The sequence below is a fragment of the Magnolia sinica genome, chromosome 3 (assembly GCF_029962835.1).
Source record: "Magnolia sinica isolate HGM2019 chromosome 3, MsV1, whole genome shotgun sequence".
In the NCBI taxonomy this organism is placed as follows: Eukaryota; Viridiplantae; Streptophyta; class Magnoliopsida; order Magnoliales; family Magnoliaceae; genus Magnolia; species Magnolia sinica.
In genome coordinates, this window is record NC_080575.1 from 63,671,791 (window position 1) to 63,743,879 (window position 72,089).

Below are 72,089 nucleotides of genomic sequence, written 5' to 3' on the forward strand. Positions count from 1 at the left end.
CTCGACTTATCATCATTAAAGGTCTAATTCTCAACTTTCATGATATCATTGGTAATCGACAAAAGCATTTCGAATAGCTAAACCTAAACTGAAACTTGCCTTACAGTTCAGCCTTTTTATTCTTCTAGCTTTTAATTTTTCCGTTGATGGCTTCACGCCGTGTCAAACTTTTTAAAGATCTTTAACAGGTAGCCGTTTTCAAACACAACTATTTTTTAGTTGGGTATTCTTTTCTTTTTTTTTTCTTTTTTTCAATGAACATTGTTATGGGAAGATCCGAGCCCCTTATAACTTCGAGGGCAAACGTCATATTGACCCAATTAGGCATGCAAATGTCTGATGTGAGGTGCGCAACAAGGGTTTACTGATAAGTCACAAAGGTGTTCCAACTCCGAAGCTAGTGATCAGATCAACACAAAACAGAAAGACCAAGTTACAAGAAACCCGACTTGACAAGACAGGTCTGATGCCCCGCCTCGGACCTTCCAAGAAAGACTTTCGGAACACCTAGCAGGTAAGGAGACAGTATCATTAATTCAAGTCGGAGCTCGGTTCGGACTTGGGATACGGTCTTTATTCTATAAAGTAGTGATGAAGGCTTACAAACACAATGGTTGGAGCCTTGTCACCCAGAAGAACCGAGCCAGGGACAGATCTTAAGATGACGCTCCATGTGTTTAACTTAGAACTACCATAAGCGGACGTGACTGGTTACTTCACCCGCAGATACGCATGATGCACCACACGATCCTTGGATTGTGTGCAATATCTCCACGATCCGAAAATCCTCCTGATTGAGCGAATCGTGCGGAGATTAATGGACCCAAACCATCCGACAGTCAGGTATAAATACGATGAGACCCCATTGCTACAGGTACGCAACATTTGGTGCTCTCACTACTCTCCAACTTAGACCTAGATTCCCTTGACTTGACTTAGGCATTGGAGGGTCCCCCGGCTTAGCCAGGGTCTCCTTTGCTTGTTGTGCAGGTTCGAGACGTCAAAGTGGTTTGGAGTTCGAGAGATGGAGTGGAGAGCTGCCCAGATTTTAACATCAACATTTTTTGGCGCCGTCTGTGGGAATCTGATACGACAGGTCAGGTTCCTATCCTTAAGCATTATGGGAAGAGGGAAGAAGAAGGTGGCAGCTCTGGAACCAGAACCGACTTGTTCTTCTTCTTTACTTCACGCCGAATCGGCTCCAGGGCCTTCCTAGCGTTCACGTAATAAGGCAAGCAAGTACTGCACAATGCAAAGCGAAATACAAGCATTGCACGATGAGATCAACCAGATGAAGCAACAGCGACAGGAGCTGCAACCACATCCCGTTCAGGAAAACCTTGTTCCTGTGTTGGTTGGTTTAGTTGTGGAGGCTCATTCTGAGCTGAGAAGTACAAGACCTGAGGGACCCCCGCGTCAACCCCCTCAGGCGCCAGCGCAAAATCCTCCCCCGAACCAAACCCGAGTCTCGACTCGGGACACCGCTACTCGAGCTCCGACGAATGCCTCGGTTACCTCAGCCCTAGCACCTATGGATCTCCGTCATCAGCTAGAACGGAGGAGGGGAAGGAGGACTCCAGAAATAGAAAATACCCAAGAGATCGTAGCAGAGAATAAAGATCCTTGGGAAAAACGGTTCGAGGAGCTCAACGAAAAATTCTTGACGCTGGAAAAGAAGTAGTAGCCATCATCAGTTCTCGTCATCGACCAGGTAATGATGGAAGAGACCGATCCTCCCTTCACCTCATCAATCATGAATGAGGCGATGCCACAGAGGTTCCGGATACCTCCCGTCATCCAATATTTCTGGTCAGGTGACCCGTCCGAGCATGTGGAAGGTTATCGTTCGTGGATGCAAATCCAGAAAGCAATAGACACGATAATGTACAGGGGGTTCTTAATTACATTAACAGGATCCTCTCGGAGATGGGACCGTCAACTCAAGCAGAACTCTATCGGATCCTTCACGGAACTTAGCCGATTATTCCTTACCCAGTTCATCAGTGGTAAGAAGAGTCGGAAGCCCAATACTCACCTGTTTGCTATCAAACAAGAGCCGAAGGAGTCAGAACAATCATTGCCGAAGTCAAAATAATGATTGCTGAACTCCGGCCTTGGTGGGCGCCACGACTGGAGCTGTAGCAATAGAAATTGGGGCTACAGCCGGAGCTACAACAACAAAAACTGGACTTGAGGGGCCCTCCCCGCGAGGAGCGGCCTGCCTTCTCTGGACGGTGGTCTTCACCCGGGACTCAGCCCTCAACATCTCCTTTGTCGTTGGAGAGGCTTTCCTCCTCCGAGAACCAGTTGCCTCAGCCATGCCTGCGTGAGGGTAGTGAATCAACAACCAGATGAATAAGTTTAACCTCCCAAAAGGGAACAGATGAAAGAAACTTATTGAAAGATGTTGGGTGAGGTTGGGACTTGTAAAGCCCGTACCAGTGAAGGTTGGCGGCTGTGATTAGGTCTGACTAGGAGTGAAGCTCTCCCGATCGCGCCTTAGCCTTGGCAACACGGTTCTTTTGGTCCGAGTAGAGGAGAGGTAGACCCCTTGGGAAATCTACAAGGATAAAGAGAGCTTCAGTCCAACTGGATTAAAAAAAAAGTAAATGAAGGGGAGAAGATGCTCAAAGTCTGACCTAATTTTGAAAATTGAGTGAGGACCCGAGTCGTCAGAGTCCCAAGCTCCACCGCTAGCACCTCCCATTCACCCGCAGCTCAGAACCACTTATTCTTCCAGTCCTTGTTGGAAGACAGAAGATTCATCACCAACCCTGACCCTTTGCTGCCTCGGGTCGCGAAGTAGTACCATAGTTCTTGGTTGTCGTGCTTGACCAGGTACAGGCTTATCAATTCCTTTGGTGTCAGCTCTGGATTTCTGACTTGGCGCCAGATGATGAAGGAAGAAATTAACACCCTCCAAGCGTTGGGGTGAATTGCCCGGGAGCCAATCCGAGGTAGGTTGTTATGGCTCGGATGAAGGGGTGCAGAGGGAGTCGGAGCCCACATTGCAGCACACAGAGAAAAATGGCAACTTCTCCCTCAGCAGGTGCATCAGCGGTGTCAAGGGGCTCTGGGGCCCTTATCTGAATGAAGTCTGGGATTTGAAACTCCGAGCGGATCCACCCCATTTGAGACTCCGATAGCACAGAGCCTCCAAGGACTACCTCTGAGACCCGCCCACTCACGGGCATTTCAGCGGCCTCAGTAGTTTTGGTCTGGGGGGCTCGGGTGGCTTTCTTCTTACCAGTGCGTTGAGTTCGAGCCCCCGCCTCTTTCTGTCTTCAAGGCGGAGGGAATAGAGGTACAACTTCAAAGGGGCCTTCAGAGGCCCCTCTCCCGTTATCAGAGCTCCTCGGCTCAGAGTCATCATCATAATCCCGAACGGTCTTTGGATCAGACAACATTTTGAAGGGAAGTAAAAGGAACGCTAAAAGAGACTCACCAAACGACCACCGGGAATGCTTAGGCGGTCGAAATCGCCTGCCGAAAACTACAAATCAACCAGAATCGCCCTCACCGGAAATCACCTCCTTCGGCACGCACTCGAATTCAGAATACAAGTGAGGAGAGTAGTTCCGAAGGGAGTTTATATAAGCCATATAGAATCTTTGCATTAATGGCGAAGAATGATGGCTGCAGCCGAATCGTCATGAGCCGACTCCAGAACACATCTGGCTATTCGTTACTAGCTAGGTCCCTATCAGACGGTACGGTTCTTACATCGAACAGCTGAAACTGCCTAGCTATACGTCCTGGAGGGGGGGTGAATAAGACGATGCCAAAATATAATTATAACAGCAGAATAAAATAAAGAGATAACTAAATAAAATAAATCAATTCACAATGTTGAAATAAAATCAACCTCAATAAACAAGTATTGAGAGGTTGATACGAATTCAATTATAAGGACAACCTTACACCATAAAAACCAAGGGTTTATGGCAGGACAACCTTATTTCTAGAACGTCCTTTGTATCAAAAATTCAATCTAAAGAGAAATAAATAAATAGCATGGAATTGAAATAAATTGTAGGAATTTAAATCTAAATTATTACAACATTCACACACTTGCTTGAAATGTAAATTTTACAACATTCACATCCACACATACATCCCACAAACTTGAATGATAAAAGATATAAAACTTAAGTAAGCATTCAAACCACAAGACAAAGAATTATAGTGGTTCGCCTATGTGTACACCAACTGTTTCACAACAGCCACACAGAATGCTACTCCACTCCTAATATCCTCACACAGGGGATATTAGCGTTCACTAACAAAATAGGTTTCACAGGTTCACCTAAAACATTCACAATTGTGTCTTTTTAACTTGGGCTTACACAATCCAAAAACCCACACTGTCTGAGTTTTCTGGCTCTCCTCAGATAACCACATAATGAGATTTTTCTGGCAAATCTCAAACAAAAACTAAAAGAATAGAAAGTTTACATAAACGTAAAATACCTGGATTTCTCCTTTCGTAGCAGCCCGGAAGAACTAATCGGATTAGAAGTTCGAATCAACGTTCAATGTTGTCCAATACTTAGTTAAAATGGTTCTAAGTTCTAATTGATTTTAAATTAAATTAAATGGGCTAGCTCTATTTGATTTTGATTCTAAGAAGAAGGAATTACAGAATTTCCCCTTTTCAAATCAGATTGGAATGTAGATCAAAATCAAATAAAAATAAGCTAACAAAAGGAAATATTAATTATGCACAAAGTAGCTTAAAATGAACACTAACTTATCTCAGAGTGGAGCCTTGAATTTCTTTGAATTGAGTTATGAAATTCTGAGATTCGTGATCAATTTATAGAAACAGAAATCACGTCTACGACTGATCTTAGGAAAACTTTGACTGGTCGTAGCTTCAACGGCATTTTGAATTTTTAAGCGCGATCTTTGAAAATTGTTCTATGACTGATCGTGGGGTGTCTACGACTGGTTGTGGACCACCTATGACCAGTCGTAGATGACCTAGAACTGGTCATAGACCGTATGAGTTGGTCGCTGTAGTTTAAGTCGAGGACCCACGACTGGTTAAAGTTCGAGTCATGAACACACCCATGACCGATCGAAGGACCTCCAAGACTAGTCGTGGGCTAACCAAAAATTTTTAAAAATCTTCAACAACTTAGAACTGGTTGAGGAATTTCTTGGACTAGTCGAACCAGTGCTAGGACTAGTCGAACAAGGTCCAGGACTAGTCTTAGAATAGACCAATTCATATAAATAGATTCATTTTGAATTATATATCCGAAATGACCTACCCTAAGGTCAATCCAAGGTCAATCATACTGGGACATGAAGTATGAACATTGAACTTCATCCTTTTAGATGTAGGTTGACCTTTGAACCTTATGAAGCTTGAGATTTCTATCTTGATGTAGCTTGATCTTGAGATCTGCGAAAGCTTGAACTTAAACTTCATCTTGAGTTGTACTTGAGTCTTGAAATGTACTCTTTTTATCGATGTAGCTCTGAACATTGATGCTTAAAGTACATGACTTTACATTTTTTGAAGCAGAGCACAGTGCATGTCTTGAACCATTATGATGCTGTGTCTTGATTATATATATATCAACATACAAACACAAGACACAGATAGAGGTTTTGACACAACAAAATTTGACAATCAATGGAGCATGTGACCATAGCACTTACAACAGCGTGCTCCAGTTTATGAAACGGCGCCCGAGTGGGGAAGCGTCCCTTGGATGCATCCCCTGCCGTACATGGAAAATTATCATAGGATCATCCATTATTCAGAATCGTAACCATCGCCATGTGTCCACTAGAGGGCAACCTGCTGGCGCGAAATCCTGGGGTGACAGCGTTTTAAATATTGGAACAATAATGACATCTACAAGCGATGAAGGCCCAGCAGATGAGGATTGCTGATCGTCCTTGTGGTTACTCTTCGAGTCCAAGGCCAACCTCAAAGAGTAGGTGCTTCTGTTATGGGAAGATCCGAGCCCCTTATAACTCCGAGGGCAAACGTCATATTGACCTAATCAGGCATGCGAATGTCTGATGTGAGGCACGCAACAAGGGTTTACTGATAAGTCACAAAGGTGTTCCAACTCTGAAGCTAGTGATCGGATCGGCACAAAAAAGAAAGACCAAGTTACAAGAAACCCAACTCGACAAAAAGACTTTCAGAACACTTGGCAGGCAAGGAGCCAATATCATTAATTCAAGTCGGAGCTTGACTCAGACTTGGGATACGGTCTTTGTTCTACAAAGTAATGACGAAGGCTTACAAACACAATGGTTGGAGACTCGTCACCTAGAAGAACCGAACTGGGGACAGATCTTAAGATGGCACTCCATGTGTTTAACTTAGAAACTACCATAAGCAGACGTGACCGTTACTTCACCCCCAGATACGCATGACACGCCACACGATCCTTGGATCGCATACAATATCTCCGTGATCCAAAAATCCTCTTGATTGAGCAAATTGTTCTGAGATTAACGGACCCAAACCATCTGACAGTCAGGTATAAATACGATGAGACCCCATTGCTACAGATACGCAACATTTGGTGCTCTCACTACTCTCCAACTTAGACCCAGATTCCCTTGACCTAACTTAGGCATCGGAGGGTCCCCCGGCTTAGCCAGGGTCTCCTTTGCTTTTCTAAGTGTGCAGGTCCAAGACGCCGAAGTGGTTCGAAGTTCGGGAGACGGAGTGGAGAGCCGCCCAGATTTTGACATCTGATGGACAAATTCTCCAGGCTGGTTCCTTCTATGCTTAGTGATTACCAGGTTAATAATTCAATATCGAACTGAAATCTTAATTTGTAAGCTAGATGTGACATGTGAAATCATGACTCAATCAATGTTTAAAACTTCTAATGATGGATTAGCAATTTGAACTAAACTGTGAAATCTAAAGATAGTTGAATCCAAGAGTCATAAATTACCAACATTATGTATCTTATAATTATAAATCAAAGATGGCTTTTAAAATCACTTCAAATTCATAAGATTTTGCAAATTTGTTTTTTTAAATTTCACAATTTTTGCTCAAGACCAAGAAAGTACTGATTAGGTAACCTAATCTCCCATCCCCAACCTAAAATCTGCATTATCCTCAATGTAAAAGATATAAGCATGTAATGCACATGAGATAATGAAAGTAAAGGAGAAGTGATGGAAAGATAGTACCCGATGATGGAGTTAAGCGGTTTTTTCCCAAAGAGATTTTAGTGTGAAGGCGGCTTGGCACAAGAGTTAATTCAACAAAAGCAACCTATCCTAAAACAATGGGACAACAAACTAACCTAATGGCATAAAGTCGACTAACCTAGAATGATAAAAAACAAACTACCCTAGTCCTATTGGAAGCAATAAATCTACCTATACCTCCATCACATTAGGAGATCAATCCTGGTAAATAGGATCATTAAGAGGCATGGACATGTCCTCTGAATCAAATTTCTCAACTAATGGCTTTAATCGATGTCCATTTACTTTAAGCTCATTGCCATTGCCTGGATTCTAAATTTCGATAGCCCCATGAGGATAAACATTGATGACAATGAAGGGGCCGGTCCAACGAGCTCTGAGCTTACCCAAAAAGAGATGTAATCGAGAATCATACAAAAGGACTTTCTGACCTGGCGTGAATGATTTTCGATGAATATGTTGGTCATAAAATGCCTTCATCTTGTCCTTGTAAATTCTCGAGTTCTCGTACACATCTTTCCGGATTTCTTTAAGTTCATTTAACTGAAGTTTGTGCAGCGAGCCAGCGTTGTCCAAATTGAAATTCAAAATTTTGATCGCCCAGTAAGCTCTATGTTCCAACTCCATAGGTAAGTGACAAGCTTTCCCATAGACAAATCTAAAGGGAGACATTCCAATAGGGGTTTTAAAAGCAGTACGGTAAGCCCATAAAGCATCGGTCAATTGGATTGACCAATCCTTATGGTTAGGGTTAACCGTCTTTTCCAAGATGTGTTTGATCTCCCTATTGAAAATCTCAGCTTGCCCACTTGTTTGTGGGTGGTATGGGGTGCTTACCTTAAGAGAGATACCATATTTCTTCATTAAACTCTCGAATGGTTTATTACAAAAGTGTGAGCCCCCATCACTAATGATGGCTCGAGACGTTCCGAACTGGGAAATGATGTTCTCTTTTAAGAATTTAATGACCGTGCGATGGTCATTGTTCCAGCACAGAATCGCTTCAATCCATTTAGTGACATAGTCTATGGCGAGTAAATATATAGATTTCCAAAAGATTAGGGGAATGGTCCCTTAAAATTGATGCCCCAGCAATCAAATACCTCTATAATAAGGATATGGTTCAAGGGCATCATATTTCGAAGGGACAATGCTCCCAACTTCTGACAATGCTCACAAGCCTTGCAAAACTCATGAGTGTCCCTGAACATAGTGGGCTAGTAAAAGCCACACTGCAGAATCTTGGCCGTGGTATTTTTAGTAGAAAAGTGACCACCACAGGCCTGTGAGTGACAGAAGGAGATGACACTGATGCTCATCCTCTGGCACACATCTCCTTAAGATTTGGTATGGGCAATATTTAAACAAATACGGATCATTCCAGAAGAATTTATGCACCTTGGTGAAAAATTTCTTCCTATCTTGCGCATCTAATGTGTTGGTGTGAAATCTGTGGCAAGATAATTAGCAATATCAGCAAACCAAGGTAAATGGGAGACTTTGAACAATTGTTCGTTAGGGAACATGTCATTGATATGTGTCGTCTCAAGGGAATCAGAGGGTTAATGCAGGAAAGATGGTCAGCCACTACGTTCTCTATGCCCTTTTCATCTTTAATTTCTAAATCAAATTCTTGGAGTAGAAGAATCCATCTTATTAGGCGGGGCTTAATATCATTCTTAGCAAGAAGATACTTGATTGATACATGATCTGTGAAAATAATGATCTTGGATCCGATTAAGTAGGAACTAAATTTGTCCAAAGCGAACATTATGACTAAGAGTTCCTTTTCCGTAGTCGAGTAGTTCACTTAGGCAGGATTTAGAGTCCTACTTATGTAATGGATAACGAGGGCTTCTTTTCTTTTCTCTGGCCTAAAACCGCCCCAAGAGCATAATTAGACACATTGCACATAAGTTCAAAAGGAAGGATCCAGTCGGGTGGCTGTATGATAGGTGCAATGGTTAACATGCCTTTTAGTTTAGTGAAAGCTTCCTGGCATGACTCAGTCCACTCGCATGGTGCATCCTTTTGAAGTAGATTATATAGAGGACGAGAGATGAGACTAAAGTCCTTTATGAATCATCTTTGTAAAACCTGGCATGTCCTAAGAAGGATCACACATCTCGTATGTTCTTGGGTGGAGGTAGGTTAGAGATAAGATCGATTTTAGCCTTAGCTACCTCGATTCCTTTGAACGGGATGATATGACTAAGGACAATTCCCTTACGAATAATGAAATGACACTTCTCCCAATTGAGTACCAAATTCTTTTCTTCACATCTTTTCAGCACACATTTAAGACTCTCTAAGCACTCGCTGAAAGATGGACCGAAGACAGAGAAATCGTCCATGAAGACCTCTAGATATTGCCCCACCATATCAGAAAAAATACTCATCTTACATCACTGAAAGGTGGCAGGAGCATTACATAGTCCGAATGACATCCTTCGATAAGCAAATGTGCTATAGGGACATGTAAACGTAGTCTTTTCCTGATCTTCAGGGGTTATCTCTATTTGATTATAGCCCAAATACCCGTCAAGGAAATAGTAATAAGAATGACCAACTAAGTTTTTCAAATTTAATCAATGAAGGGCAAAAGAAAGTGGTCCTTCCTCGTGACAGTATTCAACTTCCTGTAGTCAATGCACATTCTCCAACCAGTAGTAACTCTAGTTGGCATGAGTTCATTATTGGCATTGGCTACGATGGTGATTCCAGACTTCTTAGGAACCACCTGAGTTGGACTCACCCATTGACTATCAGATATAGGGTAAATGATACCCACATCCAATAGTTTAAGAACCTTGGCTTTAATTACTTCTTTGATGTTTGGATTTAGTCTACATTATTATTACTGAGAGGTCTTCGCATTATCCTCAAGATAAAGGCGGTGTGTACAAATCGAGGGGTTAACTCCCTTGAGGTCTGCAATCATCCATCCAAGGGCTCCCTTATGCTCAATAAGAGTAGATATGAGTATACTCTCATGTTCTTGCTCAAGGTGGGATGAAATCATTACCGGGTATGTCTCATCTTAACCTAAATAAATGTTTTTCAAATCAGAGGGAGGTTTTACGTCAAGCTTCGATGGCTTAAGGTTAGACAGTAGAGGCACTTCGTTAGTTTGGGACAACTCTTCAAATTGTGGCCTCCACCAGTTAACTTCAAATACCGACACAGCATCAAGCATGACACACGTCTCCTTAATCATGTCATTATCAAAATCATAGACACGTCTCTAGAGGGTCAGAGGATAAGGGTAAAAGTGTCCTATCTTCCACGAAATTGTCAATCATGTTAATGTCGTGAAAATCGTCATCATCCTCTAACCGTCTGCTTGTATTGAAAAATATGTTTAACTCCAATGTCATATTCTCAAAAGACATTCTCATGACACCATTCCTACAATTGGTAATTGCATTTGAAGTGGCAAGGAATGGGTGACCAAGAATGACGAGAATCTGAGTGCTCATGTTACTGATGGGTTCGGTATCCAAGACGATAAAATAGACAGGGTGGTAGAATCTATCAACCTGTACCAACACATCCTCAATTATCCCTCTCGGTACACGGACAGAGTGATCAACAAGTTGTAATGTGGTTAAAGTGGGTTTTAATTCATCCAATTCTAACTGCTTGTACACTGAGTAGGGAATCAGATTGACGCTCGCTCCTAAGTCAAGAAGTGCGTGCTCATTTCGATAATTCCCAATTACACATGATATAGTTGGGCTACTGGGATCTTTGAATTTCTATGGCACATCTCGCTTTAGGATAGCACTCACTTTCTTAGTTAAGAAGATTTTCTTTTGAACATTTTGCCATCTTTTGGTCATGCATAAGTCTTTCAAGAATTTGGCATATGAAGGTATTTGTTTTACGACATCAAGTAGAAGAATATTGACCTTCATTTGTTTCAACACCTCTAGAATGTCCTGAGAGTTAGAGAGAGGTTTTGGATCTAATTCTTGTGGAGCATGGCTAGATCCATCATCTTTATCCTCTTCTGGTTCCTTAGGCTTTTCAGCCCTAACCAGAATGGTTTTATCAATGATCTTCCTACTCTTAAGAGTGGTGATAGATTTAGTTTGCTCCATTTGATTTGAAGAGCTTGGGTCGCTAACTTCATATTGCGGTTTTGGATTGAGAAGAGGTTGAGTCGGGAGGCTCCCCTTATTCCCAATTGTATTTTTAGCCTTAAGTCCTTGTATCACTTTTGTAAGCTCTTGAAAGGCTTGTAGAATACCCTGATTGAAAAGCTCTTGCTTTTGAAAATGTTTTAGAACCGAGTCCTCTTGAGGTTTCTCTTATTGTGGAATTTAATTAAAGAAACCTTGAGGGGTAGCAGTTTGTCCATTCCTGTCATGCCCCAAACTCTGAAACCGGGTTCAAAAATTCTTGATTGCCGAATCCAGTGCAGACAGCCTCCGTAGTACCCCATTCTCGGCTCCTAGTGTCCATACGCCAGATTCCGATCCTGGGGTCCTACGAGGAGGATTTTTTTTCCAATGTACATTTAACTCGTAATAAGCATAACCACAAGGATACCCAAATCACAAAGGCAACATCATCATCACATATCCACTAATATAAACATTTGAATACAATACTGAAAGGGAAATATATATGTAAAAATTAAAGCTCCAGAAGTCAGCTACATGCTCCAAGCTCCACGCTGCTGCAACCTAACATCACCTGCACGCATCTATCGTGCACAAGCTTATAGAAAGCTTAGAGGGTGGTGTAAGTGTGCGCACAAGGTAAGTGCCAAGTATTCAATACAATGCCATGATTATACAATACCGAAAATACTGGTGATCCATAAATCGTATAATATCGGAATAAGTAGAAATACTGACAAGATCATGAATTATCAGAGTAAGCAGAAGTACTGACAATATCAGTAATTATCAGAATAAACAGAAATGCTGACAAGATCTTAAATCATAAAATATCATAAAATATTAGAGTACGTAATACAGATCAGCTAGGCAAATGAGGAGTCATAGAGAGCCAAATATCAAATGCCGATGATGCAATGCAATGTGTAAATCCTACTAAGTCCGTCTAGGCCATATATGTGCAGAAACATAGCAACCCAAAATCCCATATGCTTGCGGATGTAATGCAATATGCAATGCGAATGAAATGACCAAGCTGAAGTGTGAAGTTGGGATGGTAGTACGTAGTATTGCAGGCTACGGGGTCCATCACAAGGGACTTCTATCCAAACCAGTCATATACCTAAATTTGGATAGCCAGACTCATTGTAGTAGACTCCTGATCTCAGATTAGTCACGTGCCCAATCGAAATCCTTGCCATTATGAAGGTACAAAACAATTAGTTATGCACCACCAGTCCGAGTGGATAGTGAATGAATGAATGAATATGCAACTCCTATTTAATAAGTCCACATATCAGTACGGTTCCTCTCTGGGATCATCACCGGGGTCTATTACACTCTACACCAGCTTGCCACCCCTATCCGAGTGCACAACTGGGTAAGTGGAAGAGACCTCACTATCTGCCTGCCAATATCAGGCCCGACTCGTCTATAATAGATCTTATCCTCAAGCTGGTTAAACTCAACCTAGAAATTGCTCCTCACTCAGGCGGGTAAGGTCACACCTCCTCCCAACCAATCATGACACAGTGGGAGACGCGGCCTCTTGGTATTCGGCACTCGGCGGCTCATGTATCCACTCGATCTCGACGTTGAGGCATCCTCTAGTACCAAGAGGGTTTAGGGATTTTCACCCAGGGCCATCTATGGCAGCCCGATGCTAGAACAGATTTTCGGTGTCCCATCTGGCCATCCACGATATGCCTGTGGAGGCTATGGCCCTGATGTCGCTAGGGCATACAATAATTACAATGCAAGATGCATAAGTCATACAATCTAGTCATATGCAATGGTCAACCACATCTCATAACAAACATGTAAATGATGCGTATGAGCATGTATCATGATGCTATGCTGTCACATACTCATAATCAGTATCAATGACTGACATCGACAATCGGCCTCGACAATGTGGACATTTAACCAGCATTGCCCCCAAAGAATGACCCACATAGAGCCTAACATATGGTGGACTCATGTCCTCACACAAGGGCCAAATATACAACACCATGGACCCCACTCAAGAGCTTAATACACACCACAATGGGCCTTTCACATGGGCTTAACATACATCGCAATGGGCCTTGAACACGGGCTGAATACACATCACAACGACCTCAAATACAGGCCACATATACATCACATTGGACCCCGACAATCAAAATCGGTAATCGGCCTCGATTGATAATCGGTCTTGACGCAAGGTGGGGTCCATAGATGGACGGCCGATGATGGTGCAAGCAATATCAATGGGGGCCCATTCGTTTGGATTAACCCACTAGAGAATGATGAGAATGGGCCTAACCAGGCTTAAGGGAAGGTCATAATGTGGACATCTAACCATTACTGCCCATTAATGTGGACATTTAACCAACATTGTTCCCAAGCAGTGGCCCACATAGAGCCAAATACAAAGTGGACCTATGGCCTCACATAAAGGCCTAATATACATTGCAATGGGCCTCATACAAGGGCTACATACACAACAGGTGGACCTGCACATGGGCCTCAGATACATCGCACGGGCCACGACCCATGGGCCTAATGCACATCATAATGGGCCTCATTGAATGGGCTACATCAACGGGCCACACCAATGGGCCTTAAATACATCAAATTGGGCTGCATCGATGTGGGCCTCGAATATACAACATGCAGGCCCTACACATAGGTCTCATATACACCAAATGGCCTATGTATCTGGGCCTCGAATACATCAAGTGGGCCACACATCATGGGCCTCAGATTCAAGCAGGTGGGCCCCGTACATGGGCCAAAAATACAAACAAGTGGCCCCACACATGGTAATGGGGCCCACGGCCCAAAAAAATGGATGAATGGCATACATACATCAAAGCGGGCCTTAACGGATGGGCCACCAATATATCAAGGTAGGCCGCATATATTCATCACGAGCGGGTTGCACAGATGAACGACATAGATATACATTAAAGTGGGGTCCATAATCTGCCCAGGACGGTGGATATAACACAACCTCATAATCCGGCCCATCGTCCTGGACAGATAGATGGTGCAGATGGAATAAGTACTTCAAGGTGGGTGAACGGTTTAGATACACACACATCTCAAAGTGGTCCTCACCCATCGGGCATATGGACGGAGCGGATGAAACCCATACATCGCGGCTAGGGTCCACACATCCCGCGAACGGTGTGGATGAAATCATACATTAAGGTGGACCACATGTCCATCAAAATGGACAGACAGTGTGAAAACAAAACATCATCAAGGTAGGGCCCACCATAGCGCTAATTTCCACCCAATCTGGTTGTAAGGTCACAAGTACCTGAATTAAGAGGAAACGCAGTTTTCATATAGATCCAAAACTTCCATGACCCAAAAAGGGTTTCAATGGTGGATGTTCAATTCACCACTATTTTCTGCGGTGTGGTCCACCTGATGTATGGATGGCGAGGATAAAATAGGTACATCACATGGGTCTCAAATAGTTGAATGGTGTGGCGAAACATGTACATCATGGTAGGTACCCACCATTAGATATAAAATAATTACACCAGGGGGCCCCTAAATGCCACAAATACATCATGGTGGACCCCATATGTGTGGACGATGTAGGATATATAACATGTACCTCGTGTCAAACCCACAGAACTTACTGTCGTGGAGCAACAACTGCTGCGTGTGGGGTCCATATAGGTGAACGGTCTGGATGATCAGAACCCACTTGCTGATGTGAAATATAATAGAAAAACATCTAATGGGGCCCAGCAAATGGTCGGCTTGGATTCAACGCCTGCATCATACGGGACCCACAACCTATTGCATCAACACAGTAGCTGTTCTGCTGCTCGTCCACAAATGGACGGTGGGGAGATAAACCTCATGCATCACGTGGTTTCTACGTGCGTATGTGGCCCATGGCTGCTGGCCCACCATCCATCAGACGGACAGTGTGGATCTAAAAAAAAATGGACGGTTTTGATATAAAATGGAGGGACGGTTTGGATATAGCACATATACAGTGGGTCCTATTTAGATGGACGGATGGAGTGGATGCAATCCACACATCAGCTGGTCCCACGGACCTTGCTGACGTTAATACAGCTGTTGTATGATACAGCAGCTGCCTCCTTAAACAGCGCAGGTGGGTCCCACGTAGGGCCCACCATCATGTATGTATTATATAAGATAATATATACTATATATCATATAATATAATATATATTACATCAAAGTGTATCCCACACATGGGGCGGGTCCAACCATCACATGCAATATGGTGTGGTCCAACTAATGGATGGACGACGATGATTGGTCCCATGGACTGTGATGACGTTCACAGGTGCTGCACGTGCAGCCAAAGAAAAAAAAGAAAAGAGGGATGGGTCCCACGTACTGGCTACCCTCCCCATATAATATCATATATTATTATTATTTTTTTTCTTTTCTTTCTTACTGCTAGCTAGTACACCCACTGTCAGTTAACACTTCACTGCTAGCCATCTCCACCGCCAGTCCACTCTCCACTGTAAGTGGGTCCCACGTGGGCCCACTGGAACATTTGTTTCCATCCAATCAATTCATAAGGTCACAAGGACCGGAGTTAAGAGGCAAAACAAATTTCATATAGATCCGAAACGTCTGACATTTAAAAGAATTTCAGTGGTAGGCGTTCAATCCCTTACAGTTAGTGGTGTGGACCACCTAAGTGCCATGAATGGCTAATTTTTGGGATGTCCAAATAATTAAAAGGGACCCATCATGTGCACGGTGTTGATATTTAAGACGCATCAAAGTGGGGCCTGTAGTGGGGTCCATGGAACCTACGCCCAACCTAGGAGCGGACGCTGCTGACAGCAACAACGTCTGATGTTGATGATTTTTATTTTTTTATTTTTTATTTTGTTTTTCTAGGAAATTTCATAGGTGGGGCCCACATCAGGGCGATCCAATCCTGTAACGTCTCAAAAAAATCCGTACAAGGACCCGAGTACCACCTCAGACAGAAATCACCTAGGACCAAAACCTTTAGAAATTAGGTTAATGTTAGCAAGTGCTAAACTTGAGTGCTTATGAAATTAGCACTAATCACTTTAAATACGATATGCAAGACCCAAACCATGCAGAATCATTGAAGCTACGTAACCCTGAATCTAGAATCCATCCCTAAACCCGGTTGCTCTCGGGAGCACACCGAAACTCCGTATCGGACCTGAACTGCACGTCGAAAGTCAGATTACCCCAAAACTATATGGATATAACCACATTACTGGACTTGAAAAACCCTTCGAAAATCAAGTCCTAATTGTGTCTAGAAATCCACAACTTAAGCCTGGAGCAAAGTGCGTGAGAAACGTGAAAATATTTAGAAATAAAATCCGAATTTAAGTAATCTGGGTCGTGTTACTTGTGGGCCAAGTATAAAGATTCAGACCGTCAGAATCTGATCCAAATACACCCTCAGATCAGGAGAAATGTCCCACACATGTCGGTGTACTTGTGACCCTGATCGAGTGACCATGACCGTTGAATTGAAACTAGTCTGCCACGGCTGATCTGTAAATCTAATCAGAACGAAAACTTAGCCTGACCTAGATCCATGGTCAGGGAGCATAAGTCCGACTGCACGTGGAAAAGGGGCCACTAGAAATGCTCCGTTGGACCGGAACAGTCCATATTTGGATATAACTTAAGTATACCTTGGCCCTGGGGCCATTTCCATCAATCCTAGGCCTATATAAGGACCTTAAACCCTCTCTCTCTCTCCCCATACGAATTTGAGAAACCCTAGGGGAGAGAGGAGAGAAAAGAGAGAAAGTGAGAGTGAGAGTTGGAGATTCTTCCTACGATTCGATCTCGCTACTCCACGCACTCAACTGCCATTCCTGTAACGCTATACAGGGGATTCTGACTCTGTACTTAGGTAAGGAATCCTAACTCTAACCTATTTTAGGGTTTTTCAACTATTGTAATAGATGAAATAGCTGACCTATTCCCTGATATAGGTTATTGTGGTGCCATAGACAAAGACTTAGCTTTAAAACTGAGTTTGTTACGAGTCTACCGGCGAAAGGTGCGGACTATAAATGTATAGGTTATGGTTTTCAAGGATTTTAATGTTGGTTATTGGTTTGTTACTGACGTAGGTGCCATTTCACATGCCAAATGCGATGTAAATTTCACTTTTCAGATATATATGAACTATGTTGAGTTTAATGTATTACATGTGTTTGTTGAAATGTTTGAATGAGCTTGGAATTGGGATTTGTGCTTGACATGATTATCCGCCGCAGATATAGGATTGATGTAATTATGGCAACTCCTTGACGAAAGGATTTTCCCTAATACATGTTACGCCAACATATGTCATGTATGTTGTAATATGTAGCCTAAGTGTTTGTAGAAATGGATGAATGAATATGGGACTATGATTTGTGCCTGCTATGTCTAGGGAATGCAATTACATGATGGTTGTGTATGTGACAACCCTTCAAAGCTCTCTTTTCCTTCAAAAGCTATTGTTTCCCTCTCAAATCCTCCCTCCATCCACCTTTTCATCATTTTCCTTCAATACATACACCCCTCCACCGTTTCCCATCAAAACCCTCTCCTATCTCTCTCTTTTCCTTCGATTTAAGTGCACAAATCCCTCATTTGTGTCTCTCATATCTTCAAGTTCAACAACCCATCCTTTTTTCACTTATCATTCCACTCCAATGGCTCTATTCGAGCTTGTTATGGCCATCTTCTCCATTTTCACCTTCCTTTCTCTCATGGGAAGGAAGCGGGCTCCTACGGATGAAGCCGGCCTCGTCGCCCAACCCGTCCAAAGAGGAGAGCGGGCGTAGAGGCAAGCACAAGCACTGCCCGTGAGCATAGGTTGAAGTGGGACCTAGATCCCCAAACCCCGATCAAGAGAGCACTACCCATAGGCTTCGAATATGGTCGGTTTGATGGCCGCAGGGTTGTACTTGAAGCTCACGTAGATGAGAGGTTGTTTGGGCTACACCCGATTATGGACCGCTTGGTGGACATCGAGTGGGGTCCCATGTTTAAAGGTAAGTCCCCCGCATGTAAGAATACAGTTCGTGCTTTCTACGCCCATATCCGAGACCCATCACTGGAGCCTCTCCAGTTCACTATTCAAGTAGGGAGGCGGGAGCACATAGTTAATGTGGAGCTGGTAGCCCGGATTATGGGGATTCCACGTGGTGAGGTACACGCCAATGAGAATTTTTTAAAGAGTGTGCAAGAAAGAGATCGCCGGACATGATACCTCTGTGGCCGACTGGCTCCCTGGACGCAAGGAAATTGCCTTCCATCGACGAGATTGCAGATGACTTCCGTTTGCTTCACCACATTTTCACGTACAATGTGTATCCATGGTGGGGCAACCGCACTGAATGCACTTGGTTGATGGTAGACTTCTTGTACAGGGTTGGACATGGGGACAAGTTGTGCTTGCCCACGTTCACCCTACTTCAGATAATTCAGACCATACGCTCTGTCAGGAACGACGTCTCACTCCCGTTTGGCCAGCTGGTATGTAAGATTACTCGAGAGGTCGGCTATAGACTTAACATGGATGCTATTATGCTGATTCGGTACATAAACGACGCTACGCTTAACAACATAGGAATCAGCCCTCGACAACGTTAAGCCCGACTCGACGAGTATGGGGAGGAGTCCGATAGTGAGGAGGAGGAAAGTATTGATCTAGAGGAAGAGAGTGAGGGAGGAAGTGGTAAAGAGATAGAGGAGGAACAGGAAGAAGAAGAGGAGGCTCAGGACATGGAGGAGAGCTCCCCTCCTACGACACCGGGGCATGACACTGATCGGGCTACTAGGGAAGCTCGTTTAGCTCGACTTGAGGAGGGCCAAGCAGCCCTGCGACAGGAGATCATTGATACCCGGGCCCTCATGAAACACAAGTTCAAGAAGGTGACCCGCACCTTAAAAGCTATCCTGTGTTGCCTACAGGATAAGGGAGCCCCTCCTCCGTCGCCAGACTCGGATGTCTAGTCATCCATCTCGTCACCCTAGTTTATTTTATTGCTGTCTTAGAATGTGTGTGTTTTGATGTTGGCAAGTTTAGGAGTATCGTAGGTGGAAAGTATGTTGTGTATGTTGACTTGTTTTAACGTTTGCAGCTTGTAATAGCTCATATGCATTTCCTGTCATGATTCATGTAATGTGTATTTCATGTATTGTGACAATTTTGGTAAATGAAATGCATGAAGTTTCTTTAAACTGTGTGTAAATGCTATGTGGTTGAGGTTGTGGGCATGCTGAATCTGACCTGGGTTACACCCTATGTTGTATATAGGGAATGCCACCTAAGGCCATACGGAGTACGACACGGCTCACTCTTGGTGATTCGTTTGATGGGGCACCTCCCCTGAGCGATAGCCATACAGACCCCAGTTCGACCTCGTCTCCCACTAACACTATGCTAGACTCTCAGCCGACCACTGGCCCCACCAATGGGCCTACACCTGTTGTGCCACCGGTTCCAGAGCAGAACCGTGCGTCCTCTTCGATGCCATCTGTACCTCAGTCAGCTCCCCCTACTGATAGGTTGGAGTAGATGATGTTATTGATGCAACAACAACAGGTACAACAGCAGCAACAACAGGCACACAGCAGCAGCAGTTTTTGGCCACCATGGAGGGGATTTTTGCCCAAAGCATGGGTGTGGCTTGGCCTGCTCCATTTACACCCCCTGCTGGGAATGCAGGTGCCAGCGACCATCTTGAGCGATTCCAACGCTTATGGCCCCCTACATTTGCGGGTACTCACAGACCCGAGGAGGCCGAGTATTGGCTTGACCGCATCTTTAAGATGCTAAAGCCGCTGCACTGTACAGAGCCTGAGCAGGTGGAGTTGGTCACCTTCATGTTCGAGAAGGAGGCCAGCTTATGGTGGGATAATGTCCTCCGTACTGTTGCGGTCGAACACATATGGACGTGGACAGATTTTGAGACCCTCTTTCATGAGAAATACTATCCCATCACCTATCACCACGAGAAGGAGAGTGAGCTCCTTCGCCTCCGATAGGGAGGGATAACAGTGGCTGAGTATGAGAACAGGTTCACAGTGTTGGGCAGGTACGCCTCATTGATTCTGGCAGATGAGCTGATGTGTATGCGATATTTTTCTGAGGGCTTGCGACCAGATATTCACTCGAAGATGTGCTGCGCTAGCATACCTAGCTATGCTGAGCTAGTGAGCATGTCCATGAGAGCTGAGCAGGACGAGGACAGGCAGTCCCGTATGCGAGCACCGATGGCTCCTAGGCCGCGACCAGAGATTCTGAGCAAACCATTCCTCGGGAAGAGGCCACGGTCGGACTCACCGCCGAGGCTGATTGCTCCACCTGCCCCTGTAATGCGACCAGATGTGTGGTGTGCCTACTGCAAGAGGCCAGGCCACACGGAGGTGACTTGCTTCACCAGGATGAGGAATAACGACTTCTCACCACCCTAGAGGATCAACCGCCAGCTTTCCCAGGCTATATCAACACAACCTCTACGCTCGACACCAGCTCATCCATCCTTCCGGCCACCCGTACCTTGATCTAGGCCGCCTCAGCGACCTATGGCTCCTCAACCCAACCAATCTCAGCAGACGCGCATCTATACACTTACAGCGGAAGTGCCTGATTCTACAGCTACTATACTTTGGCCTTCGAGCTCACTGCCCACATTGAAGGTACCCCTATATTTCTGTTGGTGGATACGGGATCCACTATATCCATGATATCATGTTCTGCAGTCCAGCGCTTAGGGCTGAGACAACTCCGATGGTTGGGCTGTGGGTTATCACAGCACCAGGGACTTTTACAGATGCCACAAAAATATGTGAGGGTTTCTTGATAGATCTAGGGAGTAGGACGATATGCATTGACTTGATTGTCACCACGATATACCATTTCGACGTCATCTTTGGTATGGATTGGCTAACTGAAGTGGGGGCCGAGATTGACTACGAGACCCGATTGGTGATAGCTTACGGGCCTAAGGTCACGCCCTTTACGTTCCCCGTGCAGGTCAGTTGCCCTTTTCGAGTCCTTTGTTATTCTTCCTTACTGAAGAATGTTGACGGCCTGGTACTTGAAGACACACTAGTGGTTTGAGAGTTTGAGGACGTGTTTAGTAAGATACCTGGACTACCTCCTCGACACGAGATCAACTTCATGATCGACCTTGTGCCTGATGCGACACCAATATCTCTTCCGACTTATCGCATGGCTCCATGTGAGATAGAGGAACTGAGGAAACAGATCGACGATTTGTTAGATGCTGGCTTTATACGGCCGAGTGTGTCTCCTTGGGGAGCACCCGTGTTGTTTGTGAAGAAATAGGACGGTTCACTGCGATTGTGTATTGATTATCGCAGGTTGAACCAAGTGATGGTGAAGAACAAGTATCCCTTGCCCAGGATAGATGATCTGTTCGATCAGTTGAAAGGGACGCAGTATTTTTTGAAGATCGATCTACAGTCAGGGTATCATCAGTTGCGCGTCAAGGATGAGGACGTGCAGAAGACGGCTTTTAGGACTAGTTTTGGGCACTATGAGTTTCTAGTGATGTCATTCGCCTTACGAACGCTTCGGCTGTGTTCATGGACTTGATGAACATGATATTTCGGCTGTTCCTTTACCGATTCATCATTGTGTTTATTGATGACATCCTGATATACTCCAAGAGTCAGAAAGAGCATGAGGAACACTTGCGAGCAATCTTGGATACTCTGAGGAAGAACCAGTTATTTGCACAGTACAAGAAGTGCGACTTCTGGAAAGAAGAAGTCAAGTTTCTGGGACATGTGGTGTCCAAGGAAGGGATAGCTGTGGACCATGCTATGGTAGCCACAGTTCAGGACTGGGAGCAGCCCAGTTTGGTTAACGAGGTGAGGAGTTTTCTTGGTCTGGCAGGTTACTATCGATAATTCATTCAGAATTTTTTGAAGATAGCCAGACCTTTGTCTCAATTAACATGGAAAGATCTGAAGTTCGCCTGGAATGAAATGACAGAAGCAGCTTTTCAGGAGCTGAAGGATAGGTTGACGTCCGCCCCTGTGCTAGTATTGCCAGAGCAAGGGGTTAAGTATGTTATATATACAGACGCGTCTCGTGTCGGTTTGGGTTGTGTCTTTATGCAAAAGGACAGGGTGATTGCATATGCCTCGAGACAGTTGAGGAAACACGAGGAGAATTACTCGATGCATGACCTGGAGTTGACAGCCGTCATCTTCCCACTGAAGCTCTGGAGACATTACCTCTACGGAGAGGAGTTTGAGCTCTTTTACGACCACAAGAGCCTTATATACATATTCACTCGGTGGGACCTGAATATGAGGCAGCGATGATGGATGGAGACACTGAAGGACTTTAAGTTTGAAGTCTCTTACCATCCTGGCAAGGCCAACTTTGTGGCATATGCACTGAGCCGCAAGAAGGCATTGGCATTTGCGGCTCTGTTAATGGTAGCAGAGTGGGACATGGTAGAATTTGTGAGAGACTTTGAGCAGAAACTCACGGTGGAGGAGCCGTATGAGGGCATCACACATATTCGAGTACAACCCCTCATTATGATAGGATCATCGTGGCTCAGACAGACGATGAGCTATTGGCAAAGATGAGAGAACAAACTAGCAGTGATGAGGACGCCGAATGGAGAGTTGGTACAGATGGGGGCTTACGTTACCGTGGCCGCCTATGCGTCCCGAACCTCCTTGACTTGAGGAAGGAAGTTCTTGAGGCCGCTCACGATTCAAGGATGGCTATGCATCCAGGCAGTACGAAGATGTATCGTGACATGAAGAGGTCATACTGGTGGGACAATATGAAGGCTCAAATAGCAGATTATGTATCCCATTGTCTCACATGCCAGCAGGTGAAGGCAGAGCATCGCCGACCTCTTGGTTTTCTTCAGCCCATGCCCATAGCAGAATGAAAGTGGGACTTCATCTCTATGGATTTCATTTCTGGTCTACCGAAGACGAGGAAGGGGCATGATTCCATTTGGGTGATCGTGGACCGGTAGCTGAAATCGGCTCATTTCTTCCCTATCAGAGTTTCAAACTCTGCAGACGAGTTGGCTAGGTTGTACATCAAGGAGATTGTATGTCTGCATGGAGTTCCCTTGGAGATCGTGTCAAACCGAGATATGCGATTTACATCTATCTTCTGGATTCGTATCTAGGAAGTGATGGGTGTGAAGTTGAAGTTCAGTACCACGTTCCACCCACAAACTGACGGGCAGACGGAACGAGTGAATCAGATTCTGAAAGATATGTTGTGGGCCTTTGTGCTGGATTTCAAGGAGAGTTGGGATGACCGTCTTCCTTATGCAAAGTTCACCTATAACAACAGCTTCCAGGCAAGTATTGACATGGCTCCTTACGAGGCATTATATGGGCGTCCGTGTAGGGCACCACATTGCTGGGCAGAGGTTGGAGAAAAGAGCTTGATTGGCCTGGAGTTAGTTCAAGCGACTTCAGAGAAAGTCGACATTATCAGGCGCCAACTTCTGACAGCGCAGAGCAGACAGAAGAGCTACACCGATACGAGGCAGCGACCGCTAGAGTTCATGGTCGGAGACCATGTGTTCCTCAGAGTTTTCCCTATGAAGGGAATCCTTCGGTTTGGCAAGAAAAGGAAGCTTACGCCTTGATTCATTGGCCCATTTTAGATACTTGATCGAGTGGGGGCGGTAGCGTACTGCCTTGCTTTGCCCACACTACTTGCGGGCGTGTATAACGTGTTTCATGTTTCTATGCTGAAGAAATACGTTCCTGATCCTTCCCACATTATTAGATGGGAGCAGGTACAGTTGAGCGAGGACGCTACATATATACTGCGACCGACGCGTATCCTAGATAGGAAGGAGTAGGTGTTGCGTAGCAAAGTTATTCCACTTGTGAAAGTGCTGTGGACGCATCACACGGAAGAAGAGGCTACTTGGGAAATAAAAGCCAATGTTCGAAAGAACTACCCTCAGATTCTCGAGGAGTACGAAAAGGTACTAATTTTGAAGATGAAATTTTTCTTTAAGGGGGGTAGATTGTAACGTCTCGGAAAAATCCGTACAAGGACCCGAGTACCACCTCAGACAGAAATCACCCAGGACCAAAACCTTTAGAAATTAGGTTAATGTTAGCAAGTGCTAAACTAGAGTGCTTATGAAATTAGCACTAATCACTTTAAATATGATCTGTAAGACCCAAACCATGCAGAATCATTGACGCTACGTTACCCTGAAATCTAGAATCCATCCCTAAACCCGGTTGCTCTCGGGAGCACACCGAAACTCCATATCGGACCTGGACCGCACATCGAAAGTTTGATTACCCCGAAACTATAGGGATATAATTGCATTACTGGACTTGACAACCCCCTTAGAAATCAAGTCCTAATTGTGTCTAGAAATGCACAACTTGAGCATGGAGCAAAGTGTGTGAGAAACGTGAAAATATTTAGAAATAAAATCTGAATTCAAGTAATCTGAGTCGTGTCGCTTGCGGGCCAAATATAAGGATTCAGACCGTCAGAATCTGACCCAAATACACTTTCGGATCAGGAGAAATGTCCCACACATGTCGGTGTACTTGTGACCCTGATCGAGTGACCCTGACCGTTGAACTGAAACTGGTCTGCCATGGCTGATCTTTGAATCCGATCGGAACAAAAACTTAGCCTGACCTAGATCCATGGTCAGGGAGCTTAAGTCCGACTGCACATGGAAAAGGGGCCACCAGAAGTGCTGCGTTGGACCAGAACAGTCCGTATTTGGATATAACTTAAGTATACCTTGGCCTTGGGGCCATTTCCATCAATCTTGGGCCTATATAAGGACCTTAAACCCTCTCTCTCTCTCACCCCATACAAATTTAAGAAACCCTAGGGGAGAGGGGAGAGAAAAGAGAAGGGAAAAGAGAGAAAGTGAGAGTGAGAGTTGGAGATTCTTCTTGGGATTCGATCCCGCTACTCTACGCACTCAACTGCCATTCCTGTATCGCTATACAGGCGATTCCGACTCCGTACTTAGGTAAGGAATCCTAACCCTAACCTGTTTTAGGGTTTTCAACTATTGTAATAGATGGAATAACTGACCTATTCCCTGATATAGGTTATTGTGGTGCCGTAGACAAAGACTTAGCTTTAATACTGAGTTCGTTACGAGTCTACCGGCGAAAAGTGCAGACTATAAATGTATAAGTTATCGTTTTCAAGGCTTTCAATGTCGATTAATGGTTTATTACTGACGTGAGTGCCATTTCACATGCCAAATGTGATGTTTGTTTCACTTTTCAGATATATATGAACTATGTTGAGTTTAGTGTATTACATGTGTTTGTTGAAATGTTTGAATGAGTTTGGAATTGGGATTCGTTCTTGACATGATTATCCGTCACAGATATAGGATTGATGTAATTATGACAACTCCTTGGCGAAAGGATATGCCCTAATACATGTTACGCCAACATATGTCATGTATGTTGTAATGTGTAGCCTAAGTGTTTGTAGAAATGGCTGAATGAATATGGGACTATGATTTGTGCCTGCTATGTCTAGGGAATGCAATTACATGATGGTTGTGTATATGACAACTCCTCGCTAGAAGGATCTGTCCAAATATATGTTATAATCAACTCATGTTATGTATGTGATATGTGTAGTATAAGTGTTTGATAAAATGTCTGTATGAGTTAGTATTTGGTTAGATGTACTTTATATGGGTGTTGAGATAAGATTCTCAACTACCTTAGTTATGTGTATAAATCCCTCCATGTACCTACACTACGTTGTCTATTTTACTTACGAAATGCATATGTGTGAATTCATGTTATGTGTATTTCATAAATTGCTCAAATGGTTGTAGGATTTGAATTACTTGTATGTTACTGCTTTGACTACCTCATATGATTACTCGTCGGAATTGAGTGTGTTTGGGACTATGGTATAGTCCAGGCAATCGGTAACAGGCACTGAATAGGTGGCTGAGGTTGTTTTCACCCCATAGGACGTGTTCAATGAGTCTGAGCTGTACTTCAGTTGTCGACAGTGGTTAGGCCACACAGAGTGCTCGTGCACTTCATGTCGATCAATTCGATGTGCGCTCATACCAGTTGAGCTCGTCAAGTAATCCAATTGACCTGATGTATGTTCACATGTATGAACGCTACTGCTTGAATCTAAGGTACCGAACTCACTAGTGAAAACCCCTTTAACCTTGGTACCTCGATCCGCTAAGACTTATGAGTCGGGCATGGTGGTATGGGACACCGTGGTCGAGCTGTCGGCCTACGCTGGGGTGACGAGCCTCCCCCTAGTGTCCAGTGAGCAACATAGCCTCATGAGTCGAATATGGTGGTACGGGACACTGTATTCGAGCTGTCGGCCTACACTGATAAGGTGACGGGCCCTTTGTAGTGACCTCGAGTGTACTCTAAGACCGCGCAGAGGCGACGGGCTCTTACGTAGTAACAAGAGTATACTAAACCTGCACTGATAAGGTGATGAGCCCTTTGCAGCAACCTAGAACCGTAACATCGTATGAGACTTACTAGGATTGAAGACCCTAGAATGGATCATCGTTTGAGAATTAATACAAGGGAGGTACCTTAGTTTCCCAATCCTGCTGTATGAAAAGGATTAATAAGAACTTGGTAATCATATTCATGCACCACATTGCATGTGCCGTTTGGCGATATGTAGAGAGCACGAGGAAGTGACTGACATGCACAACCGTTAGATGAAGATCGCTGAGGGAGTGCAGGCGAGGACATGCATCATTTATTCATACCATTCCTTCATTAATCATAGTACTTAGGGATGTTCGATTGTATTTCTTTATCATTACTGCTTAACTGAATTGATAACATGTTAACCTTTGCTTTATTGTTCCACTGAGTTGATCACTTACTCCCATGTTACGGAACGGTGTCTTGAACACCAACCAGACCCTGTTATAGGTTCAGATGATGGCGTAGCCTGCGAGGCGGAGCCGGACTTTGAGGATGAGGAGGAGGCATTCTTATATATGCAGTATTCAGGCGGGTTCTCGTAGACCGTTCTGAATCGACGGGGCTTCAGGGATATACTCGTAGTGGACTATTACAATTTTGACGTTTTGTATTTTGAAACAATACATGTAATTATTGACCTGGCAATGCATACATACTTTGGGGACCTAAACTAGTCTATCAAGTTATACATATTTGTTTTAGTCTTCCGCTTGCGTATTACAACAGTCTCTGGATTATGTTTTGCTAATTTGGCTTAATCTTATTTATATTTTATGCATTAATATAGACAACATTTAATCATCATTAAATATGTTGCACAAGTGATGCGTTGGAACTCGGGAGTTGGACTTTTACTCGACCCCCGATTTTCAGGGCGTTACAAATCCGCCCACGGGATTCTCAAGCTCGGGACAGATCCAAGGAGCCCAATATTGGGTATGTTTTGATACATAGAAACATTTCAGTGGACCCTGATGATTTTAACACCACATAACACTATTTTCTATGTTCTGGCCCACCAAATATTCAGATTTGTTTCATTTTTCGGCTCAACGCCTAAAATGAGCTGGAAAATTGGATGGACGGTTTGGATCAGATACATACATCAAGATGGGGTCCACATGAGTGCCCTACCAAATTTTTTTGGATCAAGCTGATATTCCTCTCCCTCCCACCAGCAGTGCCTGCTGTTAGGCGGTGAATATACAGCACATATATTAAGTGGGCTCCCCTTACTGGACAGTGATCAACGTGGATGAAACATATATATCAAGTGGGATCCACGTCAGCATGGGCCACCTAATTGAATCAAGTTGGAATTTGTGTTTGCCTTCATCCAAGGCCTGTCCAACGGGCGGGCAGCAAGGTGGGCCCTCAGATAAACAACAGTGTGGATAAAATACATTCATCATAGGTGGGGTCCACAGCACCGTCCATTAAGGTGGACCATCACACAAGGAAAAAATAATAATAATAAAAAGAGAGTGTTAGAGAGATGTGAGAGGGGGAGGGACCCCGCCACCATGGGCCCTCCTTATATCATGTATACATCAAGATGGGTCTCACCATGTGTGGACCTTCAAATCATCAAGATCGAGATGATGAACACTCACCTTTGATCTTCTTGGACTTCTTCCGCCAACACGATCTAGAGTTCTAAGGAAACGATTTCGACGGTTGAGATGGACTTTGGTGGTGGAGATGGGAAGTAGGAAGGTGGGCCACACATGGCTTCTCATATGGAGGCTTGGACGTTGGAGTGTCGTGGTTGCTTGAAAATGAAGGAAATGAGAGAGAGAGAGAGAGAGAGAGAGAGAGAGAGAGAGAGAGAGGATGGGATGGGTGAGTGAGGTGATGAGTGTACTTGTGTAAGGGAGAGAGTTGACTTTAAGGGGGGTGGTTGTACTTGGGGTGGGTGTGAGTGATGGGAGTGATGTGTACTTGATTGATGTGATATTTTTTAGGGATTGCAATGTGTGGCTTTCATCTTCGAACTGAACGTGGGCCCACATCTCCTAGCCTGGGTATCGCCTTGGCGTGTAATACTCGGCATCGGAGCAACGGCAATGGCACGATCGCTAGGGTATAAGTCTCGGGTTGAACCGACTCTGGAATATGGGACACGACTCAAGGTTACACGCAACTGCCGATAACAGATTGCGGGTAACCAGAATTTTACCGGAAGGACCACGGAAGCCTACAGAGCAGTACGGGCTAGGATACGGGTCTTACAATTCCTCCAACTGAAGTTTGGATGATTTCTCTAACGAGGATTGTATGTATTAGAGGTAGGTTCATTGAAAGGTCGTTGGTAATTGTTCAGGGCATTTGATTGCTCATTCAACACCTCTTGAAAGGCAGGTATTGTTGGACAATTTTTAGTTATGTGAAAGTTGCAAGCACATATACTGAAATCAGTTTCCTTAAACTTATCCTTCTTTAATTCCATGGCCTCGAATTTCCTTATGAGATTAGTCACTTTAGAATTAATATCATTGTCCTCTTTCAAGAGATACATTCCGCCCCTCTCCTTGGATGAATCGGCCTAGACATGGTGCTTGGTTTTGGGTATGTGTCCCATGATTGTGCGTTTTCAGCGAGTCTATCCAAGTAATCCCACACATCATCGACATTTTTATTTATGAACTCCCCATTGCACATCGTTTCAACCAATTAGTGCATGAGAGATGTCAGTCCATCATAGAAAAAGTGTGTAATGCGCCACATTTCAAAATCGTGTTGTGAGCATGAACTAAGAAGATCCTTGAACCTTTCCCAATACTGGAAGAATGTTTCATCCTCCTTTTAGGCGAAGTTCATGATTGACTTTCTAAGGGTATTCGTTTTATGATGTGGAAAGAATTTATTTATGAACTCCCTTATCATATCATTCCATGTGCCAATAGATCTAGGATGTAGTGAATGCAACCACCTCTTAGATTTCTCTTTTAAGGAAAAGGGAAAGAGTTTCAACCTGACTGTGTCCTCAGTTACGTTTGGAAAATATAAAGTGCCTATGATCTCATCAAACTCTATTAAGTGTAAATATGGATCTTCTGACTCAAGCCCATGAAATTTAGGAAGGAGTTGGATCACCCCTAGCTTGATATCCATGTGTCATGTATTTTCTGAAAAAACCATGCATGATGGCGTGCTTACCCCCATTGGTTGTAAATAATCTTGTAAAGTACGAGGCGGGAGTGCTTGATGCACCGCATTCTCATCCTGGATGTCCTCCACCCTAGGTTGGGGTAAAAGAGATTGGTTTGCAGCCATTACTTCAATTAACTCTGGGGATCTCGAATGGTGTCTAGTCTTGCGATAGATAGTCAACCCCTCAACCAATCCTCCTTCAGTCAAGAGACGTCGAGTGTTGTCATGGACCTACTTGGGCACGAAACACTTGCAACTCTCAATTTAGATTCTAAACCTAAACCTAAAAGAAAGAAAGGAAATAGAAATCTAGAAAGAAAGAAGAGAAGAGTTGGAAAGAAGTTACCAAATTCGAAGTTCCTAAGTTAAAAACCTATAAAACAAAACAAACAAGTCAGTTTCTAAAAATAGAAAGTTTAAAATTAGAAAATTCCTAAAAAATAGAAAGTAAACTAGTTTCTAAAAAAGGAAAGTAGAAAGTTTCCAAAAACTAATTAGGAAAGTTCTAAACTAAAAATAGAAAGTAAGTTAGTTTCTAAAATTAAAAGAAATCCTAGATTAGAAAGTTTCTAAAAATAGAAAATAAAGCCTAATCTAAAAATAGAAGATAGAAAAACTAGAAAATTAGAAAGAGATTACCAATTTAAAAAGTCTATGTCAAGGTCCTACAAAACAGGAAAGTTAGATTAGTTTCTAAAAATCAAATAGAAAAACATAATCATAGAATTAAGAACTAGAAAAACCCTAATCTTAACCTAATTCTAAAACTAATTAATCTCAAAAAAACGTAACCATCAATCCTTGGCAATGGCACCAAAAACTTTTTCACCACCCCAAGTATAGGGTTGCGATGTAGTAATAATCTCGGTAAGACCAAGGTCAAATCCACAGGGACTGAACGTTGTACGTAATCTGAAAGTACCTAGGACTAGAACTAAACGAAGATGAATCTAAATCAGGAAAATTTAAGAGAATAATAGTGAATAACTCTAACTAAACTTGTATAATTCAAAGGTAGGAAACTAGGGTTTCTATGGATTCACTTGTAGAGATCAGGAAGATCTATGCTTGATTCAAGAACACAACTGGAATCAGAGTCCTATCCTCATCCACATGGAAGATAATTCATTAAAAATAATTATGAATGTCCTTTGATCTAGTTATCAATGGATAAGAGGTACGACGAGAATTAGACTTGATTTCATCACAAGGCCATGCCTATAAGACAAAGCAAATTACAAAATCTAACCAATCCACATCCATTCTGAGAGATTTATGAACGCTAGGAAGGATTCCATCATCCAACCATGTCTACGAAATGACGGTGAACAACAGGGCCTCCTAACTTCATAAACACAATAATGAAAAAAACATGCTCAAAGCTATTGCAGATCTATTGTAATTTAAGTCACATCAAACCATTAAAAACTAAAGGCATTCCTTATAATCAAACTAGAATAAAAATCAGCTCAATTTAAACATGAATCAAAAGGCATATAGAAAAATCTCCCATCACACTACAAGCTTCACCTCTTAGCCCTAGCTAGGAGGCTTAGCTAGACATGATCTAGCTAAAATCTTAGTAAAAACAAATCATAAACAAAAATAAAACAAAGGAAAGAGGATCTTATTGATAGCCAACCTCTCCATGCTAATCTTTCTCTCTCTTACTTTCTCCCTTCATGTCTCAGGATCATGAATCTCTCTCTTGCCGTCTCCCTTTTATAGAGAGCAAGAGGAGGTCGGTGTTGCTGAAGTCGGTGGAACGTTTTACGCAAAGCATGTGTGTGCACAGCCGCGAAACATGAGCCAAAGTGTATTTGGACTGAGTTCTTCGCCAATAGACGTCCAAGAAATCAATTTGGACTCCATGGTTGGGGGAAAAACTCCCTGCCCGATCTTTTGGATGGTTTAGATCATCCAACCGACCACAAACAGTGGCCCACAACACCCTGCATCGTTCGAAAAAACTAGACATGAGTAGGGTGCGAAAATTCCTACGCTGTGATGCTCAGTGGGCCCCATAGTGATGTTTTCGGGAAAATCCACCCCGCTCATTATTCCTGGCAAAAAACTTATCAGAAAGGAGTAGTTTTGGTCGAGTTTTGGTGTGGTCCATTATATTAAATCAACTCGCCATTCATCCTACATTTTTTGGTGATCCACGTGTGTACGTGTGCATGGGGCCAAAAGGCCATCGTGACCAGGGTCGTGACCACCCTCTGGATGTAATGGACAGTCCAGATCTTTCGTTTGGGCAATGATGGTGGCCCACTACTCAAACCTGATGGAAGACGTTCATCCACTGGACGTTTCTGCGAAGGAAGTCGGGTCAGCCCGGCTTTGACTAGACTGACCGTCCGGTGCGTGTATACTATGTACATGCACATCACGTGTACAGTCCACTAAGATGTTTATGAAAAATTCACTCCATCCATTCGTTCTCTCACCTCATTGAAGGGGTTAAGACCAAAATTGAAGCATATCCAGATATTAGGTGGCCCCAGATCAATGTTTTATGGGCCGATCTGTCCATTGGGACACTTCCACAAGGATCTAATGACTGAAATTTGACATGTACGGTTAAATTAGGGTCCTCAGCCCATATATAAAGTTTCGAGCGGAATGGATGGTGAGAACCCTGTGATCTTGTATTCTGGACGATTTTCAGGCCTCTTTAACGTGAATTGCTTGATTTTCTCGGATTTCTGGTATGTAAATTCTTCGATCATGGTCCCTTGGGGTCCATCCCTTACCGTGGTGATTTATGAGCATTAAATCCATGCTTTTAGTACATTTTTAGTCCAAGCTCCTAAATTCACCTTGCAACACAAAAACGATTAAAATAGGCCATTAAACAACATCATGTTCATAAATTCAGGTAATAATTGGGGTCTAATATGCAATATTTGACCCTCAACAGCTGTTTGAGCATCGCCTTGGGCTCAGGATGGAATTAGCGTATCTGCAAACGGTCGAGGGTTGCCTGCAGCCCTTACATGATCATCTAACTCTCTCGGTGGAAAGTTTCCATTCTTTCCAAAAGATAACAATCCCTAGATCACTGTCTATAGGATTTTAGCCCATACATTTGTTATTTGTCATCGGTTCGAGGGGAGTCCTCGCTTTGATACCAATTGATACAAGGATGAACGTGATGAGGTTGATTATTGTCTTACTTAAGGATAACAACTTCAAATCCATGAACCTTCTTTGGACTCCTCATAGTGACTTCTCGAATCCACGAGGAAAAAGTAAAAAAATAGAAATAATATTCATTAAATTTTTAAATAGATTGATATATTAAAATAAATGAGTCTACAACCCTTTAAATAGGCATACCAAGCCTTGGAAGAAGTTTCAGAATTAACTACAACTAAAACTCCCAAAAATTCGTAACTTACTATAAATAGTAAATTTACTATTTATAGTAAGTGTCCTATGTGGCTTAACCACATTATTCTCGTAACTTTTCTAAACACTTTTCATATTGGACACAACTTTTAAAGCTCAAAGGATGAAAAGTTACAATCAAACTAAAACTTACTATAAATAGTAAACATAGATCTAAAATGAAATTTCCACCGCCGATCTAATGGAATCTTGCAAATTCGGCATGGTCAACCGGTATTTGCCGGGTTGGTTGGCTAAAGTAGCTTCTCCTACTCAAAAATCATACATGGTATGTCGAGTAACCCATTCCGGTTTGCGAGATACACCTAGTGTAAGGTTCTGATGATCTAGATGACCTCCACCTCCGATCGGGCCTTCTTTGATCCATCTTGGACATAAAAGTGTCCGGGACAGCTCTACATCGGCTTATCAAAAAACCTAAGCAGGTCCAAATCCCGGGTGGATCACGTCGTTGAAGAAAGTAATGAATGACCATTAGAAGCTTTCTGTAGGTCAAAAAGGTTTTGGATCAAGCTAATTTTTGTATTTTGCCTTCATTTTGTTTTGGTTGACATTACAAACGGGTTGAATGACAAATAAATAATAAGAAATTGCTTACCGTGTGCCTTCGAAAGGTTTTAACGGTGGGCATTCATCACCATATCTTGTGGTGTGGCACACTTTAGATTTGGATGTGCTTAATATTTGGGATAGCGTCCTAAAATGGGTTGGGAAACATATCATCAAGGTGGGCCATTCGGTAAGGGTAACACCCACCAAGCTGTTACCCGGGTACACCTAATTCGCGCCCCAATTTTCGGAAACACGTGTTAACTTTTGTCCAGAACTCCAGTGTGGGGGAGTTGATGAAATTTCGGAAATGGATTGGCTACTCCCCTGCCACCAGCTCCGTAGCTGGTAGACGGTGCTTTGTGGACCCCACCATGACATATGTGTTTCATCCATTCCGTTCATCCATTTTTACATATCATTTTATGGCTTGATCCCAAAAATGAGAGGGATATAAATCTCGGGTGGGACACACCACATGAAAACAATAGTGATTGGATATCAACTATTAAAATCCTCCTAAGGCCCACTATACTGTTTATTTGACATCCAACCTGTTGATTAGGTCATACAGGCCCAGATGAAGAGAAAAGAAAAGATCATCTTGATCCAAAACTTTTATGGCCCTAAAATGTTTTTAATGGTCGACCCTCATTCAACACTGTTTCCTGTAATGTGGTCCACTTGAGATTTGTACATACCTCATTTTTGGATGAAAAATGATCTGTAAAATGGACGGCATGGATGAAAAACGTTCATCATGGTGGGGCTCACATAGCACCGACCACCAGCCAGGGAAGTAGCCAATCCGTTTCCTGAAATTTCCTGTCCAGTCACTGAAAAACTCGATATTGCGTTACGTAGGTTGTGAATGGACCACACAAATGGACCGGTTGCCTTTTATACTTTAACCTTTCTTTTCACAACCGTCCTTTAACATGACCAAAGTTTAATTGTCGGCCAGATTTTCACAGATTGGCCAACCTACGGTGGGTGGATCACTACTTTATAAATGATTGTGCCCTAGTGGAGAAGTGGGCCAAAACACAATTCAGGATAAGTGGCACCTAATCGATCTAATTGATTTTACCCAAAGCAAAGTTGGAATATGGGCCACATCAATTGGCACACATAAAGTGCTGGCTTACGACCTCCATTAATTTTAATTCAACTGCAAGATTGATAGTCCACCTTCAGCATATGGGAACCATGAAACGTGCATTTTATTGGCCCATAAAGAATGCCGCCCATGGGTCTTGGGCCTAATGAATCTTGCTTGTAACAGGGGCTTGCACAACCGTTGGTATCAGCTTTTGTTGCGCAACAAGCACCACACGAACGCTATCGTATCGTTTTAAAAACACAAGCCCTGCACCGAGATTCCCCAGGCCCAAAAACCGGGCTGGTTCTTTCTTGAAGTGGGTGGCGGAGTTGTTGGATGTGGACCTTTTATTATCCTTTTCATGAAAATGACTGTACATGTGTTGCCCATCTGATGATCAGACCAGCCTAATAATTAGAATAGTGCAGACTCACTATTCTAGTTGAGTGATGAATAGGTAGTCATCCCACGATAGCCTTGCCCACAGAGTGAGGTTCCACTAAATGGACGGATAGTTGTTTCATGATTTCTTGTCACGGGTAGAGGACTTAAAAGTCATGAGCAAGTTATCATGCCACCAACCTTCCCTCTATGAAGTATGAGGCTGAGTAAGAAACGGTCGATTGTTTAACTACGATCTACTCACCCAAAAAGCTCAGCTATATAGGATAATGAATGGACTTTCATTCCCAACGACCATCTCATCACGAAAGGCAGCTGTCCACAAATAAATTATCGAAGATAGGCCTATCATTGGCCATCTTATTTGGACTTGTGTAACAAATAGGTAGTAGTCTTCAGTGACCTCCTTGCTACAAAACCAAGCAAGAGATGAACATACGAACATTCCTCTCATGAACAATAATTCTCTTGCATAACAAAACGTAGCTATGCAACAAACGGACTGTCATCCCTAACAATCATCTTATTACAAAACAACTAAGCAGGCGATCAAGCTTTCATACTCGATGGCCTTTTTATCTAAGAAGTCTGGTATTTTATTGAATGACAAAAGGAAATTATTGTTAGTTATCCCTTTTTATTTTTCTTTTGTTTCTTTCTTAACTTATTGTAGCTACATTTATAGTATTAATTTTATTTGCTTTGGCTTAATTTATTTGTTTTAAGTTATATTGTTCTATTGTTGAATGGTTCAAACTATCATACGACTTAATTAAAAGTCCTTTATATGCAGACAAAAAGAACTCATTAAAAGAACAGACCCTCCCTTTTCACGGCCTCCTAATCCTACGCAATCCGTAACCGGATGGATGACCGATCTTCCTATCTTAATCTTTCTATTTTGATACCTAGGATCACAAGGTATTTTGGTTCAATTGGAGCTGTATTCGGTTCTAGTATGCTTGGCCTGCACACACGCATTACACGAATGATTGAATTTGAGTGAAATGCTATTTTTGGTCTGTTTTAGTCATGCTCGAATCAAATCAAATATCCGTATCGAAAATGAGATTCATCAAATGGACGGTTCTGATCACTTAATCATGTAACCCGTCTCAACATGGGCCAATAATGTGAGAATGAAAGGGGTGTTTTTGTCAAACACGCATTGACAATCTTGTAATTCAGTCATTTAACTGGGCTTTGGCTGAGCCATCGTTGCCAATCTCAATCGTAAAGCTGGCAACGGTGGAAACAGTCCGCTGATTCTTCTCATCCTTGCACTGTCAAGGTCGTTTTCCGAAAACAACCTTGATAGCTAGATTTACGTATTTTCAGCTTCAGCCAACAATATTACAAGCATTTTACCTTTTGAAAGGGGCGCGGATTAGCTATTGGCAGGTTGAGAAGGGAGACTCCCTTCTGAAGTTATGTCACCTAGTTCTGTGGCCCACCATGACCATGTATGTGCTGTATCCACACCGTCCATCCATTTGAAGAGATCATTTTATGGCACGAGCTGGAGAGTGAGGCAGATCCAAAGCAGAGTGGACCGTACCACAGAAAACAGTGAGGAGAGTGAAACCCACAGTTGAAACCTTCCTAAGGTCCACCGTTATTTTTGTTTGAAATCCAACCTATTCTTGAGTTCTTGTTTTTGTTTTTTGTTTTGTTTATTTATTTATTTATTTTTTTTTTTTTTAAAGCTCAAAATCATATATGATATGTCCAAAAACTCATTCGGAGTTACAGGATACAATTGTTTTAAAGTTGTTTGGTCCTGATCACCTCTTCCTCTCACGCCTTTTTTATTTTTTATTTTTAATCATAAACACAGATATGAAAAAAGGGAAAACACAAATATCCCAGACTTTTATAGCCCCCCGCAGGTTTTTAATGGTGGGCGTGACTCTCCCCACTGTTTTCCAACCATGCCCTAAAATGATCTCACCAAATGGATGGGCGGTGTGGATACAAAACATACATCATGGTGGGCCCACAAACTTGGTGACGTCACTTCAGTAGTGAGTTTCACTGCTCAACCTGTCAAATCGGCGTCCTTTCCAGGCAAGCATAAAGGGCCGACGGCTCATATCTCCTAATGCATTGGAGCTGTTGATAGGGTGGGTCACCCCTTGTAGGGGCACGTAGAGAAGATTTGCATTGATCAGACATCAAAGAAAGAGGACGCCATTGCCTGTAACAGGGAGACCGACTGACCACGCAACAAAAATGCTCTGTGAGGTCTACCGTCATGTCTGTTCGACATCCCCTCCGTTCATCGGTTACAATGGATAATGTTAGTATCGGAATTCAAAAATCAAGCTGATCTAAAGCTGAAGTAGTTTACGCAATAGGAAATCAATTTTTTTAAAAAGAGTTTTGAAATTGAAAATTAAAAATTTGAATTTTTTTTCTCAAAAATTAAGAAAATATTGATTAGTTCTATTTAACCTCTATTTGGTTTGAAGATTATCTTATTTAATAATAACAAAGAAAAGATAGAAAGAACAATCATCGCAATATATTTCATTTACTTTGAATTCATTTACATTCTCTTTGTCCCTTGATTTTAAGATAAAATATACATAATTACATAAACACAAGTATTAAATAAGTTCGGATATCAATTCTGGCAGCATTCCAACTTGCAATGTATTCATCTCAGCAAAAGAAGTGTTGTGCGGATTTCAACATGTTTTATTCTCTCCTTTAATTCATCTAGACTAGATAGAAGCTTCTTGTGTAGGAACACTATATTGCAGCGATTACTTGCAATAATCAGAAATTTGATAGCGTATCTATCCACTACATACATCATTTCTATGCAACAACATGTTATTGCGCAGTCCAGCGCAAGTGGATATATTCCACTTTCTTCTCCTTCTTCTCTAAGTACCTGTCAGGGTACTCAGAGGTCTTCTTCTTCTCGAGGCTCTGATCTCTTGTTGTTGTGTCCAAATGAGAGAAAGAGTGGGGTATTTATAGGCCTTCACACGTGTGTACCCTCGATCTTGTGCCATGGGGCCCACCTTGCTCAACACTTCAATTCACCAAATTGTTGCAGTCGAAGTGGTGTTGTGCGGACCTGCGCAACCAATATCCTGTCTATTTCAGTGTTGCGTGGTCCCACGCAATGAATATTCTTTGTGCAGTCACGCGCAACACAAGCCTTCTCATTATTTCCTTTCCACTTGATTTTCTTTATGAACACTCGATCATCACCATTTTTATACTCCAACAGATGCCCCCTTGATTTTTTGTTTGTTATTCTTCTTCTAGAACAAAGAAATAGGATCAATTTATCCATTTTTACATGCATTTTCACATCATTGTACGGGCCCGTGCAACATTAATTAGATCCCGCGCAGCACCAGCCGGTTCTAGTACTCTATAAATACCGGACTAGTCATTTCATTGTTCATTTTCACTCTTCCTGCCCAAGTCCTTTGCGAACCAACTTTTCTCTGCGCAGCAAACTATCATTGCGCTCAATCCACTGTGCAACCATTATCCTTTACGCACTGCATATTTTACCGCGCAACTATTCTTCTTTACACGCCTCCGCGCAACGAACTTGCTTTGCGCAAGAACTTTTGCAGAATTTTTCTAAATCTTGAAAATTTTCCAAGTCTCATAATCTTCTAAGTCTTGAATTCTTCCTTAACTTCTTGAAACTTTATATCTTTGCCATTCATACCCTGCACTGCCAAATTCTACTTAAAGTTCTTTCATCTTTCTTTCTTGTAATGACTATAGATAAGAAAGAAAACATGTCCAATAATCTTTAATCTACAAATAAATTCATGATGCAATCAAAGGCTTCGTCTTTAAGAAAGAAGAACAATTCATCCTCTTCAGAAGCTAGACAAAATTTCCAAAATACTTGGGATTGTTTAGAGATTCATGAGGCAACCTTTGAATTTCATAATCTTTCTGAGGATGAAACTGTCACCATCCCTATAAATCTACGACGCCATTGGTCAATTCTTCGCAGTGAACCGATTAATCAAATGGTCCAAAACAATCTTATTTCTGTAGATAACTGGATTATGACGGAACTAGTAGTTTTAAAAGGACATTTGGAAGAGAATGGGTCCCATCAAAGAATTGGTAGAATTCATAAAATGCGATTCTTACACCTATGTTATGATCCTCAGCAACTCTTCCCTATCATTATTTTAAGACTGCTCAACAACACTTTTTCATTGAAAGCTTACCCTGTAACACAAAAGGATTCCTAATGATGGGTCTTTTATCTCCTCGAGATTATTATAGGGTTTGGGCTCAAGCCATCACCCGAAAACATGTTGTCATCCTAAATCAGATTGATATTTTTGATGCAATCATAGCTACATCAGAACATTTCTACGGGGATGCAGCTATTTTTAAAGGTTTTCTCGATCATTGGTCTCTAATTACCAATTCGTTCCACCTTCCTTTAGGTGAGATCAATATCACCTTGTGGGATCTCCTTTGTATAGCAGGTCTTCCTATCATGGGTAATATTTTCGATGAATATGTGCCTTTGAACGGAGAATTTATTCTCACTTTCGTAGGAAATGATAGATCCAAGGTTTCAAAAACTACTCTTGAACTCTTCAGAGAAATGGCTGATTTCCCATAGCCTAATGAAATTCATTCTCTTGATTGGTTGGCTCATTTCAGTCGAAACCTACAGTGTATGTATGTATGTATGTATGTATATATATATATATATATATATATATATATATATATATATATATATATATATTAATCTTTTAGAATCTTCATCTTATATGCATTTATGTTATCTGTTTGATAATCGTATCATTATCTTGACAGCTTCACAGGTCAGAATCATCAAGACCTCAAAATTATCCGCGAGAATATCAAGAATACTGCTGAATATAGTTCTTCTTGCGAATTGGTTGCTTTCATAGCTTATTAGCTAAGCTTGGTGATATTTCCCAATTCAAAACAAGTAAGAATTATTAGGCTAGCTCTCTTCGTGGTTGCAGGTGCGGTGGCGGAAGGTCAGAAATATTCATTACCTTCTTCGATCCTTTTCTTATTATATTGGGCCTTTAGAAATGTCATTTCTGGCTCTGAAGGTTCTACCTTCGAATCTTCTTTAGTCTATGCTCCTTAGCATTTCTTTAGAGGTTGGTTAGGAGTATATTTTTCTTGGACCTTTGCTAATTCAGAAAGAGCTTATTTAAATCCTCATTGGCTCCCACTCCAATATTATTAACTGAGGAAGATGATTGAAAAATCAAATGGTTGGGTCACTAGGAAAATAGAGAGTAGTGATCCTATCTACTTCTTTTAATTTTCGCTCACTAGCTTTCCAGAGGATATAAAAGTTATCGATGATGATTCTATCTCTTCCGGCGAACATTCATTCCTCGTTTTCATCAGGTCCAATACTCTTCCATTGAGAGAGGGTAACAAATTCTGGCGAAAACCGTATTATCTGAGTAGATTTGCTCATCAATTTGGTTTCGATCAGACAGTATCAAAGACTTGTGATATTATTACAAGGACAATGAGACGTTATGGTATTGGACCATATAACCGGGCCTTGATATGGAGTTAGCTTTTAAATGTACATACTAGGTCACACTTTATAATTCCTAGCTATGACTATCCGGTTCATGCTTCTTATTGCTGGATGCGTTGGTGGGCCCATCAATGTTCTTAGTGCACAATTATTATTTGGTAGATTGTGCTATATGGATTCCTCCTCCATGCATAAGAAATTATCAGATGAATCAAGGCATAGACTACTTTGAAGAGACAGATCATGCCCCCTTTTCAGGCTAGCTTTGCATAAAGAACTCTTTGGAAGACCCTATTTGCGAAGTGAAATCTGTAGATACCCTTGAAGGATGGATAACATTTAGAATTCTTCTAAAGAGTTCAAAAGATGCATTCGGGTCATCGAATCATCCAGAAGAGAATGATAGTCCTTCGGAATTTCACCTTCCTCTGCCCTTGAGGATTCTACGAGATAACATTTCTTCAACATCAAGAGAGCAAGTGACAAAAAGATGCCAGTGCCTTCTTCAGAAGGGTAAGCAAGTTATAAATGAAGACCTATAGTTGATCTTGAAAGATTAACTCTTTACGAAGACAAATCATTCATTATTCCTCCTTTTAAGTAAGAAGTGGCAAACATTTTTGAGCATAAGTTTGATACTTACTGTAATTTGAATTCAATTACAAACAGATTTTGTAACAACACATATATATTTTTGAACATCTAAGGGGAAATACAATATTTTATGTGTTTTTTATAATATCATTTTGCAGTAATTTACAATAATTTTCTCACATGCTTATTTAAAATTTTCATGATTCATTTTACTGTAACAAGTAATTGGTAGATATATCATTCTACCTACTAAGCATGTTTCAGAAATACATTGAATGCTTATGTAATATTCTGATTCATTAATTTAAGGCCCATGATCACATTATGCAATTCATAATTCAACGAAATAGCAACATAACTTATTGTTAGTATCATTTATGTGGTATTCATTTCAATGGACAAAATAGTTTATAGTTCAGTTAGTACTAAAGGTGCGCCACACATAGTTTAAGCTCTCGAGTAGTTGGAACAATCATAGTTTTTTTAGAATCTTAAGTAGTTGGAGTCGGGGTCTTACGCGAATGGTCCCTATAACTCTTATGAGTTCATTGAACCATTGCAACCAGGGAGTTCACAAACGACGATCCATTAGAGGTGCCCAGTGAAGCTATTAGGGTAGTGAACTCGGTAAGTTTTACGCATAGGGTTGGCCACAGTAACTCTCTAGAGTTCACGCATATGATTGCCTTCGCGGGCTTTTTAGGGCCACTGGCTTTTCACTACTGCCTGTATAATAAATCATGCATCGCCGGTCATGATAGGTCTTATGCGTGGTTGGCCATATAGGCATACTCTGCTGTCGTGACTGATAAATCGCCATCGCTGTCATAGGGCTTATGCATGGTTAGCCATATAGGTACGCTCCGCAAATGTAAATGATAAATCACCGTTGCTGATAATATTTCCCTTCGTATTTATGGTTAAGGTAATGTATCAGCTTGGCGATAATATCAATTTGATGATAATGACTTTTGTAACAATAATCAACAATTAGTGATGGTGATAATATTAGTTTGATGGTGATGATTTGCGATATTTTTAATTTGGCGATAATCGGTGGCGTTTGGAGATATTCGATGATTATATTAATTTTGGCGATAATCATCAACGTTTGGTAATCGGCAATATTTTCATGGAGATAGTTGTTGATATTTTCATGGAGATAATTGGCGATATTTTGCAAAGACAATATTTGATGTGCTTGATATGCTCGAGGATTTGCCTTTTTATTTATATATGAAGGAGAATACACGACGTTACCTTTTGAGGCTTTTTCATCATTCTTCTTGTCTTTCCCCTTTTTGATTGGGACAGATTATCCTGATAATCTTCAAAATCAAAACCTCAGCGATCTTCAGGGTGATACTTTTTGATGAAGCGGGCATTGACGGGTATACCGATGCCTCATCCATTCTGGTCTACAACTCGATAAGCTCCATTCGAGTATATTTCTGTTATTATATATAGACCATCCCATTTAGGGTCAAACTTACCTCATGTTCTGTGGGTGACTACTATGGGTCTTTTCAACATTAGCACTGTATCGCCTTTTTTGGAGTGGTGTTTGACTTTCTTATCAAAGGTGGTAAAAATTCTTTCCTGATATAGTTTCAATCACTGCTGGGCTGCTAGCCATTTTTTATCAAGCATATCCAACTCGGTTAACCTTATTTTAGCATTTTTATCATCTGTAATTGATTGATGTAGCGTTACCCTGAGTGACATGACTTGCGTTTGATGGGAATGATAACTTTGACACCATAAACGAGTGAATACAGCATAGTTTTTGTTACGATACGATGAGTAGTTCAATAAGCCCATAGTGCTTCCTGCAGTTTTTCATCATAGTCACGTTTATTTCCTATGACAGTTGTCTTCAATATTTTCACAATCGTCTTATTGAAGGCTTCGGCCAATCCATTGGCCGATGGATAGTACGGCGTTGAGAACGAATGCTGGATGCTAAATTTCTGGCATAACTTCTCCATACCCCTATTCTTGAAAGGAGTTCCATTGTTGGGGATGACCTTTTTCAGAATTTCATAGCGATATATTATTGCATGTCAAATAAAGTTTACAACATCCTTCTCCTTCACATTTTGTAATGCGATTGTTTTGGTCCATTTAGAGAAATAGTCTGTTGCTGGCAAGATGTATTGTTGTCCTTTAGACGAAGGTGGTTTGATAGGGCCGATGACATCAAGCCCCCATGTTGTGAAGGGCCAAGAAACTACTAACTGGTGGAGATCTTCAGGGGGAACATGTATGACATCGCCATGGACTTTGCATTCATGGCATCACTTTGTATAAGAGATTACATCTTTAAACATTGTAGGACAATAATGCCCCATTTGATGCACCTGATCGAATAAATTCCAACCAACTTGGTGGGCTCCACATTCACTTGAATGGACTTCTTTTAACATACAACTCACTTCTTCTTTGTCTAGGCATCTTAATAGCATCTCATTATATGATCCTCTGTATAACACTTCATTGCACATAATAAATTTCTTCGATCTTTGTTGAATCTGTAGTTTCTGTGATGGATCTTCTGGCAGTATATCATATTCGAGATAATCAACAAATGGCTGACGCCAATTGTCTATAGTGATCTCTGAAGAGGACTCTGATCAGATAGGATAAAGTTGTAGCCAAGCTAGCTAAAGTGTCTGCCCTTGCCTTTTCACATCACGATATATGCTTGATTTCGAAGTTGCAGAATTGTTCCAGTAATTGCTGTGACCGTCGATAATATGATAGGAGTTCTTGCTTTCTTATCTCGAATGCTTGGGGGTAGATGAATATCACTCTGGCCATTGTTCCTGAAGTTCAAGAAGCACCATCAAAACATATTTGTCACAAATTAGGCTATTCAATCGTCATTACTTGTTCGTCTGGGAAATCATCAATGATTGTTTCACTATTTGACACTGGGTGAGCTGCTAGAAAGTCGGCCACCGCTTGTCCTTTTATCATTTTTGTTAGCTCATAAGAGATTGTATACTTTTCTCAATGGGGGAATCATTGCATTCTACACCTATCAGAGTCCGGCACAGATAATAGAGGGTGATTTCCTTTCCTCGTTCATTCACCTATATTAACAAAGTTCCCAGAGAATTTTCGACTACAGAGATATATAGAATGAGAGGTTTGCCTTTTATAGGAGCTGTTAATATTGGAGGCTGTTTCAGTAACTTCTTAATAGAATCGAATGTATTTTGACATGATTGATCTATTACAAATTTTGTTCCTTTCTTCATTAAATGAGGGAATGGCTGACATCTCCCGGATAGACTGGAGATAAAGTGTCAGATATATGCTAATTTTCCTTGCAAGCTTTTTAATTCTTTCAACATTTTTTTAGTGATGTCATTCTTGAATTTTCCTTGAGTTGATTTCAATTTCTTCATGTCTGATGATGAAACCAAGGAATTTTCTTAACGAGACACCGGCAACGCATTTTGTTGGATTCACTTTCGACTGTTCCTTTCTGAGCCGATGAAAGACCGAGGACATATGTTCATGCTCTCTTTCATGATCATTCGACTAGACCATTAAATTGTCAACATAACACCCCACATGCTTGTGTATCACATCTTGAAATATATTCCACACCGCCGCTCTCAAGGCCATAGGACATAATTTCATAATAACAAATCCTCCAAAGAAATTTTGAATCCTGTAACCATTTCATCTTCAGGTGCCATCTTTAGACTTGTTTAATTAGCTTCCTAAATCTTATTTTCCTGATCACACATAGGAATATGAAGGGTCATTTCCACACTAGAAAACTGCTTTTCCTTCAAATGATCATGAATACTTTCAATCAGGATTATGTGCAATCACTTTTTCTATTATGTTGTACGTTTTTCTTATAACAATTTCACCACTGTCAATCATTTTTTGTAGAAGATTTTTTAGGATCAGGCAATTTTTAATTCGATGCCCTAGAAAGCGATGATAATAATAGTAATTATTCTCTCTTATTTTCCTCATTTCCCTTAGATATTTCGGCCATGGCAATTTGATATATTTTTTTTGTGGCTAACAATTGATTCATCATGGGAACTATATCGTTTTCTTCAAATGTATATTTTTCACAATCTTTGTATCCTCCAGGTCCATTCTTTGTTTTTTTTTTTTTTTAAAGCTACGGAATTATTCCTATTCTTTCCACTATAACTTCCTTGCCTGCTCTGATAATTCTTCATTTTCTTTTCTTCCTCGACGACGTTGGCTGACGTTCTTTTAGAATTTTGAAGTAATGGCCTTATATGGGAATTAAATACTTTTGCATTGACCATTTCTAGGTTGCAAGTCTTTGTGACCAAGTCTTAAAAAGCCTGTATATTTGGACCAAAAAGACCAAAAGCGTAACATCCCAAGTTTTTGTGACCTGAGTACATACTCATGCCCGAGAATTTCGGGTGGTAATAATGTAAAAATTGGATGCTTCAAAATCGCACCTTGTGTTTTTTTTAGTAGATAAATCACATCCAGTTACATTTACAAAGGTAACCATTTATGAGAATAAAATCAACTGTATTTATTATTCCATTAGAGTAAAAAGTGTATAAATAATTCTTTAATTTCCTCTCAATGGAAGCTTATTACATTATTAAAGTTTGCAGTTGTAACACCTCGGTTCTCGAAACCTGAGTTCACGACTCGTTTTCTAAAAACCCCTGTGTTAACCTTTAACTGTAACTCAAATTTCACGTACATTTTTTTTCCTTACCAGAGTAAATAAATTAGCGGAATATGAGCAATCAACTATGAGAAGGAGTCCAAATATACATAACCAAGATTTCAAGTAGTTACCTAAAAACTTATATAAACCAATGTCTTAGCTTTCACAAAACAGAAATTTAATTACAAATGAAGTTAGAAATAGAGAGTCGCAAGATCTTCTGACTTCCCCCATTCTCACATGAATGCCATCATTAATGTCATCTGCGTCACCTGCACACTGAGTACAATTTAATAGCATCAATGGCTTTCTAGTGAGGTATAACCCCCAAGGTTTATCGTAGCATCAAGATAATTAAGAATAGTTATTAGAGACAGTATATAACAAATATTACATAATGATTATCATGGGAATCGAGTAAGGTTCATCAGATATGCATTCATTAAATAAATCACACAAAATAATCTTGTTTAAATACATGAATGCATGGGCATGCTCACAGACCTCGGGATGCACATCCAACTGGTAAAAAGTCACCCAAGGAGAACTAGCCACCTGGAAAAGACTGTGATATATAGATTGCCCAAGAAGGACTAGTGTCACGCCCCAGACTTGATGACTGGACCCACAAGGAACCTAATAACCGATTTTGGCCGCAATAGCCTCCGCAGTACCCCATTCTCAGCTCCTAAGGAAAGATTCCAATCCTGGGATCCTACAAGGAGGATTTCCATATCACAATCCCAAACCAAATCGAGCATACCCAAGATCATAGCAAGTAAATCTTAGAAATAAACCAAGGAACACACTACAAAATCCACTATGAATTTAAACTTTACAAGTACAAGGCTCAAAAGAAAATACATAATATAGAAAGAAGGGAAAGGAAAGGTCTACAACAGGTCCTCAGCTCGCGCCAACCAAATCCACGGCTCCTCCACTACTATGGTGACTTAGGATCTCCTACACGCATTAATCATGCATAAGCTTATAGAAAGCTTAGAGGGCGGTGTAAGGTGTGTGACAATGGTGCTTAGAAGAGGATACGGGAAAATGCAGAAGGAAACATGAATGATACTAATGCCACTAGCCGCACCGAGCCTAACTATAAATTTAGTAAATCGTACTAAGGCTATGTAATGTAATACATGAGTATTGGACGCCATGCCAAGGCGATGCAACATGAGGCTAATAGAGCCAATGCCGATGCAATGCGAAGTAATGTTAGTCCTCATATCCAATCCACATATCAAGTGTAGTTCCATCATAAGAAAATCACCAGGGTCAAGTACACTGTTGGATGACTGCCGCACAGTCAAACGAGCATAGGAGACCTCACTACCCGCTTATGGACAGCCAATCACCAACGAGGCTCAACGGTAGTGGACACATTCACGAGCTGGTCAGGCTCAACCTAGTAATGCCCACTCACTTAGGCAGATAAGGCCACATCCCCTCTCAACCGACTACACGACAGTAGGAGACGCGGCCTAACAGTGTAAGGCACTTGGGCGCTCATGATTTCCACTCGGCCACGACGTTGAGGCATCTTCTAGGTACCTTGAAGGTTTAGGAGCTTTCACCCAGGGATATCCTATGCACCCCAAATGATCAAATAATATATTTTCGGTGTTCACATACAGCCATCCACGAATATACCTGTGGGGGCAAGGCCCTAGTGAAGCAAGGGCGATAATATCCATGAGATGCGATACCAAATGCATGAATTATGCATATCAATCATGCACTAACTCCAAGTACTCAATGTGCACAAGAGGGGAAAACTCCATCCCTCTATCATACCAACCCAATGACCCTACACTAAAGCAATCCAACCACGCAATGATGCACATGAGTCATGAGGCTGAAATAGGTGTGCCATACGGCAATGATGACGTGGAATACACTCCTCCTTCCCAAGGAGGGATCAAGTCTAGGAACTTAGATAGGTCCTCTAAGGAGACATCCTCTAGTGGGGGGCCCAATAGTTTGGGTTAGCCCACAAAGCTAAGGAGAATAAGACATAAGCCTGAAGGATAAACGGTCATAGCAAGGGTCTATAGTGGACCTTTAACCACCCATAGAAATCTATGGGCCTACCTTAGGGCCACTAATGTGGACATCTAACCACAACTGGTCCCAAAAGGTAACCCATCTATAATCAATTGCAGATCAAGGCCCAAGGCCTATACCAATGCCTAGGCCTAGTGGGCAACACACATAGCCCAACCCATATGTAATATCGTGGCCCCATAAGCAAGGTTTGGGCCCAATCTTAAGGGTCATTAATCCATATATTGTGGTGGGCCTAGTGGGCAGCTCATCACTCCAACCACATGGGCAATTCACATGCATGAGTCAGGTGAGTTGGGCCTACAACCCGGCCCAAGCATAGAGTTAATTTGGTGGGCAACTAAGAGCCCAACCATTTGTGTAATCTGGCCCATAAACCCATCATAATGATATGGTAAAAATGGCCTAAGGGTCTAAGGGGCCTATCTAGAAAGTTCCAGCCCTTTATGGGCCTAAAGAATCTAATAACTAGCTACATACATGGACCCAATTAAATCCAACAGGGGTGGGCCTCAAGAGTGCACTAATTAAGCCCAAAAAATATTGTAGGAAGATGGCAAGATACATGTACAAAACATCCTTAAATCTAGTGGGCCATACTGACCCAAAACAAAAATTATGGGTAGCTACTTTGGGCATATTGCTGAAATTCCAACCCACCCACTTTCTGGGCCTGCTAGAGTCCAGCAATAATTAATTTATATAAATATTTTGTTCCCTGGTGACCCACACATGTCACAGTGGGTCCCACAAGATGAAAGGAGTGGATACAACACACATATCAAGTGGGTAAACTGCTGGACTGGATGTCCAGCAGTAGCCTAATATGGCTGGCGTCCTAGGGTGGACGGTCTTGGGGTCATGGTCAGCTGGCCCTAAAAGGCATCAAAGTGGGCCCCACATGTGGATGTCTCACTAGGAGGTGGGCCACAATATGGAGGGACGACGTGGATAAAGCCATACATCAAGGTGGGCCAAAATATAGTGGACGGCCAGTCCATGGCTGGACGCCAGCCCAGTTGGGGCATCCAGCTATGGCTGCCAGTCCAGTTGCAATACTTCTTATTTGGGTGAAAAAATGGCGGCCCACACCCCCAAGATGGGTCCTAACATGATGGGCCACAAGATGGGCCAATTAGGGAATCATAAACCCAAGCAAAACATAAAGAAAACACATGGACAGTAAGGTAGGAATTTAAAATATGCTGCATAAAATATGTTGTTGTCCATACAATGTTCACCCATAAAAGTGGGCCTAGACTTATCTAAGAGGGAATAGATGAGTGGTTAATAATTTTTATGAAAAATACAGTATGGTGGGGTCCACAAAAGTGGCCCACCACTCAAATAATTAAGCTGATATTAGTGTTTCCCCTTCATTCATTAAGGCTAGACGGTCCAGCAAGGTGGACCATCTACCCCTATGGGCCTCTCCTTTTGAGTGCCATTGCATGGACAATCTGAGGTGTGGTCCATCACACTTCAAGGTGGGGTCCACTCCTCCAGAGGACACCCCACATTAGGAAGAAATGGGATCAAATACATGGGAAAATCCCAAGCTGAAAAAAATCGGCTATAACGGTCCAAGAAAAACAGTCCAGAATTTCTGGACAGCCATATATGGCTGGACATACTAGCCCATATTTGGAAATACACATCAAATAAACGGTGGCGTGGCCTTCCTTATTGGGCCCCACCGGTGTCCAGATCATAAACTCAAACCAAAACACTTTACATGCATCATATAGGTAGCAAGTAGGACACCTAAAATCTTGGTGTAGGTGGTATGGGCATCCCACCATTGCTTGATTTTCTGGACGTCCCAGGCCCACCAAATGGGCCACACACACTCAACAGCGAAAAATAAGAAAAAAAGAGAGAGAGAAGAACAATCCGGCCATAGGGAAAGGGCTCCGCCACTATTGAGCCCTCCTAAGAACAATCACACCACACATCAACATTGATATGCAATTTACATCATAGACCTAGCACATGTATGACCTAAAATAAGATGAATGGTTGGGATGCCATCCCCACCATGATTCTAAAGTCTAGATGACCCATCATGCTGTGAAATCAAAGGATACCATCATGATGGAGTCTATAGAAGAGAAACCCCATGCATGGATCATGCATGCATAAGATAGATCATTTGCCACATCCAAGGGATTGTGTAGGATCTCCGCCATTGATTGGTGGGTCTTACACCTCCCTCATGAAGAAATGAGAAGATCTAGACTATTGAAATCAGATTTGTACATCTAGAGGAACACCCACCTTGGATCTCCACTAAACTCAATCTCCAAGCTCCTAATGCACCATGGAAGCAAGATCAATGGGTAGGATGGGTTTGGGATGGATGGATGAAGAGAAAATGGAGGAGAGGAAGGCTAAAATGGGAAGGGATGGTGGGGACGTCCAAGGCCTCTCTTTCTAGGGGGAGAATGAAATGAGAAAAGAGAATGAGAGGCAGAGAAGAGAGAGGGGAGTTGTAGAAAGTCCATCATTACAAGAGGCTTGAAAAGAGTAACCATCATGCTCTCTCTCTAAGGAAGGGAGGCTTGGGTTAGAGAGCTTATCATGGGATAGCAAAAGAAGGGCTATATAGGGGCTATAGGGTAGGGATGGGTGGTGTTGGTTGTGTGTGTAGTGTAAAAGATGGAAGTTTGGGTGGTGTGTGTTGGAAACTACACAAAGGGAGTGGGCCACCTTGGAAAACGTGCTCTCCACACTAGGTGGGCCGCATGATCATGATCAAAGGACTATAAATGAAATGCCAACAACTTATGATCTACACATCAGATGGGTGCAAGGGACGTGACATCGGAACCGTAGTGACGATGGGAACATGCTGGCATAGGTTTCGGGTCAATCCGGGTCGGGTCAATATGATCGGACTTGAGAATGACCGCAAACACTATCCGACGGTCGCAGGTCATCAGGATTCCACAGGTAAGACTGCGAGATAAAGAAAAAATGAAATGTACACACACACCCACCCACTCGGGTCGGGTCTTACAACTAGTCACCCGAAAAAGTACATAAAGGTATGCCTAAGGAGAACTAACCACCCAAAAAAGACCATAATGATATATAGATGCCCAAGGAGGACTAGTCACCCAAAAAAGTACATAAAGGTATGCCCAAGGAGAACTAACCCCACGAAAAAGACCATAATGATATATAGATCGCCTAAGGAGGACTAGTCACCTGAAAAGGTACACAAATGTACGCCCAAGGAGAATTAACTACCCAGAAAAGACCATAATAATATATAGATGACCCAAGGAGATTTAGCCACCTGAAAAAGTACTCAAGATATGCCCAAGGAGAACTAGTCACCTGGAAAAGACCATATGCCATGAAAATGATTGATTAGCCCAACCATTATTATTCCAATTTCAAACAATCATTTAAAGAAAGCTTAAAGGTCATTATGAAGGATTTATCACCTAGCGTAGGCCGACAACTTAAGCATATTGTCCCATTCCACCATCCTTAGCTCATGAGGCTAACAAATAGGATGTTTAAAGGTAACCTACACAACTAGTGGCCGATTATAGTTCTATAAGTGGGACTTATCATCGCAAGGTTATATGAAGATGGTTCCTTAAAGCCACTTAGGGCAAATATTACATCAAGCCACATGGCGCAAACAAATCCATCTCAAGGATCTGATAAAAAGGAAATATCCCAAAAGCCACTTAGGCAATAAATGATCCAAAAGATGGCAAGTCCACCAAATAATTCCATTTAATCTATTACGCAAATGGCCACTAATTCGATGACCTTTAAATACACCATAAAGAAATTAAAAGTGGTAAAACAAGTCATGTGCGATATCAAAAGTACTTGCACATATAAAGCATTCAGTTCAAATCAGAATAGGAATGTTTGATATCATACTTAAATTCTAAATCTAGCCATCAATCATCTATGAAGAATTATATGAATGGAACTAACATTTATCATCATCTTCTATTAATATTAAATTAAGCAATTAGTGAAGTAAATGAACTAAGATAACCATCATGATGTAAGAAAAGCTTGAAGGGTGATCCTCACCTTTATAGTTGAATTATCCCTTAATGTTGTTAGATAGAGCTGTACACAAGCAACAAAAGCTCGGTAACTCGCTTGACTTAGCTCGAAAAAGCTTGACTCGATTCGAAACTTACTTGACTCGAGCTGATTTCAAGCTGATTTTTGGAGCTCGAAATGAGTTTGAGCTGAGTTCAAGCTTAACCTAGCTCGACTCGGCTCGACTCGAATTATACTCGAATTCAGCATGACTTGGCTTGACTCAGACTCGACTCGTGTATAGGGTATATATACCCTTCCCAAATAAAAAAACCCTACCCCTTTTGAAAAGTACCCCGCTCGTGCGCCTAACCCCTTCCTAAACAAAAAAACCCTACCCCTGTAAGACCGTTGCCATCGCAATCCACCCCACGAATCATCTTCCTACATTCTGCCATCGAGCTCTCATCACCCAAGCTCCTCAGCACCCTCTGCAATTCCTCCGGCGAAATCAATCTGTTCCTGTCGAGATTGAATATCAAGAACGCATTCCTTAAGTCTTCCAAGATTGCAGATGAATCCACACTGGTAGTGTTAAGCTCTATAAATTCATTCAAATATATGAATCCATTGCTGTTGAAATCAACCTCTCTCACCATCCTTTGTAGGACTTCTTCGAAAGCAGGGTGGCCTAAGTTGCTCATGATCGAGCCTAGCTCCGACCATGATATCTTTCCATCACCGTTGGCATCGAACTTTTGAAAGACATGCTGGAGTTCATCAATTTGGGTTCTTTTCGAACTCGGCTCAAAATTTGCTCATGCTCGAGCTGAGCCAAGTACAAGTCAGGGCTCGAGCAGACTGAGTCGAGCACGAGCTGGGCAAAGCTCGACTTGGATCGACTTGTGTACACCTCTATTGACAGAGTTGAATGCTCTCACTTTAAGATCGACATCTAACTGATTAACACTATTAGTGAGTTAGATCCCAACATCACTTAATTTATACAGTTAGGGTTAAAAGCTAGGTATTTCGATCAATGGATTTAGGATTTTGATTCACCATTTAGAATTTGAGGATTTGAAGTTGAAATACAAATCAATAGTAATTATGTTTCAAGAATTAAAAATTAAAATACCAATGATATTTATTATTATCATAATAGCCTAATTAAAAATATTAAAATTAATTTTAAATAATAAAAATGGTGAATAGTAATAATTCAATAAGAATTCCTAATAATGACACTTTTAATGATAATGATAATACCCAAAATTAATAATAAAAATAATAATGACAAGTATTATCCTAATTAAATTTAAAAAATGATACTTCTCTTTCTTCCTTTCTTCTCCTTTCTTCTTCTCTTTTCCTTCTTTTTCTAACTGGTCCAGCAATGGACGCTAGGCCTGACCTGGCTTGACCCGGCTCGACTCAACAGGACTCGAGTCAACTCATGACTTAGGGGAACCCGTTTTAGCAAGTTCATTAGGGTGATGCAATGCGGCAGTGAGACCGGACCGAAGCCTCCACCCCTGCTCTCTCTCTCTCTCTCTCTTTCACTCTCTACATGCTCAAATGAGTCTAAACTCAGCCTGCACACACCTCAACTTGAGTTAGCGAGTCTCAAACTCGCCCATCATCTCCTCTTGTACTCTCCTTGGTGCTCTTCCTTCTTGCTTCTCTCTCTCTCCTTCAGACGATCAGCATTGCGCCTAGACTCCAAATCTAACCCACGACAGACTGGCTCATTGAGTCGAGCCAACTCAACAGTTTTAGCTTGCATCGACAGCGAGTCTATCCTTCATTTCCTTTCTTCTTCTACCTCTAAACGGGCTGGGCCAAGCCTTGAACCCCACTCATCACACACAGTGACTCGATAGAGTCGTAACATGACTGCTTGAGCTATGGCGCTGTTGTCGCCCTCAAACTCTCTCGATTTCCCTTTGGATTGGGGTAACTACTGATGGGTTTTTTATTGGCTTGATGAATGATAATTAGATGCATACCATGTAGGCCTCTTTTTGGATGGATTGGATTTCAGATTAAAGCTCCCACCAGAACATGTGGTGGTGCAAAAACGACGAAGAAGAAGACTGCCTTCAATGGCGTATCTTGACTTAGGTATTTCTTTGAAACAGAGTTTCTAGGTGGTCTCATCGCAATGAAGCTTGTGGATGCAAGAACTCAGAGTGCCAGACGAGTTTTCTTAGTGGGTTCGAATGAAGAAGGAATCGGGTAGTTTTCAAAAAAGCTAGGAAAAACTGATTGCAGCTGCGGATTCTCTCCCAGTCGTTAGGGTTCTGGGATTATTTGGGATATTATATCCCAATTTGAAGGGTCGGGATTGATCTGGAGTGGCTTCTAGAAACCCACGGATGGCTAAAATTCTTTTTAGGGCAACTAGTTTTGACAAAAGGCACCTCTAGTTGCACATCCTTCATTAGAAAACCCTAAGCCCATGAAGGGTTGACATGATTTGCATCTAATGGTCTTAAAGGAAGGAGAATATCACTCTTGAATTGCCATCAAGGATGCAAAGTTTCCATTTTTGGAATGGCACTCGTGAGCAACCCTAGCTCGTGCTCACGTTCGTGTGTAAAAATAGGTGGGTTTGGTCTAAAATCCATCTTGTACAAGATGGACTATTTAGATCATTTAAGTGGGCTATTATGTTGGCCCACCGATTTAAACAACGGACGACTGTCCATCGCTGGCGGCAAAAGAAAGAAAGGAGAGGGAAATCCTCTCTTTCAAATTTTCATCGGGTTAGACCCAGTTTGACTGGGTTTCCCGGTCTGGTGTGGTGCAGGTACGTGTACATGCACCCTCATGTGGGGTCCATAATGAGGTGATCAATGGATACACACCATCCGTTCGGTTTAGGGGGTCTCCATCAGGCTTTTTGACCAAAATCCAGGCAGATACAAAATTCAAATCCATTTCATTTTGTTTTTGTGATTTAATTGAACTAGTGGTTTAATGGCCTAGTGGTTTAATCCAGCGATTTTTATTGATATGATGATTAGATCATTTTAAAATTGAACGTCAATGGTCAAAATGGTCCGAAGGATTTATCTAGATGCGATTCATCGGTTAAACTAGTGGTTTAATGGCCTAGGTGTGGTGATTAAGTGAAGGGCCTTTAAGTTGGACGTAGTGGGTCTAATGAATGGTGGATCTAGTGATCTAAGGGCCAAGATCGATGATGTTTGGTTCAACTTTCCCACTACAGCAGGGTTTAGGCTTTCATTAGCATTGGGATCCCAGACATGAAATGGGTTCATGGAAGCCAATGTTGATTTTGTGATGGGACGTTTGTTTGTCTTTGAGAACCAATGGTCAGATGACTTGACTTACAGATGAAGGTTGTTTTACACAGTTAGATTAATGTATGTTAGAGTTTACGGGCTGATCTTAAAATGTTTAGGTGATGATTGAGTGTGGATTATAAATCTTAGTTATTACGACCTGATAAACGGTGAGTTCGATGATTAGCGGTTTTTTATTGAGGGTGGATGGCTTATTCCTCTTATCACGAAGATCGAGATCATGGATGATGTGCTAGTCTTACTTGAAATTCAATAGAGGGATGGTTCAATCTATGGATGATGAATATACTTGTCAGTTGGATCATCATTGTTGATGTAATCTTAGGTTGAAAGGTCAAGGGTCAACTCGAAGTACCTTGCAAATACATTGTGGTTGTCACAGTCTAAATCTAATGGTCAAGATGGATAGATTGAGAATTGTTGGATGGAGGTGTGTGGTCTAAACTACATGCGTTCTCACACATGTATAAAGTTATTTAGATCTCCATAGTAACACCTGAGTATAGAAAAATACGGGGTGTTATAGTAGCGGAAAATAAATAAAATAATTCATGGAGTTATCCTTCTTCTTTTCTTTTCGAAAGAATCTTCTATAGAATGATTATCTACCATATCATCAACCTTTAATTCACCTGCAATATCTGTATGGTTGGAGAGGGTCAATGCTCTACTCATAGTGATGGTTATCCTTTAAGATTAACAATAATTCAAGAGATTCATAAGAATAATATGAGGGTTCTGATACGTCTCGTACTCCACCACTATGAGTGGTATCAGTATGCATAACTAATCTACATGAATGCATGCCTAGCATAATGTGTGCGGTCTATCATACGTAGTAGTCATCAAAATGTGGAATATACTTTATAGAAAACCTGGCTCACCCCGCATCCCATACTAGAGAGATTCGTCGGCGTGTCCAATTTTAACGTGGATTTATGCGAACATCTCAAGGAGACACAACAATGCGATTGAGAGATTTACGTGATACGATGTGTTCATGAAGTGACTATTTGTGACATCCAATCTCAAAAAGTGATGTAACATGCATGACAATTTACTTACATCGATTGTGCATCACTCACCAACCCATGGGATTACGTGTTGACTAAGAGGGCCACTACCCATAACGCATTATGTCCACGATATTATATTGATCACCAGAAGTGGGATTTCCAATGTCATACTTACATGCAAGATAATAATGTAGTGATGTAAATTATGTAACACCGATTCATATGGTAAAGATAAATAATAAATAAAACTTGAAACATCTGAGAAAGATGTAATCAATCAAATTGTAAATTTTAAAGGAAAAACCCTTACCTTAGCCCTAGATCTAAACCCTAGGTAGATATCCATGTGGGAAAGCTTCTACATGAATCACGATATCGCTTGATTAAGAGGGAGACACCAAAAGTGTGGAGAAGGAAGATGATGATAGCGTCTAGGGTTTCTCTCTCTCTCTCTCTCTCTCTCTCTCTTTCTCTTCCTCTCTCTCTCTCTTTCTCTTTCTCTCTCTTCCTTGGGCATTGGGAGATTTGGGTGTGTGAGTGAAGAGAGGATGCACACTTCTTTTATAAAGGAGTGGGCGTGTGAGAGGGATGTGTTTCACATCCCACTTGGATTAGGTTTCTCCAATTTTCTCTTTTTCTAACGATCTTTCTTTAAATATAATTCATCCATTATGTCAGAGTTGTCGAATAGAATCTAGGTATATGATTTTCTTGGTGATCCAAAATTTAGATTGACCTATCTTGAAAATTCTCCCTATAGGTGCCAAAACAAACTTGATTTCAATTAACGATCTACACTTGATAATCAGGGCCTAATTTTGGGAGCAATGTATAGTCAGGATAGATAAACGGTTGGATAAAATTTAGTGGTTAATCGATGGTGGAAAAAGCTTAAATCTAAAATTTCACCTTTTGTACCAAAAGGAAGGAACTGGCTTCAACCTTTAACAGTGTAGGATCATAGATTGGGGTCTAAATTTTGTATAACCTCATCATCATATGAGACCAAAGTGTGGTCTAAATTTGAGTTACGATGGACGACATGAAGTGGTTAAATCAGAAGATCTAAATTTATAATAAGTTAGTAAGCTTCGAAAGGATAACTTTGTGCCTAAGGAAAAGTTTACCGAAGTGGGATCTTCATATTTCACACTTGTTTCATATTATCGGTAATCCAAGTTGTTCATATGAAGAGAAATATTCTACTACGACTACCCACGAGGTTTCTTCACTCGATGGACACCAAAATCAACAATTAAGGGGCTGATTTGTCAATTAGGTCACTTTTACAATGATCTAAAAGGCTAAAATTTTACATGTATGACTAATTTATGATACATAGGCATGGTATAAAATTTCGCATTAAACGGATTATGGGAACCATGTGATCTAGAATTCAAGGGTCTAGGTTAATGGCATTTTTGTAATTATTGCTGATACAAGAGTTTTGGGAAATCTAATGGTTCTACATGGTTATAGGTGCATTTCTAAGTAATTCTTACAAAAGAATTTATATCTAAATCATTATGAATAAAAAATTATTCAGCAAATTAATTAAGGGAATGTACATATATCAACCAACATAATGGATGGTCAGATGACATGTTAAAAATAGAAAAACTTGATGGTTATTACTCTGGTCATATATGTAAGTAGGTGTAAGGTCAGTTTTGTAACTGGATAATCACAAGTGGGTTTTTGGAGTGATCAAGAGGCAGAACATGCATACCGTTAGATTCAAGTGACTTGTTCACATGTGTAAGTTTCTTAGATTATAGTTTTGATGGTGGGTTAAGCATATTCGTCGGTGATGAATATGATGAACGGATCAGAATCTTAATTTGATATATGTATAAGCGGATGCAAATTTCAAGTAGTTAGTTTACTATGATCGGGTAGTCTAAACTCAAAGTGGACAGTCAGATATCTTTACTTATCGGTGGATAGTTGGTTGAACAGTTGGTTATGATAGACAAGTGGGAATACTTGGACATATAATGATCTTGTCTTAAAATCAACGGTCGGATGACTTGATCTATGGATGAAGATCATTCTCAATGGTCAGATTCATGTTGGAGAATAGATGTAAGGTTAGGATAGGAGACATGTTATATAAGATGGGATTCTCTTTACCCTATCTGAGATGCCTCTGACCAGACAAAGCCAAGTACTTCCGGAAAGAGATTCATGAAGGCATCTGCGACAATCAATGAGGCGAAAAAACCATAGCCCATAAAGTGATTTGACAAGGATACTATTGGCCAACCATCCAAAAGGACATGAAATAATACGCGAGAAGATGCGACAAGTGCCAATGTTTTGCTACAACACCTCGACAGCTGCCCGAGCAATTGACTTTGATAACCGACCCTTGGCCCTTCGCTCAGTGGGGTGTTGACATCATTGGACCCCTACCCATATGCAGGGGACAAACTAGGCTCGCCATCGTCATTGTCGACTACCTCACGAAATGGGACAAGGCCGAGCCGCTTGCCAAAATTGCAGAGGAGAGGACTACCGACTTCATTTGGAAGAACATCATTTGCAGATACGACATCCCACATATAATTGTTATCGACAATGGAAAGTAATTTGATAACACCCGTTTTCGAGGACCGTGTGAAAGATTTGTTCACAACCCTAAGTGCAGGGCTGCGCTGCAGTAATAACTCGATGAGAACGAGGTCGAATCCACAGGGAATGGGGAGCACAGTTTAGAACTAATCTAAATCTAATGAATTCTCTATGATTTTAATCCAATGATTTAGAAAAAAAGGGTTAAAACTAAATATAATGTGGACATAGTGAGTGTAACCACGTCTTAGCTTTCTCTTTCAGGTCAAGTCCACAGGGTTAAATTTCTTTAAGAACTCCCTTGTCATGTCGTTCCATCTGCCAATTGATCGTGGACGTAGTGAGTGCAACCATGTCTTAGCTTTTTTTTTTTCAAGGAGAAGGCAAAAAGTTTCAGCTTGACTGTGTCATCAGACACATTAGGAAAATATAAAGTGACTATTATCTCATCGAACTCTTTCATGTGTAAATATGGACTTTCAGATTCAAGTCCATGGAACTTTGAAAGGAATTGGATCACTCTTGGCTTGATATCCATGTTTCCTATATTTTCTGGAAAAACTATATAGGAAGGCGTGCTCACCCCCGTTGGTTGTAAGAAATCTCGTAGTGTACGAGGCGGGGGTGCATTCTGTACCTCGTTTTCATCCTGAATTTCCTCAACCGGAGGTTGAGGTGGATTTGCAGGTTGATCTGTAGGTTGATTTCTACCCATCATTTCTATCAACTTTGAGGATCTCTGGTGGTATCTAATCCTATGATGGATAGGCAACCCTTCGACCAATCCTCATTCACTCAAGAGACGTCGAGTGTTATCACGGACCCACTTGGGCATGAAATACTCTCAACCCTTAATTTCAGAATTTTTAACCTAAGATCTAGGAATTGAAAACTACAACAATTAAGAACTAAGAAAGATAGAGTTATGATGAAGTTATCGGATAGGAGTTACTAGGTCAAAATCCTAAAAAATAGAAAATAAAGTTAGTTTTTAAAAACAAAGTAGAAAAATTCTTAACCTAATTCTAAAACTAATTAAATTCAGAAAAATGCAACCATTAGTCCCCGGCAATGACACCAAAAATTGTTCACAACCCCAAGTGTAGGGTCGCGGTGTAGTAATAGTCTCAGTAAGACCGAGGTCGAATCCATAGGGACTAATCTCGTACATTTCTGAAAATAACTAAAAGCAGAACTAGAAGAAGATGTAAAACTAAATTTGAATAATTGGAAGAGTAATCATGAATTGTTTAATTAAAACTTGTGAATTTAAAGGTGGGAACTATGGTTCCAAGGATCCACTTGCAGCTATCAGGATGTTTCCTTATTTGATTTAAGGAACATAATTGGAATTGGAGTCTTATCCTATCCAGTTGGAACATATATCCATAAAATCAAATCTAAACTTTCATTAACCTAATTCTTAATAAAGGAGAATTGTGAGGGTTAGAAGGGATTCTATCACCAAACCATGCCCTGGAGATGATGGCTAACAACAGGATTTACCATTCCTACAATCTCAAAATAAGAAAGAGAAGATACTCAAAACTATTGTAGATCTATTGTAATTTGAGTCACAACATGTAAGGCCCGTATCCTAGTACCGTACCCTTCCACCAACTCCTACGATCCTCCCCATCGAATTTTGGTGACCCACGACCTGTAAACAATAATTGCGCCCGATCCTAAGTCACATCCCGAAGATCTGAGTTGACTCAACTCGAAACCTATACCCCTGCGACAGCACCGCCGCCACGGTTCCAATGTCACGTCTTACACACCAATGCGATACCTAGACTAGGAGTAGTGGGCCCGGTATATTTTGAGGGAATGCCGCGCGTGGTGAATTCTAAGAGATTTCAGAGAATCTCTACCAATGTCTTTCCCATCAATCAATCAAGTACAACCCATCACTCACCCATGCCTCTCTTCCCACCAAGACAAGTAACCCATCCTCTCTTACCAACAAGGCATGGCAACCCATACCTCTCTCATCCAAAAGTCAACTCTCATGTCACTCCTCTTACACAACCCATGCTTTCTACCCATTATTCCTCTTACACAACACCACTTCTTTCTCATTTCACTCCATCCCATCTCATTTCTCTATCCAAATACGTAGCAATAAAGAGAAGAAATCCCAAGGAGAGAAAAGAAGCTAAGTGTTAAACCCATCTCCCCACCACCAAATCTCACCATCCAACCATCCAAACTTCATCATCCACCATTAAAGTGGAAATATAAGAGCCAAGTAGTCCAAGGAGCCAAGAAGATAAGCTATAGGTGGGTGTTCATACGTCTTGATCTTGATTTTTGATGATGGGCCAAGTGGGGCCTACTGGTTGATGGTATAGATCCTATTTGGGACCCAAGGTGTGGCCAATGGCCCACCATGATTCATATATGTAAATCCATGATGGAGCCATTCTCCATGGACCCCACCATGATGTTTATTTGATGATCAACATTTAGAGGTCATCTAGACCTTGAATTTGTGGTGGGGATGATGTCCCCACCTTGATTTCCATTTTTGAGGGCCCACATGTTTTGGGACCCATCTTGATGTATGTAATATAGCTCAAAGGTAGCTCATAGTGGCGGAGCTCCCTTCCACCACGCGTCTCTCCCTCTATCTCTCTCTTTCCATGTTTGGAACCCACTTTGATGCATGAGTTTCATCCATGCTGTCTACCCAAGTGGGACTGCATTGCTGTCCACAATGGCAGTCACATCACTGTCCACTTTAGGCCTGCATGACCAGCTGGTCACACAGGCCCAAGTGTATAGGAAAACATAAATATCGGCTTGATTTAAGTGGGGTGGCCCACTTACGTGGACCCACCTCGGCATATGTACTGTATCCATGCCACCCCATTTGTGAGGCCCACCTTGCTGACCGTCCAGCGGCACCCGGCTGTCCATTTTGGACAGGCCTGGACAAGGGGAAAACACAAATGTCAGCTTGATGTAGAGGGTGGCCCACTCACGTGGGACCCACCTGATGTATGTTCTGTCCACACCGTCCAGCGTGGGACGGTGGGACCCACTTGATTTATGTGTGGTATCCACATCGTCCAGCAGATGGGACGGTGGGATCCACCTTGATATATGTATTTTATCTTCATCGTCCACCGTCCAGCATGGGACAGTGGGACCCATTGATGTATGTTTTATCCACACTGTCCAATACATGGGACTGTGGGAACCACCTAATGTATGTATTCTATATCTACGTTGTCCACTCAGTGGGGCCCATGTGTGAGGTCCACCTACTGTACGTGTGGGATCCACCATGATGTATTTTATCCACGTCGTCTAGGGTAGCAGCCCACAATGATGTATTTTATCCACGCTGTTTAGGGCAGTGGCCCACCATGGTGTATTTTATCCACACCGTCCAGGGCAGTGACCTACCATGATGTATTTTACCCACGCCGTCCAAGGCAGCGGCCCTGTAACACCCCGTACTTTTCAATACTCGGGTGTTACCATGAGAACTTACCTTAATGTAATCATGAAGCCAATTCATCTAAATACCCGCCTCCATTCAAACTTTAATCCAACCATTAGGAGGATCTTCATCCGTAGATCGAGCCATTCGACCCTCTAAGCATAGGATCAATGGTCAGATCTCTACTTATCTTGTCTTTAGGACATCTAGAACTATTAAGGATAGAAGCTGAAATGATTGCATTGATAAGTCATAAGATCCAACTGTCGAGATTGTAGAGCAACTACGAGATTTGAGATCTACCGTCCACTATATCCATGACGACCCAATGATCAATCCACACCTAAAACCATGCAATCCAGCTGATAAATACTCAAGAAACCGTCTAATCTCACCTAAGATTCCCTTAAGAACCCTAATTGTCACTAATGACCAACTTAAAAATTGATCCAACCATAAATTGATCGTTACCAACCATAAACTAGTGCATCCATCCGTTGATTTTCGATGCGGACCATCACACCACCAAGTGGACCTACTTTTGGGATTTTAATCTCCTTGACAAGCAAGTCAAACCATCCATTGCTTGTGTTTAAACTCTGGATCATTGAATCCATCAATCCTTAGCCCTAGAAAGGGGGCATGAACGATACAAGGTTGTACTGTAGGAATTGGTCCGCAAATCTAGCCATAAGTCACTAAGCGGATAGTCCTTAGGCTCTTAAAACCCTCGGATCAGTGATGATCAGGCCTAACAAACAATCCGACCATAAGATTTGCAAAGATCTATAACGATCATGAAATCATAAAATATGGCCCACTTAAGCCTTGGATCTGTCCCACCTTTGACCAGATGCCCTAATAGGATCCACAAGACTTAATGAATGGTGTGGATCCATCAAAATCATCATGCTGGACCCCACCTTGTAGGGTGGGTGTGCATAGTTCACGCACAACCGAGGAGCACCGAACATAGGTGCTAGTCAAACTCGGTTTGACCCATAAGATATAAAAGACGAAGGATTCTTCCTTCCTTTTTAACCTTCTCCTGCTGAAACAAATGGACAGATAGGGTCCATTCTCGATGAACTATGGCCCACCATCATGACCCAAATGGTCGATCTGATCTGTCCATCTTGTGCGCAACGAGGGTTTGACCAAAACCTTGGTTGGTCCACCTGATGAATCGCACACATGTACTCACAAATACCATCGCAAGAGGGTTGTTCGTGTTTCTCTTCTTTCCAAGAATAGAAAGTTCTGTTTTTCTTCCATGCTAGCGATCTGCGTGATGCTAAATCAACGCATCTTAACCATTAGAGCGAGCTCATCTGACCGTCTGTTTCTGCGTGGTTTAGGGCTTCTTTAGCAACCGAAAACCATAGCCAGTTTTGGTTTATCAGCCGTAGTTGAAGGTTTTTGCAAGCTGGGCGCAATCCAAGCCATACATCCTCCATCCGATGGCTTAGGGAGATTCGGGCATCAAAACAGGGCACATATATTGCATGGGGTTTGCTGCTCTATTCCTTGTAGCCGCATCTCCATAACTCAGCCATATATTTCAAAACTCAAACCCACCATCCAAACTAGTTCAAAGCTTCGAAACCAGTGGTTGGGAAGCATGTTGAGATCAAGCAAAATCGATCCTACAATGTAGAATGGAGGAAGGTTCATCAGATTTAGATTTACCGTTATCGGGTAACTTGTCTTCTCCACCAAGCTATCATAACTCGCACCAGGTTTTGGGTGCCTGAGCGAAGTTCTGACTCATTCTGGTTCCCTCCAAAGGAAGAAGAAGGTAGTGAGAAAGAGGGAGGAGTGGTGCCTCACTGGGCTGCTGCCCGAGCCATGGCACACTGACTCGCGAGTGCGAACTGATGATCGGGTAAGTCCATCCAGACCACTGCTAGTTATTGCAGTGAAAGAAGAAGAAAATAAAAGCAGGGAAGAAGAAGGAAGTAGAAGAGAGAAAGGAAGGAGGGAGAAAGAAAGAAAATGAGAGAGAGTGAGGACGCTGTCCTCATTCTTCTCCCTCTCTACTGCTGCACCAAGTTATCTCCGGGTCTGGGCTGAGTCCGGATCGAGTTGGGTGATGTCTGGTCGAGCCCAGACACTAACTAGTCCAATAAGAAGAGAAATGAGAAGGGGAGGAAAGAGAGAGAGGAGAGGAAGAGAGAAGAAAAATAAGAAAAAGAGAGGGAGTTGGGTTCGGTGGCTGTCGAGTCACCTCTGCTAGAACCGAGCTTAGTTGAGCTGAGTTGGGCTTGGGCCTGGTCTAGGCTTAGCTAGAATTCCAATCAGAAGGGAGAGAGAGTAAGAGAAAGAAGAAGGAAAAAGGGAGAAGATAGAGAGAGAATGGTTTGGGTGGTTGTGCTCTTACTGAGTCAACTCGGCTGAGCTATCGGGCCAACTCGACAGATCTATGCATGTGGAGCTAAGTTGACCCGGTTCAGGGCGAGTTGGTTCAATACGGGGCGGGCAATCTGAGTCGACTTAACTCAGTTTACCAAGGTATGCCTAATTCCTTCATTTTAGGTTTCTAATATTATCTTGAATTAAAATAATCTATTCTTAAATCTTCTTGTGGGATGTAGGGATTTTAGATTCCAAGCATTGCTCTAGAATCTTATAATCGGGCTGGGTTGTGTTAGGAATCAACACGTTCGAGAAATTAAAACTTTCCTCTGAACATTTTGAACCTTGGAACCCCTACTTAGAGGTGAGGACTCACCCTTTGAGCTTCCCACTTAAATTCTTTAATCTAATTATAGATGATGCCTTAATCCCTCCCATTTAGTATCTCCTAAGTTACTTGATTGAGTTACTTAACTTATTATGTGAATATGTGAATATGATAATATGTTACGCACCTGATTCTTGTGTTAAATAATGAACATATCTCTTTAATTATAACAAGCACAAATGATTGATGATAACATGCCATCTTTAGTTGTACATTGTTAATTAACTATCTGTTTGCTGTCTGTGATTAAGTGATGTAATGAATGACACCTGTCATAAGCTCACCATCTTGCAGTCCATATTTGCCTTACACGGCTTGGATCACATATTTTCCTTACACGACTTGGATCATTTATTTGCCCTTCATGGCTTTGATGGATTATTGGTGCCCTTTTGTGGCTTGTTGATTATATTTGCATATCTTGTTATTTTCTAACCATCTTGCGGTGTTCAGTCGTATTGTGATTTCCAGGTGGAGTGGGAGTTCATTTATCAATTTTCTATCCATCTTGCGATGTTCACGTATGATATGATTTTCGGGTGGTTTAGAGTTTGCATGTTGGTTTCCTAGCCATCTTGCGGTGTTCAGTTGTATTGTGATTTTCACGTGGAACGAGTGTTCGCTTAGCAATTTCCTAGCCATCTTGCAGTGTTCACGTACAATATGATTTCCAGGTGGTTTAGAGTTTGTATGTTGCTTGTTTCTTCATCTTGTGGTGTTCAGTCGTATTATGATTTGCGGGTGGAGCGGGTGTTCACTTAGCGATTTTCTAGCCATCTTGTGGTGTTCACGTACGATATGATTTTCAGGTGAAGTAGATGTTTGTATGTTGTTCTCTCTTCATTTTGCAGTGTTCAGTCGTATTGTGATTTTCGGGTGGAGCGGGTGTTCACTTATCAATTTCCTAGCCATCTTGCGGTGTTCATATACGATATGATTTCCGGGTAAAGTAGAGGTTTAAAGCTTGATTTTTTTAGACATTTTATGGAGTTTGTAAGGTTGATTATTTGACTATCTAGAAACGTCCACTTGCATTGTGACTTCTATTAACTTTTCTTAATGTTGAGATTATGTTAACTAGCTTATTTCTGAACATATAATCATGATTTTAAATTGCATTGTTTAATATGTCTCTCCTCATATATTGTGACTTATGCTGGATTATGAATGATTAGTGTGTAATCTTAGAGGATGCTCCTCACTGCGATAGCCATTGACACTATCAAACCGTAACAGTTGATACAGGTGCGGAGTGAGACAATGTTGTCCACTGGGTCACTGGAGCAGATTGGGTAGCTGGGGAGCTAGATGGGGTCCCTATGGCCCATGTTGAGTTCCATCATTAGGCGATAGATTTTTATCTTTATTAATGAACTTTGTTATTTAGGATTTTTTAAGTCCTGCCTGGGCGCTACACTTGGATTTTTATCATGGTTTGAATGTTTTTATACAATGCATGGTTTACTCTAGCTACGTTTGCGGCTACTGCTAATTAATGATAAAGTGGTTTAAATTTCTACTGAATTTTAGAGGATAACACTTGGGTTTTTGGAGAACGAGTCATATACTCAGGTTCCAAAAACCATGGTGTTACAGGCCCACCATGATGTATTTTATCCATGCTGTCCAGGGCAGTGGCCTACCATGATGTATTTTATCCACGTCGGCCAGGTCAGTGGCCCACCATGATGTATTTTATCCATGCCGTCTAGGGCAGTGGCCCACCATGATGTGTTTTATCCACGCCGTCCATCAGTGGACCGTCCAGCTGGCCCACTTACTGTAGGTGTGAAGCCCATTATGATGTGTAAGGCCCATGTGATGATGCCTATGTGTGAGGCCCAATTGTGATGTGTGAGGCTCACCATGATGTATGTGATACACACGCGGACCATCCGTCCTTCTAGAGATTATAAGGGCCAAGGGCCCCGTTGTGATTCCGATTCCAATCCCAAATGAACTGCACTTTAGGACAATGGTGGTTAAATGTCCACTATTATAAACCTCCCTAGGGCCCATTATTAAGCCCATTTCTACCCTTACTTTATTGGGCTAACCCAAACAGTTGGGTCCCCACTGATATTAATGATACCCATTGGGCTAACCCAAACTATTGGGTCCCCATTGATGATCGTGCTTTCCACCATGACTTCTAGTAATTATCCAAACCTTGGAGCCCACCTTATGTACTGATCGGGCCTCATAGGAAGGCCTAGTTTATTATAAGATAAGAGAGAGTTAGGAATCCCACTTGTTGTACATAGTTTCACCCTCTCAACTCACCTTGTCATATAGCCATTAGACTCACCCACGAGGACCATTCTTGATGTAAGTATGATGCCTAGGCCATCCATTGTTTAGTACATCATCACCCCTTTCAGTAGATGAAAGAATATGTGGTATCAAATTTGGTATATCCACTATTGAAGCTTATCTCGATTCATGGGTTAGATCCACCATCCTTGCAGGGGACCCTACCTTAGGATATATGACATGCTAGTACCTTGAGTAGGTTATGATAGTCTAACATGGACCATTCCATATAAACTTCTATATGTCTAGTGGGGCATATTGTTCGGCCTTACTCTTGTAAGTAACATACCAATTAAAGCTGATCATCGCCTGCTATATTTGATAATCATTCTAGTATACTTAGTTTAGTAGGACACACTGAGAACATACTTAGTATTACATCATGATACATGCCCATACGCATCATTCGTATGCCTGTTATAAGGAATGATTGATCATAGCATTTGCCGTTGGACTGAATTATTTGGGGGACTCCTTGTAAGATGGAATTGCCCCACATGATCGCGTGGTACGTGAAGGTTTTAGGTATGACTGGATGGTATGACTCATGCATCTCGCATTTTGTGTGACATGATCACTCGGCACCCTAGCGAAACCAAAGGTTTACAGCAGGACAACCTTATTTCTATAACGTTCTTTGTATCAAAAAATCAAACTGAAAAGGCATGAATAAATAGCAAGGAATTGAAATAAATTGCAAGAATTTAAATCTAAATTATTACAACATTCCCCACTGTTCTTAAAATGTAAATATTATAACATTCACATCTACACATACATTCCACAAATTTGAATGATAAAAGATAGGAAAAATAAATTACACATCCACAAAACACAAAGAGTTATAGTGGTTTGCCTGTGTGTTCATCAACTGTTATAAAACAGCCACATAGTTTGCTACTCCACTCCTAATATCCTCACACAGGGGATATCAGTGTTCACTATCAAAATAGGTTTCATAGGTTCACCTAAAACCTTCACAATTGTGTCTTTCAATTGACTTACACAATTCAAAAACCCCTCTTTCTGAGTTTTCTGGCTCTCCTCAGATAACTAACACAATGAAATTTTTCTGACGAATCCCAAAAGAAACCAAAAAGAATGTAAATTACAATAATGTAAAATACTTAGATTTCTCCTTTTGTTTGAAGCAACCCGGAAGAACCAACCGGAGTAGAAGTTCGAATATAGAAGTTCAATGTCCAATACTCACTTTAAAATAGTTCTAGGTTTTAATTGATTTTAAATTAAACTAAATTAGGCGTAGCTCTATTTGATTTTAATTCCAAGAAGAAGGAATACAACAATTCCTCTTTTTAATTCAGATTGGAATGTAGAAACAAAATTAAATTAATAAAGCTAACAAAAGAGAATATTAAATAAGCACAATGTAGCTTAAAAATGAACACAAACTTATCTCAGAGTGATGCCTTGATTTTTCTTGAATTGGATTATCAAACTTTGAAATTCGTCGTCTATTTATAGTTGCAGAAATCGTGTCTACGACTGGTCCTGAGTACTCCATGACTGGTCATAAATGAAACAGATTTTTGAAATGTTAAGTGCGATCGGATCAGACCGTTCCATGACTGGTCGAAAGTAGTCCATGACCGATCGTGTGCCTCCCACGATTGGTCGTGAACACCTTAAGACCGGTCGTGAGACACCAAAAATAGTTGTTGTAGTTTGAGTCATATCTCCACGACTAGTCCAGGTTGAAGTCGACACTGTTCTTACGACCGGTCGAACAGTCTCCAGGACTGGTCGTAGCTCAACCAAAAAATTCTGAAAAATTGCAACAACTTACGATTGGTCCTAAAATTTCTTGGACTGGTCAAGCCAGTGCTAGGACTAGTCGAACAGGGTTCAGGACTAGTCTTAGAACAGACCAATTACATGTAAATAGATTCAATTTGAATTATGTATCTAGAATGACCTACCCTAAGGTCAATCTAAGGTCAATCATACCTTGGAAGTGAGGTATGAACATTGAGACTTCAGTTCTTCAGATGATAGTTGACCTTTGAAGATCGTAAAACTTGAGATCTCTGTACTTGATGTAGCATTGAACTTGAGATTTTCTAGAGCTTGAATTACACTTCATCTTGAATTGTATACATTAAGTCTTTGAATAAGATTGCTTCTTTTGATGTAGCTTATACTAGCATGGATTGAAGTAGTTCTTCGTTCTTGACTTGAAGCAAAGTGATGCAGTGTCTTGAACATATAACACAACATGCTACACAAGACATAGATTGTGTTTTTGGCACCATAAAAATTTGACAACCAAAGGAGGATACAAACCATAGCACTTACAATCTCCCCCTTTGTCAAATTTGTGACAAAACACACTTTAATAAAAATAAGAGAAGCACAACATGCTCAACAACGAATTATGCACCAGTTATATAAGAAAACTAGTTACAGCCTAGTTAAAGAATCATGCACCAGTTGTCATTAATTAGCACCAACAATTCAACACCCCTTATTTACTCCCCCTGAGTAGCGCGCGCACACACACACACACATATATATATCCATAAAACTAATGCTACTACCCTATATCCATTCCAAAAAGTCCAAACTAAATCTTCTCCCCCTTTTTGTCACAATATGACAAAGGAAGCGTATAAATGGAATAGAATAAGAAACAAAAGAGTAATAAAGAGATGAACTACTCAGGATATAATCAAGTTAAAAGTCCACAAACCATTAACCAGTTTAAACCAACATTAGCAAACCAAATAAAGTTCACACACCAACACAAGGTAAAATAGTATTAAAGTTAATACAGACCAAAGGATAAAACACTCAATCAGATCCAGATGAAGGAGCAGGAATAGTAGGACCAAGTAGATGAAGGCCCTTGTTTAAGCGCCTAAGATACTTGCACATATATTTAAACTGTAGATCATGGGCAACATTCATATTTTCAACCTTCTCCTTAAGAGCACGAAGACGAGCATCAAAATCAGATGGCACGTAATCCGGATCATTAGTAGAATCAGATTCAAGCTCATCAAAGATATCATCCATATTAACATCATCAAGAGGAAGATCATCAGCCTCATCTGCCTTTCCAGCTTCATCTCCACCAACACCAACATCCACTTGGCCAGGAGCCAATTCCAATTTCATCTTGTTTATATTAGAAATGTTAAAAATAAGATAATGGATATGAACCTCTCCAACAGGCATAGCAACTTGCATGTTAATGGCTAACATAGTCATAAGAAAAGTAAATGGAATATCACTATGACCTGGATGGAGATGAAGCTGAATGATGAAATGACATATCAAAGAAGGTAGATAGATTTTAGTACCAAAGATAATAGAATGCAAAATCCAAACCATAAACGCAGTCAGTTCAGTTTTGTTACTTGAACGAGGATAAATGTTTGAAATAAAAATTCTATGGAGAACCCTGTATTTAGGTAACAAATACTTTGAGGGGAGTGCATTCCCTTTATGTGTCCATTGCACATCCATATTGCAGAGATCTCTAGTGAACATGCATTTTTCAGATTCTGAGGGTTTTTCAGTTAAAGTATGAATAGGAATACCATCATCATTAACAGGTATGTCCATAAGGCCAGATATCAGATGATGGTCTACATCAAATGGACCTTCTCTGGCATCAATTTTAAATGTTAAATTTTCAGATGAAAATTAAAAGATACATGCAAACATGGCCTGAGCAATAGATTGGTATGCAAGCGCACCCCAATGTAAGATGTTAGCCCATCCTACAGCGTAGAGGAGTGGAAGGATACCAAAAGGAGCAATGTGCTCAAGATCAACAGGACGTTCAACAATAACATTGCGTATACACAAATCCTGCACATGTGAGGGATCATCTTCGGGTGATTAAAGATGGCACCTAGAGATGGGAGTTGATCTAGAAGATGATGGACCACGAGATATTTTCTTTTTCCCTCTAGCATCCATTTGCATGAAGAAACTCAAAGAATCAAGAAGATGTAAAAAGGATAGAGTGGGATTTACAAAAATCAAATTTGAGAGTAGAAAACCCCAAAATCATCAAGAGAACTTGAAATCAACCACTCCAAGGAAGAAAATGGAGTGAATAGAGCATAAATCTACAAGGAACTGAAATGAAGCACTTACCTTGAAGAATGAAGCAGTTGGGTACGACTAGTCATGCCACACCTGTTGGAGAAGAAGGAAGAAATGAAGAAGAAAATGTTTTTTTCCCCCAAATAAAAGAGATCAGCGCGCTCCAGGACCGGTCTTGGCCCATCCACGACCGAC